This window comes from Saccostrea cucullata, unplaced genomic scaffold (assembly GCF_032062105.1).
Source record: "Saccostrea cucullata isolate Sc308-1 unplaced genomic scaffold, CSIRO_AGI_Scuc_v1 ctg1104, whole genome shotgun sequence".
NCBI classification, from domain to species: Eukaryota; Metazoa; Mollusca; class Bivalvia; order Ostreida; family Ostreidae; genus Saccostrea; species Saccostrea cuccullata.
Window position 1 is genome coordinate 1 of NW_026934094.1, and position 72,089 is coordinate 72,089.

Here is a 72,089-nt window from a genome sequence, read left to right on the forward strand (position 1 = left end):
ATAAAACAATGTCTTCAACATGAGTGCATTTACATTCTTTATAAAAGTTTAATCATGCTACTGAATAATGATATGAATTGACATGTAACCCTACGTACACAGAATATTAAAGACTGTTGATCCATTGAGCGATATGTTGTTATTGGTGGCGATGCAGAGTAACACTTTTCCATCATGGTGTCTCTCAGCCATGAGTTCCACATTTCTTCCTGTCACGTTGACCAATGTATCCCCGATATACCACTGTATTGTGGGAGGAGGGTAAGCATTGTTATTGACTGAACACGTGACTGTAGTTTTTGTTCCTTCAGTCAGCGTAAGAGGGTTGTCTTTTGGTATGATTGTCAAATTATGGACAAAAACTGTAATGTGTGAAAATATAGGTAATTTACCAGTACAATTTGTATTTGATTACTTAGCTCAGTTGAGCTCAAGGCTCAAGTGAGCTTTTCCCTTGCTTGTCGTGGTCATTTCAAGGTCATACCTTTCTCAATTGGAGTAATTAAAAAATTTATGAAAAATAAATTAATCTTTCTTTTAAGGACAATTGATAGAATTTTTTTTGTTCCTTAATGAAAACGTAAAATGGTGAAAATAAGAAAATTTATATAGGCTGATTTTTACCATTCTGCTTATCCTCATAAAATTAACCTGGCTTGGTTTATTTTTGTAAATTAGTTTATACAGTGTATTACTCGTTAACAGTAAGATAACATTTTTTCTGAAATTTGTTTTCATCTGTAAACCTTCACTGAGTGTGATTTGTATATATTTGTAATTTTATTGTAGTATAAACAAATATTTTCCAAATCTATTCCAAGACTAAGGAGTAAAAATTCAAAGAATTATCCATTTTTCTAAGCCTTTTGGGGTGATGTTTTAAAAGTAGTCTTCGAAAATCGTTTCACAACAAACTCTTGTAATCCTGATCGCCATTTAATGGGCTCTTTTATAACCTAACCTGCCTTACCCAAGTTAGTATATTTCTATGAAGCAGAATTTATTCAAAACCGTCTACATGAGAAGACAAAAACACTAGTTGGGCCCTCAAACTGATATTCGGATATCGACGATTTTTTGTGGACTCTTTATATCTAAATAAACATGAAATAAATGAAACCACAGAGGATACCATATGTTTCATTTAAGCTGTTTTACTGTGTGACGATAAAGGTTAATTAACAACGAAATTGTATGACAAATAAGATGAATCCAACTTTCCCATCCATGGTCAACTTTTCTTATTTATGTAGTGTTACCCTTCTTTCATCTGCTTGTGGTATTTACGTCTCCTAATTTATCCGCTTTTCAAGAGTTTTGCTCCCAGTACGGTCAATTTTAAAGAAAGGTAGTCTTCTCACTGATAAGATAATTTTACAGGGATTTTAACTACCTTGTTCAAAATGGACATTTCTTAAAGGTACTTGGAAACAGATATAAAGTCATTATTTTCTCTATAATATTACGACTTATATATTTTAAAAGCATTCACACAAAAATTGATTTAAAATATTATTTCATATTAAAAATATTAAAATTTCAAATTTTTGTTCGGGTTTGATTGACACATCTTTGCACTTTCACAAATTAATTTCATTCTTTATCTTTGGGAAAAGTGGCAATCTTGTTGTGTATAAATGAAAAATATTAATGCTATAATCCAGTAAATTCAGAGTAGACATGTTGGAAAGCAAAACAAACACACAATATATTGTCAGTCCGTGCAGTTGTGGTAAGCAGAGTGTGATGATTGAACGCACCCGGTAAATTATAAACATCAACAATAACAGAACTCGTTCCTTGTTTACAAAAACTGTGTGCATAACACAAGTTATTTGCTAAACTCTGTACGCAACTCTTAGTTCGGAATGACGATACTTGTGAAGTAGTTTTACTTTCTTACATTTCTACTATGGATAAAATTGTTTTTCTGGATAAAAGTTTTAATTTTTTTTCATTTATACACAACAAGATTGCCACTTTTCTTAAGGATTAAGAATAAAGTAAAAATTTGTGAAAGTGCACGCGCAAGGATGTGTCAATCAAACCCGTCAAAAAATTTATAAAGTTTTAATAACTTTTAAATGAAATTATATTTTTTAATGTATTTTTGAGTGAAATGCTATTAAAATATATTAGTCAAAATATTATAGAGAAAATATTGACTTCAAATTTGTGTCCAAGTACCTTTAATTTCTATGGTCTATATAATGACCTTGTTAGCAGATATCACCTATCATTGGGTCGCCTTTGAAATAACTTGTTTTATACAAAATGTAAGGCATTTTTAATACTTAATTGACTACTGAATGTTCCGTCTGCCTGAACAATACATGGGGCTCAAAAGTCGTCTGCAAATCTTCCACAAAAATATGTTTTAAAATATCTATTAAACAGGCTCAACTAGATTTAAATGAAACAACAGTACTACATGGAAAGAAAGTCAATACATGTGTAGATATAGTCACCACACCAAAAAAAATTCAACACACCACTACATACCTTGTGCTCTGCACAATAAGCCAAAAGTAAGAAACACGGAGGTAATTAAGACAGACATATTATTGGGATATTAATGAACTGATGGGAGCATCCATTTTTACCATGGATTCTTTTTGCATTTGTTCTTTGGTATTACAAAAACTTCCTGGTTTGTATCGCTATTTAAGCGTGACTATTAAAAATAATATAACTTTCAATGTATGATAAGATATCCCAGCCCAGCCACCATTTTTATGACCTCCATATTAAGGCAAACAAAAGACCAAATTTCATGAATAACAAGTCATTGAATTCATTCATTGAATATTTGTAAGGGTTCTGAAACATCTATTTATAGTTTCAATTATCACCAAAAAAAGTTATTTTACTCTTAGACTCCTGATCCCACCTCTAGAAATCCTGCAGGTAGGGGGGGGCATGTTTTATGTCATCTTCACAATTTTTATTGTATGTAGATTTTTTGATATCGATCTCTGTTCGGTATTTTCACCTTTATTCACTGTGAAAGTGTAACTGACTGTGGCCAATCTCTAAACGTAATGTAACGTGTGCCCAGCCGAGAGGTCTATATGGGCAATAGGGAACGTACCCGGTTACACCAGGGATTTCTGCAGTGCAGTAATTTAGACAAATGATCTGTATTTTGTCCACTAGGACACAAACTTAATCAATATATTACGATGATTATTTAAACAATTTACTTAATCAATATATTTACTATGATTCGCAGAAGAAATTCAAGGGACAATTTGACTCCGGACCACTTGTCTCACCCCTAACCAATGTCCCGGACAACTGGCCCAGCCAAGGGTCCAGGTTACTAAACCAAAGGTCTCTAATCAACTGGCGTCTCCAGTTCACTTTGGCACTAGGGTACAGACTTATTCGGCCTTTATTGCTAAACTTTCTATAATACCCACATAAACCAAGGAAGGACCTCACCTCCGTTGCACTTGTTGGCACTGGCCAATTCTTCACACTTTCTATCTTTTCAGGGTCTGTCATTATTCCTTCTTCAGAAATAATGTGGCCCAAGAACTTCACAGATCACTGGAACAAATGGCATTTCTTGGCTTTTAGTCGTAGCCCAGCTGATTGAAGTCTGTCAAATACTTTCTCCAAATTGGTCATCATTTCAATGAAGGTTTTACCCATGATGATAATATCATCAAGGTAGACCAGACAAACCTCCCATTGTAATCCTGCCAATACCATTTCCATTAATCTTTCGAATGTGGCTGGTGCACAACAAAGTCCGAAAGGCATAACCCGGAACTGAAACAAACCATTACGTGTGGCGAAAGCCGTTTTATGCTTGTCCTTTGGATCAAGTTCCACCTGCCAATACCCGGAAAACATATCCAGAGTGGAGAACCAACTGTATCCAGACAATTGTTCTAAGGATTCATCAATCCTGGGCAGGGGATAGGCATCTTTAACTGTACAAGCATTAAGACGTCTATAGTCTACACAGAATCGGAAAGTATTATCCTTCTTTTTCACTAGTACAATTGGGGAGGCCCATGGACTTGTCGAAGGTTCTATGATATTGCACTCTTGCATCTCATCAATATTCCTTTCAATTTCTTTTGCTCTACGTATGACCAATTTCTTAAACGAGGTAAATTATTGACAAGCAAGTTGATGAAACAAGAATATCAACAGTCTCGTTTAAAGTCATCATTTCGTAAATTCTATAATCGATACAATGACCTTGTCAGGAAATACAATTTATCATTGAATGAAATGCTGACTGACGTTTTTCTTACCAATTGTTAGTCCATTATTTATACACTGAATTGACCACGGATTTTTTCCGTTATTTCCTGATTATGACAACGAGCACACGGCGGGTGTGACCGGTCGGCAGGGGATGCTCACTCCTCCATGGCACCTGACCCCACCTCTGATGTTTCGGAGGTCCGTGTTTGGTCTGCTCTTATTTTGTATATTTGTTTAATGGACGTTGAGATTGAATACTGTTCGTTATTTCCATATCTTTCTTTGACAAGTGTGCAGGAGAACGGCGAACGGGTTGTTTCCAGTGTCTATCTTGTGATTGACGATATTAGTTTTTCCAAGATCATTGTTCCTTTTGCAAACAGCGATTTATACTTCCATAGAAAAGATTTCACTTCTTTTGCTTGTTTCTTTGTAAGATGCTTTACAGATTCTTGATACAGATTGTCTATATCGGGCCGCTCTGCTGGTTCACCGGCATAGTTTGAGGTAACCTGTTCAGTTTCTTGAAATGTTCCTATCTCTGTGTTCTTGTACACCACCTTTGGTTCAGACTCCACATTCAACAATCTCACTGGCACAATATAATTCTTCATTGGTTGAACACAAGTTCTAGTAGTCAATGGCCTATTTGCTTCCTCTTTTTCTCTTGGTTCTACAATACCTTGGGTCTGTAGATGCTCCTCGTCAAAGGTACATATTTCCCCTGGTATAATTAGTTCACTCCGGGGTGGTATGCTGACCGTTTCTTCTGCTACAACTCTATAACATCCAATTTTTCCTTCATACACAAGAGGGATACTTTCATCCTGATGTAACAAAAGGTGCCGTTTTGCGTCTATTATCATATCGAAACGTCTAATCCCAGAATCCCTTCTACCTGAAGATCAGCTACCAAGGCCAATGTCTTTATAGGATATTTCCCAATTGCCATTTCGATATTGACTTTACCTTCCAACTTTAATTCATCACCATCTGCAGTGTAAAGTTTCATTCCAGCTTCTTGGATTTCAAATGACAATTGGTCTTTCACCTTTTCCCATAAAGTTGTTGACAGCATTGTAACCGTAGCCCCTGTGTCTACTAACATTTTACCCTTAACACCATTTATCACTGCATAAACAAACATTCCAGCTTCGTTTGAACAAGAACCAAGTTTGCCAGTCAGCTGTACATTCAAACCCTTATCACTGTTTTTCCTTTTGGAATCGCTACCCCCTGAAGTCTTCTGGCTATAATGTGCATTTTTCTTGTTTTTCTCTGGACAATTTCGCTTAAAATGTCCCTTTTTATGACAACTATAGCATTCTATCATATCCATGCTTTTTCTTGATAGAGGTGACTCTTTGTAAGACTTTCTGTCCCCTTGGCCTCTGCCTTGTCTGAGCTCTTTGATTTTCTTGGTCATGGCTGCCATATTTTTCTCCACTGATGACATCCAGTTCTTCATTTCCATATTGAAGGTTTCGTTATTTGTAGTTACCTCTTCTCTCAATTGGTTTTGATAACCTTTTTACCCCCTTTTGTCCTCTGCTCTAAGATATGCCTCAAGTTCTACTGCATGTTTAATGGCATCATTTAGATCTTTTGGGCGCGCTTGCTTGATCCTTATTCGCATGTCTGAGTCAGGCAAGCCATCTTAAAATTGTTCCATGGCCAAAGTTTCCCTTACCTCAGATGGTGCTTTAGGATAGGCCAAATTTGCCAATCTTCTGACAGCCTGTCCTAATTCAGGTATGGTCTCTGTGGCTCTTTTACGCCTCTCCCTTAGCTGAACTCTGTAAAATTCAGTTTGGTTAGGTGGTGCAAAACGCTCTTCGAGAGCCTGTACAAGGTAATGGTAATCAGTGTTGTCTCCTGACAAGTTACCAAGAACCCCTTGAGCCTGAGCCCGAAGAGATGCTGCGAGAAATAAACCTTTCTCCTCTTCTGTCCACTCATTAAGTTTACTGACCGTGTTAAAATGAGTCTTATAATCCAACCACGATCCACTGCCATCGTAGGTTGCAGCTTTGACTTCCCTTCTACTCATTTTCTTTGTTGCAATATCTTGGACAACTGGTCCACGGTGATGCCTGTATGTTACATTACCACTATCGACTCTATCCGCCATGCCCTCTCTGAAGGTTTCATCATTTCTAGCCTCCATTTCCTCAGGAAGCCTAACCTTTGGATGACAGCTAGTACTCGATCTATTTGGCTCGCTATCTGGAAAATGATCAGCCAAAGGACTCCTGGGAACGACAGAGGATGGACCACTGGCAATACCAGAGTCGTATCTACCACGGTTCTCATATTCACGAGACCTTGGTGTTGAGTGTATCGCACTTTCATGTTGCCGGATACTTGACTCTAGTTCTCTTATTTCTTCCTTGAGAAAAGTCAGTTCCCGATCTAACTGATCAGCTGACATTATAAACAACAATCTGATATCCCTAAAATTTTATTATGGAACCAAAAATAAACACACACACCCTCTTACTAACACTGCAGAAATCCCACCGCTGCCACCAAAAATGCTTTAACGTGTGCCCAGCCGAGCGGTCTATATGGTCAATAGGGAACGTACCCGGTTACACCCGGGATTTCTGCAGTGCAGTAATTTAGACAAATGATCTGTATTTTGTCCACTAGGACACAAACTTAATCAATATATTTACGATGATTATTTCAACAATTTACTTAATCAATATATTTACTATGATTCGCAGAAGAAATTCAAGGGACAATTTGACTCCGGACCACTTGTCTCACCCCTAACCAATGTCCTGGACAACTGGCCCAACAAAGGGTCCAGTTTATTAAACCAAAGGTCTCTAATCAACTGGCGTCTCCAGTTCACTTAGGCACTAGTGTACAGACTTATTCAGCCTTTATTGCTAATGCCAAAGCAACAGTGGTCGACCAGTTGACGCAACCTATACAAAAGGCTTATTCAGCCCTAAAGTAACTTGATTGTGACTCAGCTTATTCAGCGTCGTCACTTTATCTTATCACCAATACTATTTTATTTCCCTCACCTGGCCACTTCTTAGATCAGTCTGCTGCAGTAAACGTAACTGTACTGATTCCGAGATGGACTGACTGAATCTGTCAACACAATATACAGTCCAGTCCAATACGAAAATTCGTAATATTACAAGTTTTCGTAATATAAAACTTATATAACGATTTTTCGTAATGAAGTTAAATTACGAATACGAGTAATATAGTAGATTGTAAGAAACTATATTACGAGTTTTCGTAATCCAAGACAAATTCAAGCATTGCAAGAAATTGAGTGGTGGGTAGCAAAGTATGACGTCAGTAATATATCAGATTTCACGGCTAATAATAGCAGGCGGTCGGATTGGTCAGTTACGCCTATCAGAAAGCATGGAAACTCAAGAAGAAAGTATCGCCAGCGATGGGTGAGTGGACAATTTCTTTTATTATTCTTTTATAGGAATTTTCCCACGGATAAGACCAATTTTCCAGTAAATTTCAATATTCGCTCAAGCATGTAGCAAGCATGTAGCATTGGTCTATATCACCCGAACTCCCTACTTTTCTTCCGAAGTCTACCCTTAAAATCACACCCTCGTTTCATAATTCAACTGTTCGTGCAATTCGTATTAAAATACACAGAATTTCAAATCTCAGTAAGCGTCATACAAGTTATCGCCCGTGACATCGTATTAAACGCCATACTTTGCTACCCGCCACTCAATTTCCTACAATGCTTGAATTTGTCTTGGATTACGAAAACTCGTAATATAGTCTCTTACATCAGCTATATTACGCATATTCGTAATTTAACTACATTACGAAAAATCGTAATATAAGTTTTATATTACGATAACTTGTATTATTAAACCTTTACTGTAATTACTCTATATAAAAGTAATACCATAAAACCATCTATTTCCCCGAGAAGAGACAATTTCCCTCATCTGGAGACTACTCCCTGAAAACTCAGAGCTACTCCCTGGGACTACTCCCTAATGAATATTTATTAGTAATTTTGACCAATCAGAGTGTTCAGTGGGCGGAGCGTTCAAGGAATCTCGAGTCTGTGACGTCATGTTATTAGCAATGTAACTATGACGTCAAAACATTTCGACATGCGATGTCAAAATCATACTTGAATTCTAGCAAAATGAAGACAACGTTAATTCTTCGAAATGTCAGTGAAAAACTTTTGTAATTGGAAAATTATTGAATTGTTTTAGGACACGATGCATCACTTATCATACAGTCTGTTTAACATGCGTTTGTAATTATGCTTTTGCAATTTATCTTTAAAATGTCGGAATATCTGGTAAAAAAAAATAAATTGCCTATGATTGTTTCGGTATAATAAAACAGTTATGGAATGTGAACTCGAGAAATAGCAAATTTATGGTTCCCCTCGGCAGGAAACTATTTCCCTCGTCGGCTTTGCCGCCTCGGGAAATAGTTTTCTCCCTCGGGGAACCATAAATTTGCTATTTCTCTCGTACCCATTCCATAACTGTATAATATTACGCTTTCTCGTAATATTACGTTTTTTCGTAAAATTCAATATGGAGAAATGGTGTTCATTCTGCTCATTTACATATTCGCCATATTGGAGCTATAATGGCGGAAGATTCTATGAAGGATTATATAGAAATCTTACAAAAGATTCCCAATTTTTATATTCTAACTATTTCGGATAAAGTTCTTCCGCCGATCTTTTGTTTTTCCTTTATATTCTCTACCGGAAATAACAATGATGTTGATGCCAAAGTGAAAGTTGCGACCGCCTTTTTGATTTGAAAATTCGAAGCGAGAGTACACTGTTTTAATGAAGAAAAGAGAACAGAATTAGTGTTTTTATCATTTTTGGTGATTAAATGTAAGTTATTATTGTATGATGACAGAGTTCTTCCGCCGATTAATAGGTGCAAACGAAGGTCTATTTTTTAGAAAATAATGCAGTTATAAAATTGTATGAAGAGTTACGACCGCCTTTTAAATTTAAAAACGGCAATTTTTGCATTCGTCTGACCTACTAATTATTGAAACATACGGTATCATTAATTGCCAACGGACGATAACGCTAAATTCTACCCATTTAGATATGTCGAATGCTTAAAGAAATTCAAATAAAAAAGTCTTGCATGTTTTTATATTAAAAAATTAAAGAAATGGTATAATTTGAGTTTTTGCAGGATCTTATGAATATTATTGAGCAGTAAATCACGTGGGAGCAACCTCATGAATAAACTGCACGTCATTTCTCCATATGGGCGGGCGGAGTACGAATTTTCGTATTGGACTGGACTGATATTTATAGCATAGGACTGGTCTATTTCATGGTAGGGGAGACAGGTAATTCCAAGTCAAAAACCCTAACATCCCTTGTTACACTGATTGGAAATAACCCTGATTCATTACAGTAAGAAAAAGTACAATCCGCTTTCCTACAACGACATATAGATATCAAAGATTGGGAAATCTATGGAACGCCATCACTGCCTTATAGCATAAAACTATGCATTCATTATGTCAATCTATCATTACGTGATGTGAACATATCTTTACGTATTATCAATTTCTTATGGGGTGATGTAAAAATATCTTTACATCATGTCACTGCTGCATTACATGAAGTAAACACATTCTTCCATTATGTCAGCACTTTATAACTTGAAGTCCAAAGTTCATTATATGAAGTGAAAATATGTTCACATTGTGTTAAAACTTTATTACGTGAAATGAATGTTTCTTTATATTATTTCATTTCTTTAATATGTGAGGTCAAAATTGCATTACGTCAAGTAAATTGTGTTTTATAATTAAACTTATCATTACATGAAGTCAAAAGTCCATTCCTTTTTGAGAATGTATATGTCTATTATATCAAAGCATTATTACGTGATATGGATTTATCTTTATTTTACGGCGAGAGCATCATGATGTAAGGTGAACACATCTTACCTTTATGTCAGTGCTTTATTACGTGGTGTAAAAAGGTTTATAACATAATATGAACATATATTATGGAGACAGTCCCGATGTTCCATATTATGTCAACACTTTATTACATTATGTCAAAACTCCATTCCGTGATGTGGATATATAATTACGTTATGTCAACTCTTTCTTATGTGATTTAAAAAATATCTTTATATTGTGTTAACTCTTTATCATGTTGATTCCAAAAGTTTTGATGTGAAAATACATTTACATTATCTGAAAGCTGTATATCTAGTATAATAATGAATGTTGACGACCGAGTTTTAATGACTCGTAAGAGGGGGGGGGGGGGGGGGTCCCCATTGAGTAGGACGAATTATAGACACATAATATCAGCCCCCCTCTTTTCCCAGACATAACCTTATTTTAGAAAAGTATAGTCCACTAGGGGTAATGTAGTATAACTGAAAAAATATAGGACTGATCGAAGTCGGACCCCCTCTCCGAAATAGGATTTTCGGGCTTGGACAATTTTTTTGGCTTGTCGAGTTTTTTTCGGGTAAATAATTTTTTTCTTTCTGGCTGACATCCTCTTTCAACTAAATGCTATGTCACGGAATTAGTTACTGTAATTTTTTCAACCATTCCAAGACCAGAATTCTGTTACAAAAATCTACCAGTCCCTCTTCTAAATCAATTGAATATGCCTTAATAAGCATGCATTGGCACATATTTGTGGCGCATATGGGAATCTTGAAAAAAGAAGGGGGGCGGTATAGAGTTGGTGACGAAAGGGAGTGAGCGGAAAAACTCTCCGGCAGGCTTTATAGTTTTATAGAAAAAAGTTTTCAATTTAATTCAGAAAAACTTAATGTGAAAGTAATGCAATGTCCTACATTGTAAAACTGATAAATTTATTAATTTTATGTATATTTTGGTGACTAAAGATGGTAGGGCGGGATTTCTGCTCCCCCCTCCCCAACCCGCCAGTGCACGTGTGTTATTCGATATATCTGTATACACTTTAAAAAAGGAGAGTTAAAGACTGATAAAAGATATAGTGATCTGAGTAAGATCAGAAGTTTAAGATTTTTATTAAAAAAAAAACAATTCAAAAGAAAAAAAAATGCTGCACGACTTATATTTGATTTATTTAATTATCAGATAAAAGTAAATGCCATTGAATTTCGACGCGTGACTTTAATTCACAGTCGCAGTGTTAAGGCTTTGCAAGTTTCAAGATTGTCAATCATTTTTCGCTTAAAGTTTTCATTTAAAGATGCAATTCCCAAATCGCTGAGAATTTATTTTATGACAGTTTTCTCTCCCGCCATTTTTAGTGCTTTCGGAAAGCGGAAAATACGTTATGCTCAAATAAAGGCCGAGGATACCCGTGTTCGCATAACGTAATAGTGAATCGACATAATGTAGAAGAGTGCGCACAGTATGACATGAGCTTTTCACATCTGATATGAGATGAAATAGCCTAAGATACATGTATGCTGACAAGAGACTTAGCATTTTTGACACAATGTAAAGACACAATGACATAACGTAATAACGATTTGTCAAAAAGTAAGGGCAAATTCACATCATGAAATTGATTCACGTATTCATGTAGCATATTGAAGGCATAAAGTAGTTAAAGAATTGACCACATGTGACAATTTTTTCAGATAATGTAATGAAATTCTGACATCGTGTTATAGCGAATTGATATTGAGTTAAAGATAAATTCACATCATGTAATGAACTACTTAGACCAAATAGTAGAGAGTGCACATAATGTAATAATGAGTTGAAAATATATAAAAACATTTTTACACCACGTAAAATTGTTTTGACTTAATGTCATAAAGAGCTGATATAATGCAATGGAAGATTGGCATGTAATGTAATTAAAGTACGAGTTAATGCCATAAAGACTAAACATAATGTAATTGAAAGTTGACATAACGCAATAGTAGTGTGTGTAATTGTCATAAGGAGTTGACATAATGTAATGAAAGGTTGACACAATGCAATAGTAGTATGGACTTATGTCATAAAGAGTTGACATGATATAATGGAAGGTTGACAAAATGCAATAGTATTGTGAGTTAATGTCATAAAGAGTTGACATAATATAATGGAAGGTTGACATAATGCAATAGTATCGTGGGTTAATGTCATAAAGAGTTGACATAATATAATGGAAGGTTGACATATTGCAATAGTATTGTGGGTTAATGTCATAAAGAGTTGACATAATATAATGGAAGGTTGACATAATGCTATAGTATTGTGAGTTAATGTCATAAAGAGTTGACATAATGTAATGGAAGGTTGACACAATACAATAGTAGTGTGAGTTAATGTCATAAAGTGTTGACATAATGTAATGGAAGGATGACGCAATGCAATCGTTGTGTTCTGCTATAAGGCAGTGACGGCGTTCCATAGAAATCTTTTATTTTTGAGAAATTAAAGGCTTTTATATTTTTTCAATGGGAAGGGGGGGGGGCTCCACACTTCAGGTGCCTGTGATTAAACTTGCTTTATCTTATACAGGTACGTAATATCGGGGGAAATTGGGAAGGGGTGCCTTCTCTACCCCTCCCCCACTTTTTCCTTACATAACATTAGGAGTGTTCCCGGTTATATGTATATTGTACATGTCTGTACATGTGCTCGCAGTAAGTTTTGATTTAGAACAAAGAAAAACATGAAAAAGAATCTTAAAATCTTAGTAAGACAAGTGAAACAAAATGTAGTCACGGCCTTTCTAATGATCGTGAGCAATATACTTTGCAGAAGCAGCTCATTCCATTCATTATTCGGATTTTTAAAGGTTGTTTTTTCGTGTCTAAAATTATGTTAACCGGAAGTTTACTAATCGTCATGAAAATGTGAACACGTCAAACCAGCTGGAGAGAAGAGACTGATGCTAGACTGACTGGGGATCAGAATGCAGCCCAATTCACGTGATGGTCAACAGAAAGGCGGCATTGTCGATACCTGGTGGTATAGGTATATCCTACGGGGCGTCGGGACACTGGGGGATTGCGTAAGTTACGAGGTTAATTGGACATAGCATAACGTACAAATTGGATATTTTTTTTCCAGGCAAAATTTAAAATAAACAAAATTTTCTCGTAATAATTCAGATAAAAAAAGTACATGCGAAAAATCAGGGAAAACAAACTATATAGAAAATACGTCAATACCCAAATTTGCATTTCTAATTCAATTTCTTATATTTACATTTGCAAATTTTTCATTTATATAGATATCTAACACAACTGAAAGCTACGGAAGCTTATTGCTGCCACTTGAAAAAAAAATATTGTAAGTCGTACGTACGACATAATAAGTCGTACGTACGACATAGTAAGTCGTACGTACGAGATACTAAGTCGTACGAACGAGATACTATGTCGTACGTACGACATAATAAGTCGTACGTACGACATAATAAGTCGTACGAACGACATAATAAGTCGTACGTACGACATAATATTAAGTCGTACGTACGACATAATAAGTCGTACGACATAATAAGTCGTACGAACGAGATACTATGTCGTACGTACGACATACTAAGTCGTACGAACGAGATACTAAGTCGTACGTACGACATAATAAGTCGTACATACGACATGATAAGTCGTACAAACGAGATACTATGTCGTACGTACGACATAATAAGTCGTACGTACGACATAATAAGTCGTACGTACGAGATACTAAGTCGTTTGCATTGCACCAAGTAAAACCCGATTTATTTTCATGCATTTTTTTCCAGCCATCTATCAGTTTTAATTGTTTTATTAAAGAGTTTAATTGCGTTTTGCTTGAATCGGTATTCTGATTATAGTTGTCAATATTACAGTTTAAATCTCCGCATACAATCAAGTTCTCAAGATTCTTAGCATTTTTTCTTACCCAAGACTTAGTTGTGGTATAAAATTCTTTTCTATCCGATACATTATTTGGTGCATAGAGGTTTGCTATTGAAAAAGTTATATCATTAATTTTAAGATTTATCAAAATTTTCCTTCCGTCAGAAGACCTGTGATAGTTTATCAAATCATGAGGAAAATTTTTTCTGATTAATATAGAGACACCTCTACTAAACGCTGAGCTCGAAAAACAGTGAAAACTTGAGCCCATCCATCTGGCATTATATTGATACTCTCTCGATTCTATATAATGAGTTTCTTGTAATAATACAATATCTATGTCTAAATCTTGAAGCCAATCATATAAAACTATTCTTTTTTCGTATGTATTCAATCCCCTCGCATTTAAGGAGAAAACACTTAATAATGGGTTAGGCATAGTAATATTTGTTTAAAGCAAAAACAATACGTAATTGTGAAAAAGAACCCGTTCATCATAGTGAGAGTCTGAGAGAAAAAAGAGGTTACTAATCGTCATGAAAATGTGAACACGTCAAACCAGCTGGAGAGAAGAGACTGATGCTAGACTGACTGGGGATCAGAATGCAGCCCAATTCACGTGATGGTCAACAGAAAGGAGGCATTGTCGATACCTGGTGGTATAGGTATCTCCTACGGGGCGTCGGGACACTGGGGGATTGCGTAAGTTACGAGGTTAATTGGACATAGCATAACGTACAAATTGGATATTTTTTTTCCAGGCAAAATTTAAAATAAACAAAATTTTCTCGTAATAATTCAGATAAAAAAAGTACATGCGAAAAATCAGGGAAAACAAACTATATAGAAAATACGTCAATACCCAAATTTGCATTTCTAATTCAATTTCTTATATTTACATTTGCAAATTTTTCATTTATATAGATATCTAACACAACTGAAAGCTACGGAAGCGTATTGCTGCCACTTGAAAAAAAATATTGTAAGTACGAGAGATTAAGTCGTACGTACGAGATGCTAAGTCGTACGAACGAGATACTATGTCGTACGTACGACATAATAAGTCGTACGTACGAGATACTAAGTCGTACGTACGAGATACTAAGTCGTACGTACGACATAATAAGTCGTACGTACGACATAATATTAAGTCGTACGTACGACATAATAAGTCGTACGTACGACATGATAAGTCGTACGAACGAGATACTATGTCGTACGTACGACATACTAAGTCGTACGAACGAGATACTAAGTCGTACGTACGACATAATAAGTCGTACGAACGACATGATAAGTCGTACAAACGAGATACTATGTCGTACGTACGACATAATAAGTCGTACGTACGACATAATAAGTCGTACGTACGAGATACTAAGTCGTACGAACGAGATACTATGTCGTACGTACGACATAATAAGTCGTACGAACGAGATACTAAGTCGTACGTACGAGATACTAAGTCGTACGAACGAGATAAGATAAACCCCTTGTAGCCATGTGTTTATGTTACTTAAACGATATAATATGTAGTTATACGGTTTGCTTTATAATATCATGAACAGACGGGCGTGCCAGTAGTTGTGCTTTTGATTACTAAAACGGAACAACCTAAATTTCATATACATATGTAACTTTAATCTATTTAACAGTTAAAAAAAAGTCAATTTTACACTTTGACTAATAAGTCCTATCCAAAGCAGCCCCCCTCCACCCCTCAAAGAATCTGATAATTTGATACGTTTTTATCGAAAGAATATTATAAATTTATTAAGCTTTTCAGGGAGTACCGATGTGGGTGAAAAGTACAAAAATCCCGAAAATGAAAAATATTTCTTTAAATTTATATATATGGTTTATATTTATGTTTAATGCCCTTTTAATTTGAAAAGCTCGGATGTTTTGAGACTGACATTCAACATTTTTACTGTGGCCTGGTTCGAATCACCTGGTGGCACACGTTTACTTCTATAAAAACAGACTTGTATATTTCACTTCATTTTCCTCTATAAATGATTTATTTTTATTTAGAGATAAACGAAATTTATGAGAATGTAGACCAGAAATATTATTCTCTAAAAATTATCCCACAGTGTAAGCATTCATTGTTTGAGGAAAATAATTATTCATTCTTCCTCACGATGAAGGAGTCACACCCCCCCCCCCCCCAAAAAAAAGAAAAAACACAAAACATGACTGACATGCGGTTGATCCACCCCCCCCCCCTTAAAAAACAACAACAACAAAAAAAAAAACAACAACAAACAAACAAACAAAAACAATAAATGCGTTAATAATCTAATACATTTAATCTCGGAAAAGTTTCCAAACGAATAAACTAAAATGAAATCGCAGATGTAGTGAATGATCATGATGTGAAGGACAGAATATCTTCTAGATTTGATTTTAAGAAGATAATTTATCTATTAAGCGAAGATAACATTTTTCTAACAGGTTTTAACGTACATGTATATGATCAGCTTGAAGACCCGGGGCCGTAACAGAAAGCATGCTATTTAGATTTTAAATGACTTTAAGCAAAGTTGCCACCCTAAAATTAATATATACATTGTATACATGAAATGTTTCTTTATCAAATAAATAAGCCCTAAACTATAATATGATCAGAAAAAAATTGATTTATTTCAGCTGTTAAATTTGATCATTTTCATATGGAGCTCTTCTTCTAAAGGAGAGCAATATTGTCTAAAATGGCCACGACACCCCCCCCCCCCCCCCTCGCCCTCTTAAGCAGGGTTGCGCATACAAAGTGCTCATCCAGAAAAATAAAGAAATTAAGATTTCTTGCAGTGACATAGCATCGTTTTTGAAAGGGGAAAGGAGGCAGCCAGATAAAAAACTTATCTAAAAAAGTTGACAAGTAAAAAATTCCCCTATCAAGAAAACAAGAAGGGAGGGGGGGGGGTTCTTTTTAAAGTTCCAACTTCTTTCAGTACAATTTTCCCGCATATAATACTACATGTACATTACCCTTATTTCACTTTACTGTATCACAAAGTGGGGGAAGGGGCAACCGGCCTTTCCATGCAAATTTTAAACAATAATATTGCTACGTGCCTGTTTTAGGAATATGCATATCTATACATTGTGTCCTAATTATCTACAATTTTTCATGAAATTTTATGCAGCTGTTTAAGAATAATTATGCTTATAAAAAAAGAAAGAAAGAAAATAAAAGGACTGACGGACTAACTGACGTGCCAAAGACATTATACCACTCGCAACTTGTTGTTATAAAAGTAATTTATAATTTAATTCTACATTTAAATACTCTTTCAGGGTCACGGGCAGAATAAATATATCATATTGAATAACATCTTTATCCTTCCTAGTCTATAATTTATAAATGGTAATAATCAGCTTTGCGGATAAATATGAAATAAACAATGTAAAATCCCAAGTTCGAATCGGACAGAGGTGATAAACTTGCTTGATTTGAATTTTCTGCAATCCAACAGACAATTCAAATCAAGCGAGTTTATTGCCTGTAGAAACGAATACGTATAAAGGACTAGACGGTTGATAAAATATACATAATGGTTAGAAATGTGTTTAGAATTAGGGATACACCAATGCTGGAAAGTGTGAAAATTCTTCCCAAAAGTGCGTTCAAATCTTGTGCCGCAGATTGCCTATTATTTGCATTTAATATATGATGAAAGACTTAAATACAAAACCATAAAGCTGCAGCTACGTTCTGAGTATCTCGTACGTACGACATATTATCTCGTTTGTACGACTTAGTATCTCGTTCGTACAACTTATTATGTCGTACGTATGACTTATTATGTTGTACGTACGACTTATTATGTCGTACGTACGACTTAATATCTCGTACGTACGACTTATTATCTCGTACGTACGACATAATAAGTCGTACGTACGACATAGTATCTCGTACGAACGACATAGTATCTCGTTCGTACGACTTAGTATCTCGTACGTACGACTTATTATGTCGTACGTACGACTTATTATCTCGTACGTACGACTTATTATCTCGTACGTACGACATAATAAGTCGTACGTACGACATAGTATCTCGTTTGTACGACTTAGTATCTCGTACGTACGACTTATTATCACGTTCGTACGACTTATTATGTCGTACGTACGACTTATTATGTCGTTCGTACGACTTAATAGTATGTCGTACGTACGACTTATTATGTCGTTTGTACGACTTATTATGTCGTACGTACGACTTAGTATGTCGTACGTACGACATAGTATCTCGTACGTACGACTTACTATGTCGTACGTACGACTTATTATGTCGTACGTACGACTTACAATATTTTTTTTTCAAGTGGCAGTAATACGCTTCCGTAGAAAGCAATGCGTATCTATAACTGCATAAATATAGGTACAGGGTCAAGAGGTCATAGATATGCCAATGGATTAACGTTCGACGTAATTTCTCAGTGACGTCTTATTATAAAAGGGACAACACGCATTCAGTGGAATACATACATGCCATTGGATTTGAAAAATAATGCATTTCACACAATAAAAGCACAGGCGCTTGTTTCTTTCATACTGTGAGCTTAGTTTTCTACTATATAATAACAAGTACATTATTATTATTTATTCAGTAGAAAACTAAGCTCACTCTATGAAACAAGCGACTGTGGTTAAAACATGATAAAGCCCTTCAGGCTTTATGGAATTGAATCTGGTGACCAACCCGTCTTTAAAATGATACCTTATTTCTGAAATAATTCTAAGGGTAAATTGATATTTTTTCTTGGCTCTTTTGCATGTTTTGCCTGACAGAATAGAATCTGCAGATCCAGACACACACCCCCCCCCCCTCCCCCAATGAAAACATCAACATAAGATATTAACAAGAAAGTCATTCTTGATCAGCTCAAGTGTATAACGGGAAAGGAGAAAATATATGGTTGGATAGGGAATCAAACACAGGCCTAGGACCCCTGCATCTCTATTCAGTATTCAGGTGTTCTAACATTACAGACTGATTTACCCAGCTGATATCCTCAACCAGAACCATTGCATTCTCCTTAAAGTGTCTTCACCTTAATCACAGGCATATAAGCCAAGTTCTTATTAGCCCTTGGCATTCAAATTCAAGGCCAGGCCTGGTCAAAGGCACAAAATCTGTAGTTGGATAGGAGAAAATGTATTGCTGTACCAGCTACCCAGGAATTGAACCTTTGACCCTTGCATCTTGAATTAGGTGCTCTACCGACTGAACTATCTAGGTTGATTGATGATTTTTTCTTTCTGTTTACAGTGGCCATATTGTTTGGTTTGGTGGCTTGTATCACTTTCACAGCAATGTGCCTACTAGCAGGGGTACTTCAAATGTACGTATACAATCCAAGAAAGGTTTGGATCTTTTTATATTTTGATATCTGATCTTTTTTCACAAAATTAATTGATTAATACATTGTCAAATCTTAATTGCAAAGTTTTCTTTATCAGAAAAATTTAATAAATTGCCTTTGCATGTAAATGAACAAGTGAAATGAAATAATAAAACATATAACAGTCTCTGGTTCAAAATAAAACACATTCATCAAGTAAGTGTTTTTTTTTGCAGGGTAGCTGGTTTTGTAGTGGTACTACTTGAGGCTCCGTGCTGTTGCCAGTTTGTGGAATTTGCAGATAAAATTAGCTCATTTTCAGACAAACGACCTGCCTGGCAAAAAGCTGTTTTATATTGTCTGTAAGTGTTGAAAAGTTTTACTCTGAAAATGCAGCTTAATTTATCTTAATATCTCTAATTAGTGTATTATATAAGATTTTTTTGAAATTTCTACATTTATTTAACATCACAGAAAAAAACAATGAGGGAGGGCGATAAAAATTAAACAAAATTCTCAAACAAATGCTTACTCATTTACAAAAATAAAGATACTGTCATTATTAAATGTATTTGTAATTATGTAGACTTATTTTCAGTCCCATTAAAGGTGCATGGACAGATTTGAAGTTAATATTTTTGTATAATATTAAGACTTATTTCATCTAAAGTTATTAAAACTTCAAATTTTTAGATGGGTTTTATTGAACCTCCTTGTACTTTCACAAATTTTGATTTTATTCTTAGTACATGTTTCACACCTCGAACAAAGGATTTTTGCATGTACCAAATCACTTGGTACACCCCAAGCCCAAGCTTCATGGTTCGGTGACTCTGCCATTGTGTGCATAATTATTGAGAAAATCATTACCAATGATAGCTAGGTCATTACAATCATGGACACAGGGCAAGGTCACCAGACAATGAATAATAGACCCTGATGTGCTACATAGTCACAAAAATCTACATGGTTACATAAATTTGTACACGATGAAAGATCCCTTTCTCTTCCCCTTTTCTTCCCGAATTATTCAACATTAGCCAAAATTAAAACGTGAGAAAGAAAAGATTTTAAAAAATCAAAAATAACAGAGAAAATGTCTAGTAATTGATTGAATATTTAGGATTTACCACTGACATTGGTACTTTAATCAGAATTATTGCATTGAGAAGAGAGAGAGCAGTAAAATTTTACTTACTATTTAATTGATTCTTTTATTTCAATTAAACAGATATGGACTGATTGGAAAACAGCAAAAAGTCTAAAAATGATTGTTTTAAGAAGATCAAATTCATTAAAACCGTCCTATTCTTCTGAAGTAGTGGACATGTATATCCAACTGTAAACCTTTCTTTTTTCTGCTTTTTAATTTCTGTGGAATTCTTTGCTTTCAGGAGAAATTTATCAATTTTACCAACAAACACAAATATTTAATAATCTCCTAAAAATAAAATTCTCTTGACTTAAATCCATCAAAATGACATGACTATCTTTGAATCTTTAGAAATGAACCTGTATTGTGTTTGAAAACTACTCACTGTAGACTGTCACATGACGGTAGATATTACCTTGAGGGTATAATTATCACATCTGGGCCTGTACAAAATGGCAACAGTCAGGGTCAAACTATTCTTATCTTGATTAAATAATAAGAAACACACAAAGATGTTTAACTAAATAGACAGAGAAACAAAGGCTTAATTTCTCGTGTGAAGCATGTACTAAGTATGTTATTAAACTTTTCCCTCGCCATTCGATTTGGTCCCTCGCTTCGCTCGGCACCAAATCTCATGGTACTCGGGAAAAGTTTACCAACATATACTAAATATATAGGAAAAGTGGCAATCTTATTTTGTATCAATGGAAATATTAAAACTATAATCCAGAAAATTCAGAAAAAAGTACTTCCTCAGTATGATTAGATTTCTGGATTAAAGTTTTAATATTTTTCATTAATACACATCAAGATTGCCACTTTTCCTAAGAACATGTATTAAGAATAAAAGTAAAAGAACTATGAACTCTAACTCTTGATTCCCGCCTACATTTTGCACTCATTAAATTCAATAATAATTTAATTTTGATTTTATTCTAGTTTCTCATTGGTTGATTTCCAAAAGGAACACAAGAATAAAATGTAATAACCTGGTTTGGTATGGGGACACACCCCCTTGACAACCAGCTGATTCATCTGTATCTATGCAATCCCACATTTCCAGTCCATGGAATTACATGAAAAATTCTTCATTTCATAAATGTACTTTTAACTTCAAACAGTAGCTGGCTCTTACCTCGTATAAACAACATCATGGCTGCTAGATCTGTGTATCAGTTATTACGTCCCCTTGTTTCAAATCACTTCCGTTACTAGGGATGTATTATTGAGCGGTAAATTTGAACTCTTAAAAAGCAGCACAATTTTACATCCACAGTTGTTTGATCATTTAAAAAATAAATTATAAGGAATGACTCTAATTCTTGGCCAAATTATTCGATTATAACCTGGTTTGGGTCAGTTTACGCTTTTTTTATAATCTTGTTGCTGCTTTCATCGTAAGGAGAACATTCGGCTGACTGGTTTCCATACGGCTTTCACCAGTCTGCGTCTTACGGCCTCTACGTGAGCCTTTTCCTTGAGTTAAGCGTAGTATTTCTTCTTCTGTTGCTTTGGTTTCTGTAGCAATGTGAGTTTTTACACGATAGAGCTGCTAACCCTATGCAAAACACCCTGGATCCGGAGGACCGGTGGTTTTCTGTTGGGGTTTTCCTTCCCCTAGTCACAGGTTCCAGTTATTTAAAGGCGCCGGAGTCTCGCCTTTTGCCACTGTCACTCAGCTACTGAAAGCATTCCCAGGGCCACCACGGGGAAGTGTGACATGTGACTTGCTGGCAGAACCTATTTGAGACGGTAGGCATTAACTCGAGGTTTTGGTAGTGTAACTTAGTGACATCAGTTGCACCCCTCGAGACCTATACCAGCCTTTGACCCCGAGAGTACTAGTATCTACCGTTTAAAAGTTATAGCCAAAGTAAATATTTGGCATTTTTGTGTAAAATGGGACAAACTCCTAGGTAAAGGTCAAAAGGTCAAATTTAGTTGTACCCAAAGTAAGGTCTTGTCACAAGGAATAGACATATTAAATATGAAAGTCATAGCTCCAATAAATGAAAAGTTATGGTTAAGGTTAAGGTTTTTGCGGACAAAAAAACCGACAGATAGACAGACGGACATACAGACTAACACGATAAAACTATATACCCCCGGATCTTCGATAACGGGGACATAAAAAAATGATCTTCAATTAACTTTTCATATTATAAAACATTATAAAGAAGACGTTACATTAATGAAAATGTTTGTTCTGATTTTCATATTAAATTCTCTGAAAAATATAGTCAGAACTGAGTAAAAGGGTGGAGTAAAACAAGAATTAAGGTAGAACCTATGTTGGAAAAGTCTTTGTCACAAGATTTTCAAACTTTTCAAAGTGATAAAGTAGTACTTGCTTATCAATCAGTTATATTTACATTTGCCAATGTCTTTCCTTATATGACAATACTAAAAAAAATGAAATTCAATTTTCGATGACATGCAGTCGGTCACATGATCAGACTTTCTTGCGTATGGAAAACAAACTGCACGTGCAATTTGGAAAGTTCCGACTGTGACGTCAAATAACGTCATAGCAACGTTACGCTGCATTTCAAAATCTAAATCCAAATAATGCTTATATTTGTTTGTAAAATGAATGAAAACGTAAAATATAAATATAAGAAATAAAATATCATTTTTAGAGTTGCATTGGGGTATGACATGAAGTCGGTACGTGATCAAATCTACTATAACGCCCTTCGGGCGTTATAGAATTTGATCACGTGACCGACTTCATGTCATACCCCAATGCAACTCTAAAAATGATATCTTATTTCTTAAAAAATATCGTGATATGCTGCCTTGTTTTTCAATCTAGAACAGGCTGTGAAACTTGGTATGGTATTTACATACGGAGACCTCACATTTTCAACTATTTTTAGGGGTACTTGTCATAAAGGGAATATGAAAAATCGCTAAAAATACTTCTTCAAACATCGTCATTTATATACTCTATTAACTAAATAATATAAAACAATATTTTATCAAGAATAATTTCTTTTTTATTCAATTAACATAAAAGATAAGTCCACCATTGAAAAATATTCAATTATGCACCCTATATTTGTAAATATTTTTTTAGAAGTCTTTGTCATAATGTTTTCAATCTTCAATATGATGAAAAACATAACCAAATGATTACAAAAAGTGAATTAAATATATACCTTTCCCCTCTAACTGATGAAAGATAGGCTATTTACCGATACTCATATTCTTGACCTTTTTGAACTTACACGGACTTAATAATTAAATGACTGATTTGTGTTACTTTCAGATTAAATATTTATCAGAAATTGTACTTTAACTTTAAAAAGATCATATTTAACAGAAAAATTGTAATCCAACACCAAGAATATGAATATGTAACAAATAATTGTTAAAAGGAATGCACATCATTTCATTATAGGTATAGCAAAAATGTACACACAATCAAACGATCTACAACACTTACATCTCATGCTTTCATCGTAACATCTCTGACTAAGACACATTTCATCAAGATATTACACTATACACTAGACAAAAATGCTAACGCACCACCAAATGAAAGTAATATTTTTTCTTTTCAAAACTTGTTGAAGTTGTATTTCATATATTATTATGCTACAAAATCAAAAAATAAAGCATTTAAATGTCTTAATTGATCAATAACTGCAATGTTCACTGATGTGTGACAATTTCATAGAAAACGTGAAAATCTTGTTTATACTAATTTGGAGGGATAATTTCTAATTTTTTCTTTGCATTTTTGTTCTTTATGTTTGTACTAATTAGAAAATCAGAAATACAATTATCCCGTATGCGACATTTGCAGAAGAGCGTGATAAAACAGACAGTTTGATGCCTGCAGAGGGTTCCTTTGGAAAGGTATGTAAAAAATTTAAACAATGAAAACAATATTTATTCTTCTTGTGATAAATTGTTGAAAATAGATTAGTAGACATAAAAATGTTCACTCTAGAAAACCAAGCCATTAAGTAAACATCACACCACAATTTCAATGTCGTTCCACAAAATTGGTGCAACCGGAAGTTGAATGGACTGGGCATGGAAACCTAGGCACGGAATGACTAGCTGGTGAAATAATAGTCAAATGCTGCATATCAATTGTTTTTTTTTACTGGGAGACTGTTTCTAGTTGAACCTCAAGGACCATCATCGGTAATTTGCAATACACATATCTGGGCAAAAAAGAGGTATGCAATGCATGTCGGGAAATTGGTTTTGGGCAAGAAGGTCAATTTAAGGTTTTATTTTGGCACCAAGACATTTCCCAATCTCGTTTTATTGGAAAATATGGCGTTTTATATATACTCATACCGATAAGGCAAATGTTCAATTCTTAAAGAAGAATTTTTAGTGGTGCGTTAGCAATTTTGTCTAGTGTATAGCTGGCAACTAAAGATTTCTTACGATTTATGCATTCCTTAAAAATGGTTACATACCATTCAAATTATTAGGAAAGTTGTATGTACATTGTAATTTCATTACACTAGATAGTCTTGGGTTTAATTTGTTAACTTCAGGTCTAGATCAAGTAAATAAAAGGTGCCTACATATTTTCTCTTATTCCAGAAATATATTGCATTTAAGCATTATAAATCAAAAAATATATAAATTGGTTTAATATTATGTTGGCATGATCGAATTCTGTGAATTTCAAAATGAAGTATTTTTCTACAATTTCTATTGAAGCTGTCAAATTTTGTACGGGAAAAAGTGGCATTGAATTAATTATGACGTCTTAATGGGTTAGCACATTAAACACATTTGCCAGTTATGATGTTATACGAAGTAGATTCTACGTTAAAACAAATGTTATGAATACTGTGTGCTAAATCAAAAGTTTATGTCTACATGTATAGTTTTTGTATTAAAATGACTGTGTATTTTACACTAGCCCATAGCTTTATAGAGCATGGTTTTAGGTCTTATATTTACCCCACCCCTTTCTTATTCAGGAGGAAGTCGATATTGAACAAAAGCAAAACAAACAAAAAAAACCCAAAAAACACCCTACCTTTATTTTTCTATAAGAAGGAATTCAAAATAAGCTTAAATTAATCTACTATTCTACTAATTATTAACTTTTAACTTTGCCACAATACTTTCAAGTATACCTCCACCAACGTTTAACGTTTGCCTTAATCATGGCGAAGTATAACTGCAGATTTGTAGCGTTATGGTTTTATATTTTGTGTTTGACCATATCCCGTAGTGCAAAAAAGTTGCAATTTACGGCGCAATATTTTTGAGCTCTTTTGGGGGAGAATTTCTACACTTTCCAGCATCGGTCAATCAACTACCTTTCAACCCCAAATTCTAGACACATTATATAAATATTCTGTATATTTTATCTATCTTCCAACCCTTTATAGTTGTCTCTACAAATTAAGTGATAAACTCTCTTGATTAAAATTATTTTTAGACACTGAAAATCCACTTCAAGCGAGTTTATTGCCTGTAGAGACAATTATAAATGGTTTGGAGGTGGATAAACTATACATATTGGCTACAGAATGTGTCTAGAGTTAGGGAGTGAAAGGTAGCTGATTGACAGATCCTAGAAAGGGGACAAATTTTCCCCAAAAGTGCGCAAAAATATTGCACCGTAAATTGCACCTTTTTTGCACTACGGGATCTGCAGCGTTATGGTCAAAGACAAATATATAAAACCATAACGCTACAGATCTGCAGCTAGGCGAAGTAAATTATTATATAATAGTACTTGTGTGAAGGCTTAACTCCGTTTCAATATTTTATCTAGAGCCTCTTTCAGAAATATTGAAAGGTATGGAGTTTTATTTATATTTTTGCTTTTCATTTATTATTAATTTTTCTGTTTTGATTTAACGTAATGTTCTTTTTTTTGGGGGGGGGGGGGGATAAAAATTCCTCCTTTTTCATTGGTAAATAGGATTTGCCAAACTTAAACAAATTAAAATTTGAAATGACGAAAAATTTAATTTTCCTATTAAAGAGTATTTAAATATGATTTTTGCATGGTTTGATTTCCAAAAACAAGTGGAAAATAATTCTTTAAGCAAACATTATAAGGAGGAATATTGAAAAAAATTATTTATTTGACAATTATAGAATCTCTTTTCAAACACAATTTGAATGGGTCATTTTTAATTTGGGAGTCATTTTTTTATAGGACTAACATATAAAATAATGACTCCCTAGGACTCCTTTTCTACAAAAAATGATTTTTTTTCTACGGGTGGGGGTCATTTTTTGTCGTTGAAAAATGACCCCTCGGTCATTATTCGATGGGGGTCATTATTTGTCTTCACACCGGCACATAAGTGTTACTTATGAAGAAATTGTGTAAAATATCCCACAGCCAACCTTAAATGCCATGATTAAATTATTTTCGCAATCTAAACATCTGTCAATGCATGAAAATCATATGATTCCTTATATGTTTTTTAAAAATTTGACCAGTTCTTGTTATGAAATTACCCTTTGCCACCTGTATATCAATTGACTTATCACATGAACTTAAGCTGGGGTTGTTGTCATAATATCCAGTATTCGCATAAGTGTAACAGATTGTATTTTATGTTTTGGTATTTGTATGAGGGATTGTTGGTAGGAGAAAAGAGCAGACTGAAAGTCCCCCATGATCTGTTGACAGATCCCCAGGATCTGCCATGATATGTCTTTGTGTATATCGAATACATAACTATGATTAAAGTGGACCAAGGCCTGTAGATTATTTAGAGCTCTTTGTGCTCTTATTGTATCAGTATGAATGCAGCACAGGATCTCTAGCATGTATGTCAGTACAAGTGGGTTAATGCACAGAGTAGCACCTTGCTTTAATCTACACAGTTCTGGTATTAATTCATTCATGTAATAACAGCCAGCATGAAGTTGGATGTCCTTTGCTATTACCTGCATTATCATTGCAGAAAAGGACACTCCCACCGCACGTTCACAAAATCTCTTTGTGTCTATATAGTTGTATAATTCTTGAGTCTGAGCCAACTTGACTTTGGTCATTTCTATGATATATAGCGCTTTCATGTATCTAAATGTCCGATAATAATACATAGCTATGAACAATATATCAGAAATACTACCAAACTTGGCTGCTAGTCTTAGCATGTGACAAGACATTTTATCAACCCTGTACATCAGTTTGTTGGCAACTGTGCTTGTCCATCTGTTAATCAATAAAAATGCAATTGCATAAAAGAAGACGGCTGTTTGCTTCTGAAACCACAAAACTTGATATTGTGACATGGGAAATTTTATCAAATTTTCTACTGATTGCAGACTTTCAATACGTCCATGTAGATCCAGAGGGAGTACTATTCTACTGTTATATATCTCTGCTAAAAGTTCGCAATAAAGAAGAATCTCTGGCTTGGCAGACTGTCTAGGATTGAATTCATCTGTGGAGATATACTGTCTTGGATTATAGAGGACTTTCATAATATAGGGTCTGATGGTGGGACTGTGAAGCAGGCAAGATATTCCTTTCTCGTATAACTTATACAGTCTTATAAATAGTAGACTCTGTGTAACACCATGGATTTTACTAAAAAACATATTATTTTCTGGAATGAAAAAATTGGGACAAACCCCATCGTACACCCATTTAAGGAGAAGTTTGAAGCAGATCCAAAAGCACTCCAGGAGATTTTGTGGACTCAGGTTAGGTATTGCATTTTGTTGAATCACCCAGAAAACTGATGTTTTCATGTGGTATGAACAAAGTAATTTATTCTGGGCATCAATTCCACTGTTTATTACCTCTTTAAGGAAAATCTTGAGTAAACCATAAGTTAAGAATTGACTGTGGTTCATTGAATACACAAGTTTTTGTTCTGCTTGAGAAAAAGAAATTCTCCACTCATGGTCCTTATGATGACCTAATTTGTGTCCTATAGCTACAAGGTGACATCCATTTCTGACAATTTCATGAGCAACTTTAGGCTTGGGCCAAGAGTGACTTCTGTCTAACCACGAAGAAGCAGATGGGGGCCAAAATTTGCAATAAATACACTCGGCAATATCAAATTCTTTGTTTCCAAGGTAGCCATTTATACAGGGTCCATGTTCAGTAAAACTTGAAGAAACTCGTGAAATCATTTGTCTAAGTTTAGAACTAGATATATAAAAATTGTTATTCATGTTTATTAAGGGAATACGGTGGTAAGCCTTTTTTTGTTCACTTGTTATATTTCTTGATAACACAAGCTTAAGTAAAGTGAATCCAGGAGGACTTTCACAACTGTCACACAGAAATACAACTTCTTCGTCCAAATCATAATTCCTAACCTCATCTAGACCCCAGACTACATTAAAATTCAAGTTAAAAAACATCATGTCCATATCCGACCCCTCCAGTCTGAATCCTTCTCGATGACTTCCACTCATTATCTTAAAGTGACCATCAACTGATGCTTTTCGATTCCTAAAAATATCTGTGATGTCCTGTACTTCCCTCCTGAAGGTGATCTGTGTAGGAGTTCCCACTTTACGACAAAGTCCAGCAAACACAGACTCTGACAATCGTTGTATTCCAAACTCACTGGAAGACATAAAAACAAATAACACTTGAGTCTGGATAAACTTTAACTGTAAGAAACGTCTGGATAGGAATCACATAATACAATGAAGCGCATTGAAGTGGTAAAATTTTCCATTTGGACGAAAAATTCTGAGTCATGTTTTGAACGTCATTTATTACATAACGACAAGCCCATTTCTTTAGAAACGAGAAAAGAATATTCGTAATAATGTTTTAGGACACTACACTTTCCGCGACGAGCAATATGAGTTACACTGAAATAAATATTTTTAAATAAGAAAAAGCTATGTATAGAGTTCCCGCTTCCCGCTTACACGGATTGCAACGAATTTGCATATAATTATGATTTTATCATGTTAATTAGAGTTAGCATAGCACATGTATCAGTCGAACACGTGTTTTCCCGATGTTTATGCAGACCGTCCATGTGATTGGCTAAGATGTTTATCAAATAGACATTTCCAGATTTCGCGATCTCGGGAACGTATTCGGGCATTGATTCTGACAGTTGTTTCAAAACTCTTAGGGTCCGTGTCAAAATTTGATTTATTTAAACACAACGAAAACACTGTTTCCTGGATAAAGTAACGTAATATGTAGCATTTCAAGTCATATATGGCGTATTTTTTGATAAGGTCAGACTTACTAAATTAAAATTATCTTTATCTTTGATTTGTTACTTTATATAAAGATAGGACTTTCCTGTAAATAACACAATTTAAATCAATCGCGTTACATAGAAATCCGAGATGTAAAACAATAGCCGATTTATTTACGACTCGGATAAAAATACCATTTCGAAAGCAGTATAAAGTAAATTTAACAGACATGTAAAGAAATATGGGGATGCTACTTGGGTTCAAAAACGATGATTTTATTTTGAATTTAGATAGCAAATATAATCTTAATCTTTGTTTAATATCGTTTTTTCCTTTTTTTAGTTCTGACTTCAGATAAGCCATACTTAGTTGAAAGCTTTACAACCCTTTTAAAAACTTTTGATACATCCCTTTTATATATTGAAGTGCAGAGTACGAGTCCGAGCTTGCGGCGCTCTTTGCTGGAAATGTTTAATACTTGTTTGTTCAGGTATTCGATTGAATCATTTGACTAATTTTTCCTTTCTAAAGAAATGGACGTATCTAAAGATAGCTCAAAACGTTCCATCCAAACAGGAAAATTTACCATTTCAATGCGCTTTATTGTAATAGACAGCTTTAATGAGAATAAAAAACCAAAAACAGATAAAGAATTTATTCGCAAATATCTACAACAATAACAGCGGTAGTAGTGTGGGTTTAATTAACTACTTATTGTCCGAAGTACATGGATAGCAGAATAATGCAAACCTAGCACGTGTCCAAGTTTACTGAGCTTTTCGGTGTGTGTTATTAGTGCTGTTGTAATAATTATAAAAAGCCATGCAACTGACCAGTATTCAGTTTGAGGTAGTGTTACATTATTTTTACTTTGTATTTTATCAATTAACATGTTTGAACAGACCAAGTGACTTCCGAGATGTAGATAGGGAGGTCAACATTACCGCTACGTTGCCAATTTTCAAATCATAACCGCTACATTTTTTCAGATTTTCGAGCAACCATTACCACAACAGCCCACAGGCACTTGTTTCTGTAATAAATTCTAAGGGAATGGGGTACTCGGTGTAAAGCGGAGTTAGATACCTTGTGTTATTATTATACTATGGGTCAAGAATTTATTACAGAAACAAGTGCCTTTGCAACAGCCTCCCCCCCTGCTGCTACGCCCCTGCATCACCGCTATACATACATATCGATTTAAACAGGTATGGTTCGGTTCATGAGTTTAAATCAACAGAATTCACTCACTTTGTAATCAGAATGAATATAATTTTATAAATAACTCTGCAGTCGAAATTTAATTATTTAGCTTCATCTGAACATTATGGCTACAATTGAGAAGTTTGTTACAAACTGAGCAAATGCCTATGGGGAGCCATTTCGGTATTTACTGTCAAAAAGTGATATCACCTATTCGAATAAATGATATCACCTATTCTAATAGCTGAAATCACCTATTCAGCACGAATAGGTGATATCACCTATTCGAATAGGTGATATTACCTATTCAAATTATTAATGAAATAACAACAGCTCCCTAGGTGCCTAAATCTTATTTACTTTCACTTTCGTTTTGTAACTCATCATTCTAGGAAACTTGCATTTAATTTTTATCAACCCTTATAGAAATTGTTGTTCGTTTTGCTCGCAAATTTATTTATTTCACTTATCTATCAAGTAAACTTAAGAAAAAATGGGAAAAATCGGAAAAAGCATAAAAACTGGGTAGTCCGAATTTTCTTGATTCCAGTGGTAATCTATATATCATAGGGAGCATTCATTATTTAATGTGTGAGAAATTTAAATAAGTGATATCACCTATTCGAATAGGTGATATCACCTATTGAAATTGAATAGGTGATATCACCTATTCGAATAGGTGATATCACTTATTCGAATAGGTGATATCACTTATTCAGCACGAATAGGTGATATCACCTATTCCAATAGGTGATATTACCTATCAATTTCCAATAAGTGATATCACCTATTCGAATAGGTGATATCACCTATACAAATAAGTGATATCACCTTTTGGAATAGGTGATATCACCTATTGAAAATGATAGTTGATATCACCTATTTGAATAGGTGATATCACCCATTCGAAAAAGTGATATCACCTATTGGAATAGGTGATATCACTTTTTTGCAGTAAATACCAAAAACGGCACCCCATAAATGCCGGTGTAAAGACGAATAATGACCTTCATCGAATAATTACCGGGGGGTCATTTTTCAACGGCAAAAAATGACCCCAACCCGTAGAAAAAAATATTTTTTGTAGAAAAAGAGTCCTAGGGGGTCCTTATTTAATATGTTAGTCCTATAAAATAATGACCCCCATTGAAAAATGACCCCGTTTAAAGTGATACAAAATATACACTCTTTGATATCTTTTTTTACAGCGAAACTAATTTTTACATTTTCTGTAACCAAAAGAATACAAAAAGTCGTATGAAATATATAAGAGATTCACGTAGTCTTTCAATGCTAAATTTGTGTTTAAAAATAGGTTCTTTTGTTGTCAAGTAAATAAAATATCTTTGTAATATTCCTCCTTAAAATGTTTGCTTTAAGAATGATATTCCACTTGTTTTTAGAAATCAAAAGATGCAAAAAATCAGGTTTATTTACTTTAATAAGAAAAATTAAAAATTCCGTCATTTCAGCTTTTAGTTTGCTAAGGTCAAGATCTAGTAAATAACGTTAGATTATTTTTGGTGCTAAATCCATTATGACGTCATAATCAATTTCAACTTTCTTTTTCCCGTACTTTACGGTTTTAGCAGAATTATGTAGAAAAATAGGGTATTTTCATGACATTCAATTTGAATCATAAAAAGTTAACCGGATACCTATATTTTAATATTGATTTAAAAGGTCCTAAATATAGGGACCCTGATCCTTCAACTGGCGTCGGAATTTCATAAATATTATGGATTCTGTTGAAAATTACGCCAGACGATGGGCTAAATATGAAAAAGAAGACATTGACACCTTGTCAGAATGGATTAAATGTATCAGGTCCATGTTAAAGTCACGTATTAAAAGATTGAGGGGCAAAATGAAAACCATCTATCCTTCAGTGTTCAATAAACCAGAAGTGAAAAAAGAATTAGATAGATTACACGATCAGTACGTACTGGTTCCTGCCGACAAAGCATGCAACAACATTGTCTTCGTTTGTAAGGCTCATTATATAAATTGCATTTTAGAAGAACTTGGATTTAATTCTACAAGTGGTAATCCTACTTATACAAATACTACTCTTTCTAAGGAAGAAATTCTTCAAAATCACCTGTCAGTTTTAAATACTTTTAATATTCCACAGAGCCAAAATGAATTTGAACTACCTTATATATATTGGATTCCGAAACTTCATAAGACTCCTTACAAACAAAGATACATTGCAGGTTCCAGTAAATGTTCAACCAAGCCTCTTTCGTTATTTCTCACTAAAATATTGACAGTAGTGAAGGAAAAACTTCAAGAGTACTGTACAACTATATATTCAAGAAGTGGTGTAAATCAGATGTGGATACTTAAAAATTCTAAAGAACTTTTGGACAATTTGAAATCACAAGACTTTACAATAATCAACAGCATAAAAACTTACGACTTTTCAACTTTATACACATCAATTCCGCACGACAAATTAAAATCCAGGCTTTTTGATATCATTGACAGCTGCTTCTTCAACAAAAATGGAACTCGTAAGTTTACTTACCTCGTCATTGGTCATTTGAAAAATTATTTTGTTAAAACAGATTCTGATTGCACTCATAAGTACTCTGAAGTTGACATCAAGAAGATGCTTGAGTTTCTGATTGACAATATCTATGTGGTTTTTGGAGACCAGGTATTCCAACAATCTATTGGAATTCCCATGGGTACAAATTGCGCTCCGTTATTAGCAGACTTATTTTTATATTCATATTCATATGAAGCAAAATTTATGCAAAATCTTTTACGTGAAAAGAAAAAAACACTTGTTGTGGCCTTCAACTCGACATTTAGATATATCGACGACGTATTGTCAATTAATAATGATAATTTCCATTCCTACGTCGACACGATATATCCTGGTGAGCTTGAGATAAAAGATACCACAGAGTCCGACACTTCTGCCTCATACTTGGATATTTTACTTGAAAAAGACACTAATGGTAATCTAACAACCAAGCTATATGATAAACGTGATGACTTTAACTTTTCAATCGTCAACTTCCCTTACTTATGCAGTAATAAACCTTCATCACCTGCATTCGGAGTATTTATATCTCAGTTGATTCGATATGCAAGAGCATGCTCTACGTATGAACAATTTCACAAACGAGGTAAATTATTGACAAGCAAGTTACTGAAACAAGAATATCAACAGTCTCGTTTAAAGTCATCATTTCGTAAATTCTATGGTCAATACAATGACCTTGTCAGCAAATACAATTTATCATTGAATGAAATGCTGACTGACGTTTTTCATACCAATTGGAAGTCCATTATCTATACACTGAATTGACCACGGATTCTTTCCGTTATTTCCTGATTATGACAACGAGCACACGGCGGGTGTGACCGGTCGGCAGGGGATGCTCACTCCTCCATGGCACCTGATCCCACCTCTGATGTTTCGGAGGTCCGTGTTTGCTCTGCTCTTATTTTGTATATTTGTTTAATGGACGTTGAGATTGAATACTGTTCGTTATTTCCATATCCTTCTTTTCTTAAAGAAGAGGCCATTAACATACTAATTTCCGTTTTCTGAGAGACTGTATGCAATCTGAATACATTTCCTTTGTCGAATATGAAAAAAACTTCCATTTTCCTGACTTGTTTTTCTTAATTTTTCATGGAAAATGACTGTTTAAAATACGGTTTCTCATCTTGTTTGCCTACAAATTATGCCCCGAAACAACTTATTTTTACCAAGCTAAAGTTGTAAAGCATCAATAAGGGAATTTATTTCTCAAATTTGATAAATCTGTAGACACCTTTCATTTACTAGATGTTGACCTTAAGTTTGGCAAATCTTCTTTGACAATGAAAGAGGAGGAAATTTTAACCCCCCCTCACTCCCCCCCCCAAAAAAAAGAGAAGAAAATTACGTTAATTAATAATAATAATAATAATAAATTAAATGCAAAAATACAAATAAAACTCTATACCTTTCAAATAATTCTGAAAGAGGCTCTAGATAAAATATTGAAATGAAGTTAAGCGTTCACACAAGTACTTTTATATCATAATTTACTTCGCCATGATTAAAGCATACTTTAAATGTTGGTGGAGGTATACTTGAAAGTATTGTGGCAAAGTAACAGTTTAAAAAAGTAGAATAATAGATTATTTTAAGCTCATTTTTAATTCCTTCTAATAGATAAATAAAGGTAGGGTGTTTTTTGGTTCAATATCGACTTCCTCCTAAATAAGAAAGCGGGTGTGTAAGACCTAATAATATGCTCTGTAAAGCTATGTGCTAGTGTAAAATACACAGTCATTCTAATGCAAAACCTATACATGTAGAGATAAACTTTTGATTTAGCACACAGTATTCATTACATTTCTTTTAACGTAGAACCTACTTCATATGACATCATAACAGGTAAATGTGTTAAACCTGTGCTAGCCCATTAAGACGTCATAATTAATTCAATGCCACTTTTTCCTGTACTTGACAGCTTCAGTAGAAATGGTAGAAAATACTGCATTTTGAAATTCACAGAATTCAATCATGCCAACATAATCCTAATTCAATTCATATATTTTTAGGTTTATAATGCTTAATGACAATATATTTCTGGAATAAGAGAAAATATGTAGGCACCTTTTATTTACTTGATCTAAACCTGAAGTTAACAAATTAAACCCAAGACTATCTAGTGTAATGAAATTACAATGTACATACAACTTTCCTAATAATTTGGATGGTATGTTACCATTTTGAAGGAATGCATATATCGTAAGAAATCTTTAGTTGCCAGCTATATAGTGTAATATCTTGATGAAATGTGTCCAAGTCAAAGATGTACGTATTGTAGATCCTTTGATCGTGTGTACATTTTTATGATACATGTATCTTAAATGAAATGATGTGCATTCCTTTTAAGAATTAATTGTTACCTTTTCATATTCTTGGTATTTGACAACAAATTTTTTGTCTTATAAAGGGAACTATGAGTATAAATTATTTTAAAATACAATTTATATAATGAGCCTAACAAACGAAGACAATGTTGTTACCGCCTTTGTCATCAGAAGTCGCAGATCCAGAAATTTTTCTGGGGTCCACCCCAGTCCATAAAAATTTTCAACCCAGGAATTTCTCGTCAAGCCAAAAAAAAAACAAAAAAGAAAAAAAAAAACAAAAAAACACCTGACCCCCCCCCCCCCCCCCGACCCTCCCTCTAAATCCGCCCATGATCAGGGACTACTACGTGCTGATCATGTAATGTGTTATATTCTTTTTTTCACTTCTGGATTATTGAATACAGAATGATAGATGGTTTTCATATTGCCCCTCAGTCTTTTAATACGCAATTTTAACATCTACCTGATACATTTAATCCATTATGATAGTCTTCCTATTCATATCTGGACCATCATCTTGCGTATATAATCTTCAGCAGAATCCATAATATTCATGAAATCCCGACGCCAATTGAAGGATCGAGGTTTCTTAGATTTAGTATCTTTTAAAATATGTTATCTAAGGTCATCATTATTAAGTATATTTACGTCACCTGTAATAACGTGTCAATCAAGACTATAGTTTTAAGGAGAAGAAGAACAGGAAGACGTAAAAAAAAAAACATCCATCTTTAAGCGTTATTTTCAATCTCCCGGAGTTATATCTCTTCAAAATATTTTTGAAAGAGAACAAAATATTTTTACTACATCAGCAATGCATCTAATGCATTGAAAAGATTGTGACTAAGAGATAGATAAATCTCATTTAACAGTTTAATCCGCTGAATGTTTAAAGGTAAACCTTTTTTTTGCATGTTGCAACATGACTTGACTTCAATTTTATATCACTATTAAGATTCTTATGATAATTTTTAAGATTACCGGTATACTTACACCAGTGCTGAAGAGTACGAAGCCATTTCTAAGGAAGAACTACTTGTTTCAAAATGACTGATTCAAAGAAGATCAGTCATTAAATAATGCATTCGCTATGTTTATTTTATGTTATATATAATTTTATGAGGAAGGAAACGAATCCTTTAGTGTTTTTTGAGAAAATCGAGGTTTTGTAAAATCAACGAAATTTACATTAATCAAATAACGTATTATGATAATTAAGATGTTGTTTACAAACAGAATTTAAATCAAAAAAGGAGCGTGAATTTTTATACCCACGCTTGAAAAGCGGGAGGGTATATAGTAATCATTAATTCCGTCCGTCTGTTCGTCCGTCCGTCCGTCTGTTACGCTTTGGGGTACCCATCTCTTATCCAAAACTCCACTCATACCGATGAATAAAATTTAATGAAACTTTCTAGAATCTTCATTACATATTGCCATTGTGCACCTCATATTTTACTGTTTGATCCGACACATATTTTTGGTTTTCCGGCAAAAGCAAAACGTGGACTTTGCCAATAAAACTATTAGTATATTGAGGCGGGGGTATCATTTAGTGAGCTCATCGCTCAAAGTACCTCCAGTTTACATTAAAGTTGATACATAAGCAACCATAACGAATGTATTCTGCAATGGCCAGTAACTGCCCCATTTCAAACATTGATGAGAAAATCTTTAATAATGAGGGTTGTACCAGAAAGAAACGTGAGACCCTGTATTTCCTACAAATATACATTGACTATTGTTTCCAAACTTTTCAATAAAAAAAATTTACATGGTCTGGATATCGAGTATCTGAAACATAATCCTCCATATCCTCCATCGTGTTCAAGATCTTTTCACTATAGTCCTGCCGGATACGTTATTACAGGTGACACAATTAAAAAAAAACAGAAGTCTATGTCGAGACTGTAGCTCTACTGGTTTGTAGTTATCAAAAACCATTTCACTATTTTATGTATCTTTGTGTAGTCTACTTGTGTGCCAACTTATTATCAAATCAAACTAAAGCTGTAGAGGGAGTAGCTTCACTGTAAAAAATGCGCTTAGAAAATAAACACTTCCATTACGTGTTTTGACCTAAACATGTATAAGATTGTGTTTAACGACTTAACACTTAGGTCTAAACGTGTGTTAGATTGTGTTTAACGGCTAAACACTTAGGTCTAAACCTGTGTTATATCTTAATGATGTTAAGATTTAATACATGTTTAGATATAAGTGTTTAGAAATTGAACACTTTTCTGTGAAGTGCAGAGTTATCTTCCCGGAAATGACGCATATATATTCGAATGATAAATAGAGCGGTTATCGAAACAAAGGAAATCCCAATGTTAGCTAAAGAAGATGGGTTAAAGGAAGTGAATGCTAATCAAAATGATAACCATGAAGAGATTGTGAAATGCATTTAAACTGCAACATTACTGCGATAAAAGGTATGTTCACTATTATTTTTATTTTACATAAATTGACCATGATGGGCTACGTAAATAGACATGCATTTGCACATGTAGCTGTAGATCAAGATTACCTTCGGTTATATTTTGTATTCCTGAAATCTAGAAAGGAGTACATTATATAGAATATCAATAATATCTATAACAGTATCAATACTAAATAGTGGTTATATAGACGAGGTTCAATAAAAGTAGCACAATAATAGCTATCAAACATGTAAAAAAAAAAAAGGTTCATACAGAGACATATAAAACCATGGTTTTATATGTCTCTGGTTCATACAAATCCAGCCATTGAAAAGCATATTTTGATAAAATTTGAATTTCTTTCTTACAGGATATGGTCCACATCGAACTTGAAAGCAAAAATACACGTATCAGAGAAACTGTTGCCATCAATGACATGCCATCGTTCTTACATTTTTCAACACTTCTTACTTTCTGGGGGAAACTGAGTTTTGTGAAGTCTGCTGTTCGTTATAGCTTTGAACAACCTAAGAATATTCTCAAATAATGACAGTGGATTACCTACTGACGGTCACAGATGAAAACAAATTATGCGTGTGTTGCTCAGTGAAAAATTGCTGAAGTTAAACTTGATACAGACATGAGAAATAACTGCTTGCTAATCTGGTTAGAATTAAAACCAGCGTGTAAAAATTTAATGTATATTTAATTTAAAATTCTTTATAAAAAATCCATGTTTGAATGTTCATTGAATAAAATTTAAAATGTAAACAATTGTTATTTTTTCAGTTTTCTTGCAGGAAGACAACGAAAACATCCAAGTGTTTAATTTGTAAACATGTATCATAACATGTTTTGTAAAGTGTTTAAAGTCTAAACATGTAAGTGTTTAGGGTCTAAACACTTTCCGTTACACGTAATGAAATTAAATGTGTTTAGAATTTCAACGCATCAAAAAAAGTGTGACAAGAAAGTGCTTAGGAAAGTGTCTATCATCTAAACACATTTTTTACAGTGTTTTTAAAGGAATTTCACATATAATTCTATTTTAAGTAACCATGGTAACACCGTTCATCGAAATCAAAAACCGATGCACTATTCTATGTATCTTAGTGAAGTCGACCTGTGTGCCAAGTTATATTGAAATCAGACCAAAACTGTAGAAGGAGTAGCATTTTAAAGGAATTTCACAGAAAATTCTATTTTTAGTAACCATGGCAATACCGTTCATCGAAATCAAAAACCGATGCACTATTCTATGTATCCTAGTGTAGTCTACTTGTGTGCAAAGTTATACTGAAATCAGGCCAGAACTGTAGGAGGAGTAGCGTTTTGAATGAATTTCACAGATAATTCTATTTTTAGTAACCATGGCAATACCGTTCATCAAATTTAAAAACCGATGCACTGTTCTATGTATCTAAGTTTAGTCTACTTGTGTGCCAAGTTATATTGAAATCAGACCAAAACTGAAGTAGGAGTAGCGTTTTGAAAAATTGTTTACAGACAGATGGACGAACAGACAGACGGACGGACGCCGGACGCATTACTATCGCATAGGCTATTCTGGTCTCTGACCAGTAGAGCTAAAAAAATCAACAGCTAAAATATTTGCGTCTTTTCAACTTTATACACAACTTTTCTCTACGATAAATTAAAGTCAGGGCTTTTTGATATCATTGACAGCTGCTTTTTCAATAAAAAACTGGAACTCGTAAATTTACTAACCTGGTTATTGGTCATTTGCAATATTATTTTGTTAATTGCACACACAAGTACTCTGAAATTGACATCAAAAAGATGCTTGAGTTTCTAATTGACAATATCAATATGGTTTTTGGAGACTAGGTCATCAAATAATCATTGGAATTCTTATGGGTACCAATTATGCGTTCCATTATTAGCACCCCTTTTCTGTATTCATATGAAGCAGAATTTATGCAAAATCTTTTGCGTAAAAGAAAGAAAAAACTTGCAGTGGCCTTCAACTCGACATTTAGATATATCAAAGACGTACTGTCAATTAACAATGGTAATTTCCTCTTCTATATCGATACGATATATTCTGGTGAGCTTGAGATAAAATATACCACAGAGTCTGACACATATATGACATACTTGGATATTTTATTTTAAGTAGATTTAAGTAATTTATTTTGGTAATCTTACAAACAAGCTCTTTGATAAACGTGATGACTTTAACCTTTCTTTCGTCAACTTCCCTTACTTATGCATTGATATACCTTCATCTATGGAACGCCGTCACTGCCTTATAGCAGAACACAACAACTGCATTGCGTCAAGCTTACATTACATTATGTCAACTCTTTATGACATTTACTCACACTACTATTGCATTGTGTCAACCTTCCATTACATTATATCAACTCTGTATGACATTTACTCACACTACTTTTGCATTGTGTCAACCTTCCATTACATTATGTCAACTCTTTATAACATTTACATACACTACTATTGCGTTATGTCAACTTTCCATTACATTATGTTAAGTTTTTATGGCATAAACTCACACCACTATTGCATTGTGTCAATCTTCCATTACATTATATCAACTCTGTATGACATTTACTCACACTACTTTTGCATTGTGTCAACCTTCCATTACATTATGTCAACTCTTTATGACATTAACCCACACCACTATTGCATTGTGTCAATCTTCCATTACATTATATCAACTCTTTATGACATTTACTCACACTGCTTTTGCATTGTGTCAACCTTCCATTACATTATGTCAACTCTTTATAACATTTACATACACTAATATTGCGTTATGTCAACTTTCCATTACATTATGTTAAGTCTTTATGGCATTAACTCGCACTTCAATTACATTGCGCCAATCTTCCATTACATTATATCAGCTCTTTATGACATTAAGTCAAATCAAATTTACGTGGTGTCAAGATGTTTTTATATAATTTCAACTCATTATTACATTATGTGCACTCTCTCCTATTTGGTCTAAGTATTTCATTACTTGATGTGAATTCATCTTTAATTCAATATCAAGTCACTATAACACGATGTCAAAATTTCATTACACGATGTGAAAAAATTGTCACATGTGGCCAATTCTTTACTATATTGTGTTATCAATATGCTACATGACGACGGGAATCTATTACATGATGTCAATTTTCCCTTATTTTTGACAAATCATTATTATGTTATGCCATTGTATCTTTACATTGTGTCTAAAATGCTTAGCCTCTTGTCAGTATATCTTGAATATTTCAACTCTTTATTGTGTAACGTAAGGTTTAGATTATGCCTAAAAGTTCGTTTTGTGTTTTCAATATTACATGCACATACTGTTATCGGGGTATATTAAACATGCAAATAATTTAAATTAAACATATCAAATATTAAATTATACACAAGACTTAATTAATTCTTGATTAAATATCAGGTTAAAATTTATAAATAGGATCATGTTCCCGTGGAATCTTTATTGACGATTTTTTTGACGTCGAAATTCAATGGCCGTTAAATCTCATAATTATCGCAAATCAAAAAGTATGTGTCATCCAGCAATATTTTCCTTTTTATTTTGAATTATTTTGAAAAGTCCGAAACTTCTGATCTAACTACAAAACACTGTCCTAGGCTTTCTATCAGTCTTTAACTCTCCTTTAAAAAAAAGTGTAAACACATCGTATTTCATACGTGCACTGGTGGGTCAGTGGGGAGAGGGGGGATCCCGCCCTCCCATCTGTAGTGACCAAAATATGCATGAAATTAATCAATTGGTTTTACTTTGTAGGACATTGCATTAGTTTCACATAAAGTATTACTGAAATAAGTTGAAACGTTTTATACATATAAAAAAAACTTAAGCCTGAGAGCCTCCAGCCCAGGCTTTCACCCCCTGGTCCCCAACTTAGACACCATACCGTCCCCCATAGCTACTCTTTTCAAGAACCCAAGATCGCCACTGATATGTGCCTATGTTTACTGAGGAATGGTCAATTGATTTAAGTGAGGGACTGGTAGATTTTTGTAAGAGAATTCTAGTCCTGGAATGGTTGAAAAATGACTAATTCCACTGAAGTTGCATCGTTTTTGAAAGTTGGGGGAGGTTTGTCAGCCAAAAAAAAAATAACGTACAAGAAAAGCAAAAAAAAAAAATGTCCTTTTTCGGGTGAAAGAGGGGGGGGGGGTCCAACTTCGATCAGTCCTAAAAAAAAATTCCAAAAATACTACATTACCCATATACTTCAACAAAAAGTGGGGCGGAATTTCAATGAACATTTTCTATGATAAAGTTATGTCGGAAAAAAGAGGAAGCCAGACCCCCCCCCCTTATATAATGTGTCTGTAATTCGTCCTAATTAATCAGGAACCCCCCCCCCCTTCCCAGTCGTGAAAACACGGTTATCAACTTTGACATAATGTAAATGTATTTTACAGCACGTAATGAACATTTGTAATCAACAGGATAAAGAATTAACACAATGTAAAGATAGTTTTAAATCACATAAGAAAGAGTCGACCTAACGTAATTATATATCCACATCACGGATTGGAGTTTTGACATAATGTAATAAAGTGTTGGTATAATATGGAACGCCGGGACTGTCTCCATAATATATGTTCACATTATGTTATAAACCTTTTTACATCACGTAATAAAGCACTGACATAAAGGTAAGATGTTTTCACCTCACATTGTGATGACCTCGGCGTAATATAAAGATACATTAACATCACGTAATAATGCTTAGTTATAATAGAAATATACACTCACAAAAGGGAATGGACTTTGACTTAACGTAATGATAAATTTAATCATAGAACACATGTAAAACGAAATTAACTGGACGTAATGCAATTTTGACCTCACATATTAAAGAAATGAAATAATATAAAGAAACATTCATTTCACGTAATAAAGTTTTAACACAATGTAAACATATTTTCACTTCACATAATGAACTTTGGACTTCAAGTTATAAAGTGCTGGCATAATGGAAGAATGTGTTTACTTCATGTAATGCAGCATTGACATGATGTAAAGATATTTTTACATCACCACATAAAAAAATGACATAACGTAAAGATATGTTCACATCACGTAATGAGAGATTGACATAATGAATGCATAGTTTTATGCTATAAGGCAGTGATGGCGTTCCATATTCATCACCTGCATACCGAGATTATATATATGTCAGTTGATTCGATACACAAGAGCATGATCTACGTATGAACAATTTCTAAAACGAGGTAAATTATATACAAGCAAGTTGATGAAACAAGAATATCAACAGTCTCATTTCCTAAGTTCTAAGGTCGATACAATGACTTTGTCAGCAAACACAATTTATCATTGAGTCAAATTCTGATTGACGTCTTTCATACGAATTATTAGTCTATTATAAATATACTGAATTGACGACGATTTTTTTCATTATTTACTGATCATGTCAAGGGGCACACGGCGTGTTAACGGTCGGCAAGGGATTACTTATTCCTCCGTGGCATCTGATCCCACCTCTGTTGTTTTGTAGGTCAGTGTTTGCTCTGCTACTACATTTATGTAAATTGGCAACTTGTGAAAACTATTGTATATTCATTTATTGTTACCTATAAATATGTCTCCTGCTATGTGTTTCAAACTGAGCTGATAAAAAAAACTCTGAAGTAGATATAATCTTCTTCATATCTTGTCCTGCTGCCTGTATTGCTTTTTTAACGAGAATCTGGAGAAGAAAGCCTCAGAAAAATGTTCCAGAACTCTGCAGGATTTTTTGTGGCCTCAGAAAAGACTCAAAAAACTTTTACAGAATGGTCATTAAAGTAGATAGGGACATTTTGTGAATTTAGGCAATTTTCTTTCTAAAGTTCACTTCAAATACCAACTTTAAAACTTATCTCAACTTTGTAGTTAACATCTATGTATAATGGAATTTCTGTATGCATTTATTGCTGTTATTTTAAAATTGGTTTTTAAAAAAATCAACACGCTATGAAATTGATCATTATTGATTTATGGTTGATTGGGTAATAATGTGATAAATTCATGAAGAACTTTTCTATTTTTCTCTCAGTTGAATGCTGCTTTCTGCCTTTGTGAGAAAATGGACAAAACTGATACAGTGGGGTATTCCGTCCAGTCAATCGTGACTGAGTCCGTGACAGACAGGGTCAGTCAGCTGTGGAGAGAGTTGTTTATCTCAGACTGGACAGACTCTTTACTACTCGAGCTGTATCTTTAGAGACTCGTTTTACTCAGGTCACATTTCTTTTTTCTGCTGGAGAGTGATGTTCTTCTGAAGTTATTGTTTATTTTTTCATATGAATGCTAAGTTGAGTATCTGTAATGTGGAGTTTGTAATAAGAAAAAAGACAGATCATCAAATAAAAGAAAATATTATGTCCTCCCAAAATAGAATTAGTATTTAGGACAAGATTATACTTCTGATTTTAAAGGATCATGCTTTATATTTTAAAGCTGAATCTTATTTCAAATATGACCCGAAATCAAGGGTAAGTCTACTTAGCCCCTGTTTATTTCGCGCAAATCACAGGTGGGAAAATTAAAACTGAAGGCGAATTTAAAGAACACAGTTTAATTTCAGAACTGTTAATGAACGAATTTTCAAACAGGACAAAATTGTTTGCAAATATAAAAAAACCAAAAATAACCCTGTGTGCAGTTTTCCACACCTGTTTTACTTAGAAATGACATATTTTTAAAAACTGTTTTGGATTGAACACTTACACCTGTTCTTGTTTATTTATAACACGAAAAGGAGTCATTGTGTTCTCAACAGGAACTTATGTTAAAGTGTATAAATAACCATTTATATCTGTTATAGATTCTATCTGTGATGAGTTCCCTGTTAGAACAAGGCAGTACCAACCACTTACATCAGACCATTGTCTGTTTTCTGAAGTCCTTTGGTAAAATCAGGCTTACTGCAACTCCAGAGGTACGAGGGTCATTTAAAATACGCAGACAAAATTCCTCATCGTCATATTATTACAAGATTATAGATCAACACATTTTCGTAAATAAAAACATTCAATTTATCGAAGTGTGAGCTTCTTAAAATTACTCTCCTTCTTAATTCAAAACACAGTTATTAGTGTCTCCTCCATTCACAACAACATAGAAACGTATCCATAACACATGATACCTAGTTTTCTAATAATTGTATTTTGTAAATAGCTTGATCTAGATTGCAGTGTTTTCGAATTCCTTATCGCGAATTTCTATTATCTAATATATTATTATATAAAATAACGCTTAATTAGTTGATAGGATTTATTTGAAGTTTGGCGTATCTGGTCGCGGTGACATATGATAAATATCCCCAACAATCAACAACAAATGTGGCGACCCCATATGGGCTAAATATTGTGCACTGGGTAAATTTTGCGAATGCACAACGCCACGCAGAATGAATACAATAGGCCAATATCCCATTTAAGGTCAGATGACACGTTTCTCAAAAATATTTAATTTTTCCTAAGAATTTTTCATTGAAGAATAGGTACCTAAATAAGATTCCTCACGAAAAATTAAGGTACCTTACCAGGCATTTGGGAAGATACCAATCATACCACATGGTTTTAATTCTTATATAACCCTTATGGGTAATCTTCTGAATGGCCTTTATCACAATTTTTGTGCACTTATATTTAAAACACTTTGAAAAGAATGTAGAAATCAGAAGAGAATGACAAATATATTTTTTTTTATATAAAATTCCAAGAGATACAAAACATTTATCTGAGGAACGTGTCGTCTGACCTTAAATAGTATCCATGTCAAATGAATACGCCAATGTTCCATCACAAATGTAAAATCAATACAATACGATACAATGGGCCAATATCCCATTAACAATGTAAGCAATGTTAAATCATTACAATAATGTTCATTAGTCCAATATCCCATTAACAATTCCAGGTACTAAAAATGTTGAGATTTGCTTTATCATGTGTTTATCGATGTTTAAAATCAAAGTAAATGCGCAAAAAGCGCCACAAGATTTCATACGATGTTTAAAATCAAAGTAAATGCACATTAAATTGCATTAAATCGTTCTTTTCATGTAAGTTTTTGCTCTGTTTTATCCGAGTTTCACGGAAGCAACCGACATAACTTCGTCAAAATTCGTAAGTTTCCGGTGACGTCATTTGTTTCATTTCCGAAGGGCAAGGTGAAGGCCGGTGTTGTGTTATGGGGGTATTTTTTTTAATAAGGTAGGGCAAAATCATTTCGTCAAGATTTCGGTAAGCAACAATGTTCCTTTAATTTTTTTACTATTTTTGATTTATTCGCGCAAAGGTCATTGGGTAGTGCAGGAATTCTGGGAATTTGGAACAGAGAAATTTCGCTGACGTATGTACAGATTTCAATCCGAATTTCCTCTGTTCATACACGTTAGTCTATTGAGCTCGCTTCGCGAGCGTCGCTTCGCGACGCTCGCTGCGCTCGCTATTATGAACGATTCAGTGATTCAAGTTGCTTTGTTGATAAAATTTTTTCTTCGAGATTATCTTAGAGTTATTCCCCGTTGTGAAATAGAAAGTACATAACCCGGCATTTTACATGTAAACAAAGTGCTCGAAGATTGCAAGGAAACTAATTTGTAATGTAAGTTGAAGAAAATGTTTGAAGAAATTTAGATTCATGTATGAATAGGAGAAATTTTCTGTCGGAAAATATGTCTGAAATTGAATGAAAATGATTCATAAAACGAACTCAAATTGTGTTGAAATCTTCAAGCAAAAATGTTTGAATGCAGCATCTATTTTACACATTGTGATAATTCAGATAAGGCCATAAGAGATACAAATCTGCATATAAAAAATAATGCTGGGGTTGTGGTGAAGAAAAATATGTTGGTCTGCATAAATTTAACACATACTTTTATGTTATGTGGTTTAATTTATTTCAAGATCATTTAATACATGTACATTGCACAATTTCTTTTCATTTATTTACATTTATGTATAAGTAATCTGGAAAGTCAAGAAAATTCAAAGTCAATTCTTATTGAGTAGTGAGTGTCAAGATCACATTCGAGGTCATATCCATGGGTGTAGGAAGCAAATTGGAAGGGGGGGGGCTAAACCAACAAAAAAAGGTATAAAACACTACAATTTTCAATGCATAGAAATTATCTATATTCACAAAGAAAGTGGGGAGGGGGGCAAAGCCCACCCTATGATATCATTAATATTGGATCAAATTTCTAAAAACCTATAGTCACTGTGTTAAAGTTTAATATACTTTATTCATTACTGATAATTGTTCACACAGGTATGATTTTTTTTTTCCAGTTACTGGTATGATATCAGTTACACGCTACGGGAGCGTCTGTTAGTCAGTCAGTAAGTCTGCATGTCGGTTCACCACCAGTTTTTGTTTATTTTCTTTGCAGAGGTTGCACATTAATTGAAATGAAATTTGGTATACAGATTTATCATAAAACTATATAAGTCAAGCTTTGTTTTGTAAGGTCAGGGCATTGTTTTCAGATTTATATCCCCTCAACTTAGAAAAATTCCAATTACCGGTATCTTGGAGAATGAGGAGGAAGCAATAAGTGTTTTACAAACATATCTTGTTCTAGGACTTGTTAATCTTAAAATATCCTTGTTATATTTCACAGGCAGCAGAATACGTCTACAAATGAAGTCAATAGGGAACGACCTTAGCAGGCTTCTGGATGTGCTGCAGAGGAGTTCTTATGATAACCATAAAATACCAGCAACGATAGGTTTTTATGGGTAATTTTTTTACCTTTATCATGGAATTTGACTAACTTTTGAAAAACTTTTGAACTGGGTGTGAAATTTGATTTACGGGTACTTATGAAAAAGTCAAGTCTAGTGGATAATTTTTAAATGGAAATGATACATCACTTATATGTATTCTTTTGTATTGTGTTGTATTTGGTAGGGGAGTATCACATTTATTTTACCATATCTTTTCTAGTTAAGTTTACTTTAATAAATGAATATGAAATCATTTATTTTATTGTATTTTAGCTAGAGCGAATGCTACTCATAAACTACAAATTTCCGCCATCAATGGAGAAAACCACTTCAACCAATACATATTTACATGTACAGCCAAAGACTCCAATTTGTCCAAAAGTAAGAGAAATAACCGTTACTAGGACTGAGAGGAAGGAAATGTACCACAATGACAGAGGTGAAAGCAGTAAACATAAGAACAGCTCCTACAAGCTTTTTGGATTCTTTGTCTACCAATGACAATGTGGTGGTACATGTACTTGATCATAATATAAGAAATTAATATGTTTCTGTACTTTTTCAAGTAATATACTGTCTTGTGAAATTATGGAAAGAATTCTCACAAAGGTTCATGGTTTTCTAGACACTTTTTCATTATTTAAACTAGTCAAGTCATGTCTGAACTCATAATGCATGATATTATTGTTTTATATACTTGAAATGAAAGTTCAGATATAATATTATTTCATAAAATTTGTACAATATTCATTTTAATACATATTGTATAATTATACCCCACGCAACTAGTTGCGGGAGGTATAATGTTTTTGACCCGTCCGTCAGTCAGTCCGTCAGTCAGTCCGTCAGTCAGTCCTCTTTTTTTGTCAGCGCAACTCCTCATAAACCGCTGCACAGAATTTCGTCAAACTTTGCAGGTATTTAGGACACAATGTGTAGATGTGCATATTACCAGGAAATTCCGATTCCATTATTTTTTCCGGGAATTTCCGCACTTTTTAACTTAGGGATTTGGCCATACCTTGAATATAGAGATGAACAGTTTGTCAGCGCAACTCCTTATAAACTGCTGCACAGAATTGGTCAAACTTTGCAGGTATTTAGGACACAATATGTAGATGTGCATATTACCAGGAAATTCCGATTCCATTATTTTTCCGGGAATTTCCACACTTTTTAACTTAGGCATTTGGCCATACCTTGAATATAGAGATGAACAGTTTGTCAGCGCAACTCCTCATAAACTGCTGCACAGAATTTGGTCAAACTTTGCAGGTATTTAGGACACAATATGTAGATGTGCATATTACCAAGAAAATTCCGATTCCATTATTTTTTCTGGGAATTTCGACGCTTTTTAACTTAGGCATTTGGCCATACCTTGAATATAGAGATGAACAGTTTGTCAGCGCAACTCCTCATAAACCGCTGCACAGAATTTTGTCAAACTTTGCAGGTATTTAGGACACAATGTGAAGATATGCTTATTACCAGGAAATTCTGATTCCTTTATTTTTTTCCCAGGAATTTCCGTACATTTTAACTTAGGCATTTGACCAAACCTTGAATATAGAGATGAACAGTTTGTCAGCGCAACTCCTCATAAACCACTGCACAGAATTTCCTCAAACTTTGCAGGTATTTAGGACACAATGTGTAGATGTGCATATTACCAGGAAATTCCGATTCCATTATTTTTTCCAGGAATTTCGACACTTTTTAACTTAGGGATTTGGCCATACCTTGAATATAGAAATGAACAGTTGGTCAGCGAAACTCCTCATAAACCGCTGCACAGAATTTGGTCAAACTTTGCAGGTATTTAGGACACAATGTGTAGATGTGCATATTACCAGGAAATTCTGATTCCATTATTTTTCCAGGAATTTCCACACTTTCCAACTTAGACTTTTTGGCCATATTTAGAATATAGAGATGAACAGTTTGTCAGTACCACTCTTCTTAAACTGTTGTACATAGTTTATTTTATCCCAAAGAGTTTTGCCTATTATTCAAGTAAATTTCTCAACCCCCCCTCCCCCCCCCCCCAACCACTTCAAATTAATGTTTGGATTTGTATAATGCCAAGAAATTTTGATTCCATTATTTATCTAGAATCTTCATTCCACATTTAAATGTCCTCATATGTAAGACATTTTGATGTGAAGATTTTTTTGCAATCATTGCCCTTTTTGATCTATACTATGTATTTAAAGTGCACTGTGCCTTTCATTATGTGCTTCACCTTCAAGTTTTTGGGGAGCGTGGGGTATGTGAGCTAGCTCACTTTTTCTTTCATTTGGAAATGTTATTTGTAAAATGTTGTCATAAACATGAAAAATTTGCAGAGAAAAGATGTTCAGAGGAAATTCGGGCTGAATATTTTCAAAATGGCTCCACTCTTTTTTCTGAATATATATTGGACCCATTGATTGATTGTTGTCATATTTCATGTAAAATCTATGCATGTTTTGTTTCCATTACTCTGCATGTAGTAACATATGTGACAAGGATTCATATTTCTCATATCTCATTGTTATAGTCAATGGACAATCTCTAGGTGGCATTGTAAGGATGTACATTGTGAAACATTAACTTTTTTAAATTAATTTTACAAATGGAAGTTGTTCAGGTAATATTTAGATCATAAAAGGTGTGACATGTTCATTTTTATTTTATAGATCTTTTTTTTATTATTGAAATGTAAACGAGGATCAAGACTTTGAGAGAAGTTGTAAACATGAAAATTTTGCAGAAGAAAGCTGATCAGAGGAATTTCTGGCTAAATATTTTCAAAATGGCTTCATTCTTTTTTCTGAAACTTGGACACAATAATTGATTGTTGTTTAAGTTCATGTAAAACCTATGCATTGATTATTTCCATTACTCTGCATATTGTAAAATTTGTGATAAAAATTCATATTCCTCATATTTCATTGTGTCGAATCATTGGACAATATAGATGGCTATGGAGGACATTTAATGAAACATTGACTTTTTATATTTTAACAAATGAATATTGTTCAGGTAATATATAGATTATAGAATATTGTACCATGTTCATTTTCCATTTAAGTTGTTTTTTTATTGTATCATAAATGAAGACAAATTTAGAGCAGTTGTATTTATGAGAATTTTGCAGAGAAAAGCTGATCAGAGGAAATTCGGGTTAAATATTTTCAAAATGACTCCACTCTTTTTTCTGACATTTGGACAAATTGATTGATTGTTATTATATTTTTAGAAAATAAATTGTTTTTTATGATTCCATTACTCTGTCTATGTTTTATAATTTGATTAAGATCCACAACTTTAGTATTTTGGTTTAAAAAATTACGCGTCATAGGTGGCGCAGCAAGCACAGTTTATAAATTGTTAATTTTTTTAAAATTGTTTAAGTTTTAGAACAGATGTTCCATGTTTAATAAAAATTAGCATTTTAAAATTTTACATAATTTTGACCTATTTTTTAAAGTTGGTGTGCGGACTATATTTTTAAGGAAAATATCACACAGAGTTACCTCCCTTAGTTTGGCAACCACTAGGAGGCAAACGGCCACACTCTTTTTCTTTATATTATAGTCATGTATTGCTTATACATATGTGTATTCATTAATACCAAAATCATTTGTTTTCCATTACTTTGATTTCACACTCGTACTACCTTAAACATTAGAAATCATATGATATGTATGCTAAAGTATGTCACATTATCGAGCGATGGCGTATACGATGAGAAACCAATGCGTGTTTTGATGACAAGTTTGGCTTTCCAGAAAGCCTTAAATGTCATCTCTTTGGCTCCATCTGTGTCAAAGAATAAACAGTGGAAAGTAACATTTTTCTATTAAAGACAGAATATTTTTATCATTATTTTAGGGGAATGGTAATTAGATATTGAACATGAAAAGGGGTAGCTTTCAAACTCAAAAATCGTATGTTGTAGATGGGAAGGAAAGGTTTAAAGTTATTGATTTTTTTCTGAAAAACCATTTATTTGGAGAAGACATGGCTATACTAAAAGAAAAAGTATAGATAAGGGAGATAACTTGCAGTGAACATGCATTTACAACAGTGAAAGGTTAAATGGCCGGGCTGGGATTCAGATTTGAAGAAAATATATTTTTCTGAAATTTTCTAAATAATATCACGATTCATGCTTAAGCATTTCACACTGAACTATATATAAATCGTGTTTAGAAAACTCTTTTATATGGAAAATCTTAAAACTACTAATTTTGGGACACGTTAGATTGAATCGTATTCTCATACTTTAGTATATGAAAGGATTATAATCTTCATATAGGCATGTATCTAACTTTGGAATAATTATATTTTTAAAAGAAAATTTGGATGTCAATTTAAAATAGTTAAACATAAAGGAAAGAATGAATTGGTCATTCATTTCACACATTCGTACTACATGTATTCAGATAGAATCAATGAGCAATTCATATTTTCTGGGATTTTTTTTTTAAATTACAATCACATAATATTATTATAACTAAAAGAATTTAAGATTCATTTGTATTTGTTAATTTATTTAAAAACACATTCAAGATATTAACAACAGCTGACCAAGTTCCACTTAGCGCAATACGATAGGTATCAGCTAAAATTCAGCATTTAAGAACTATCTGGAAAAAATCCAAATTTGCAAACCCTGAATTTACGACTGTTTTAGGAATATATATTATAATTTTGGCTTCATTTCAATAAATTAGAAAAGGTGATTTGATTACTTTTTTGCTACTAATACAATTGAAAATTGTATAAAAATGATTGCAAGTTCTTTTATTATACCGGGGTATATGGTTAAAAAGAAAACTGTTAACATTCAAGAAAATACTCGATAATCTTTGTGAGTTTAATTTCTTCCAATGCTCGTATTTTTTCAAATATATTCTTGTCTCTTCTTATCCCCATACATGTATTTTTTGTGAGAAAATGGCAATAAATTATAGAATGACCCTTACCATAAAAAGTTTTCGACATCAATTCATAACAGTTTATAGTACTAAATGTAAATGTATTAATTTCAATGTTGTTTTTCTGTTAATTCTTGGATCCAAGCCTCAGCAGATCATTTGTGATTCAACGCGCTGACCTACATGTAGTTAGAATATTCCATCTGGTGCAGACCATAGATCATTTACGCAGTAGCCTACATGTAAACATGTAGATGATTAAATAAGTACATAAATTTTGAACACCATGCAAACAACCAGCAGGCGATATAGTGTGTCTGGCCCTCTGTGATTCCTTCAATGTTTGGATCGCTCATTGTTTACCGCTCTATATTTAGAAAATCGCATCATCAAAGTGACCACTCGGTGCTCCTCGGATAGTTCTTGCCCCGCACGAGAGTAATCATCCGAGGCTTACCGATTTTTAATGGATGCTTACACTGGGACCCCACATCCGGAAATCAAACTTAATGTGTCATCTCTCGTGAGAGATGACAAAAATAACATGGTTGCCGGCCGGGCACCACAATTGATCGGACGGTGACTGGGGCAATTTTGCGAATCGGTGGGGTCATCGGTTTGAAATAATTCGTAGTTGAAATTCAGCGATGTCTCAAACGATGCCTCACGTCGCTCCTCATCGTAAATGCCTAGGTCACATTTCCCGGCCGTTAGTTGCAGACCGTTGGTAATCAGTGGTTCCTGGTGTTAGCAATGCCCCAACATGCCTACTAATCTTTAGAGTATCAGTCACATTATCCAGTGATGGGTATGCGATGGGCAACCAATGCGTTTTATGATAAAAATGGCGTGGTTGTCGGCCGGACTTACAAAGGCCGAGCGATGCATTGCTGATCAAAAAACGATGTTCCAAGATAATCGGCCGATGTATATTACATCGCTCATACATTGATAAACATCGTTCGTTCGTCGGTCGACTACGGGCCAATGTTTGGTCGAAAATCGACCGGTGATCGGCAGTTTTCTGTTGAACACCACTCAAATTCCCCGATGACATCTGATTCAACAGATATTGGACGATGCTCGGTCATACATCGGCCGATCCTTGAAAGATGTGTTAATGATGGGTTACCGATGAGGAGTGATGTGAGACATCGTTGGAGACATCGCTGAATTTTAACTACGAATTATTTCCTACCGATGACCCCACCGATTTACAAATTTGCCAAAGTCACCGTCCGATCACTTGTGGTGCCCGGCCGGCAATCATGCCATTTTTATCAAAAAACGCATCGGTTTCTCATCGTTTACCCCATCGCTGGATAATGTTACTGGTATTAAACCCATAAAAAAGACATCTTTCAAGGATAGGCCGTTGTATGGCCGAGCACCGTCTAATATCCATGCAGTAACTGATGAAATGCGATCACCTGCTATTCTAAGTGTTATGTCAGGACTTCTAAATGTTCCATCACCAAAATATTCACAACGCCATGTTGAGTTTTCCTCATTTTTGGTCATGTTCTCAGATGTTATAACCTACAAATACACCAAATCAGATTCACAATGAAAGGTGTACCGAGGGTTCATATCAACGGAAACACAGGTGCCATTCTGTAACTGACCTACCGTTCAAACCCTTAAGTTGTTTCAGTAAAAATCAACAGCTTTTATTGTTTGTCCCTGTGGTAGAAACATTGAACATTTCCACGTGAACGTTTTTCCAAGTATTGCTGCCGGTTGGGAACCTGTTAAATTATACTGACCTGGAAAGTAATGATAAAATTAATATACAAATATCTATATCAACATACACTTCTACTCTTTCCAATTTTAAAAGTAGCCCTTTTCTTGTACAATTTGAAATGAAGACGGCAAAGATATCTCGTGTTAACTCTGCTTTTTTCTATATCTGTTTACTATTAAAATATTTATTGCATTGAAGGAAAAACTACTTTAGGAGTACTGTACAACGAGAACTGTACAACAGCACATTCGAGAAGTGGTGTCAATCAGATGTGGATACTTATAAAATCCAAGGAACTTTTAGAAAATTTGAAATCACAAAATTTTGCTGAAATCAATAACATCAAAACGTACGATTTGAATCACTTTTTACAACCATTTCCCACCATGCATTGAAGTCCAGACTTTCTGATTTTATAGACAGCTGCTTGTCCAATAAAAACGAAACTAGTATATATACTTACCTTGTCACTGGTCATTTGCAAAATTATTTTGTTAAAAGCATTCTGTTTGTACAAATTAAAGTTGATATAAAAAGGATCTTGAGTTTCTGGTTTATTATATACATGTATATGTAGTTTTTGGAGACCATGTCTTCCAACAATCTGTCGGAATTTCCATTGCGCCCTGTGATTAACAGACCTATTTATGTATTCGTATGAAGCAGAATTTATTCAAAAACCTCTACATGAGGAGAAGAAGAAAACATTTTGATATTATCGACAACGTATTATCAATCAAAAATACATGTTTTTACTTCCATTGATATGTCGACTCGATATATCACAGTAGGTTTGAAATTAGGAGATAACGAATAGTATTCAAGATAAAAAGTCCATAAAACAATACAAAATAAGAGCAGAGCAAACACGGACCTACAAAACATCAGGAGTGGGATCAGGTGCCATGGAGGAGTGAGTATCCCCTGGCGACCAGTCATATCCGCCGTGTGCCTCTTGTCATTAGCAGAAAAAATTAGGAAAAATCATTCGTCAATTGGATGTATAAATAATGGATTAAAATTAGTATGAAAAACGTCTGTCAGCATAAAAAAAAATCCACAGAGTCTTACACATTTGATTCATAGGTAGGTTTCAAGGATGATATAATGACCTTTTCATCACATAAAACCTATACTGATTCAAATTCTGACCGATGTTTTTCATACTTATTGTTAGGCTATTTTTGTTACATTGTTACATTGAACTGTCTACCGGATTTTCCCGTTTCTCACCAATCATGACAAGGAGCACAAAGCGGGTGGGACAAGTCAGCAGGGGATGTTCACTCCTCCAGGGCATCTGATCCCATCTTTAATTTTTTAGGTCCGAGTTTGCTCTGCTCCAAATCTGTATTGTTTCATCTGACTTTTGAGATTGAATACTGTTTTTTAATCTACTTATATTATTGTATTTATTAGAAACTTATCGTCCAACAGATAATCTTACTCTAAAGTTCATGTGGTCTATATTTTTTATATAAAAATACTCTTATTAAAATTTGCAATTTTGAAGAAAATATGGTAAATGCACAATTGATATTGAGGAAGTCATATAAAAGATTAATAATTCTTATCTAATGGAATTCAAAGATTTCATAAAGCTTTACGTTTAAAAGCAATGCTAATAATGCACTCCTGAAGAGTAAAGAAAGTATTATGATTCCAAATTACCAGTAAGTATATCTGCATATAATTTACGTAGTCAATCAGTAACGAATATTTACCCTTAAACTGATCCATATTCATCGTTAAATAACTTTTTGAATTACAAATGCTTAACATTTGATCAAAACACAGGAGCCGTAAGAGTTAAATAACCATGCGAACCTAAATTATCTCGGGCACTTGTCTTCTTATTTCATAAAATTAGTATTAATTTTAGTATACCAATTTTTTTGTTTTTAATATTTGATTTTATTGATTCAAATTTAATTCTCAAATTTTCCTCAGATATTCAATATTCCCTCGACGTAACGCATTGACCAGATGGTTTTGATGTGACTTTTTTCTCCCTTAAAAAAGGCGAAAGTTTAATAAACCTGTTAGTTATGCCTTAGTATAAACACTGTGCGAGTAGTGCGGGGCAGGTTAATGAAAACAAGTTGATAATACAAGGGTACATACAATATTGTTGGAAGTCAAGTTTTGCAAATTTTACAAACGATACAATGACCTTAAATTGTTTTCAATGCAATCTATCGTAATAGGTTGAATATTGAGTAACAAATTTCATACAAATTTTAGGGTTATTATTTCTATTGAATTGATTACGTATTTCTCAATTATCTAATTATGGCAAACGGCACACGGTTGATGTTAAAACATATTATGGGCTTTTCCTGCTTACAACAAAAAGCGTCATCTATGCAGCTACTTAGTGTGTACTAATTAACGTGGTCAAAGGAAATTTTAACTGTTCCCTACTTATCCATGTCGTCGGTAAGATAATTTTACAATACTTTGGATAACGTTTATTGCTCATACCAGTATACGAGTAGTGATATCCATATTATATGTTGTATATAACTGCTTCGTTTTAATTACACCAAGTTTTTCATCCGAAATTAACGTGTTTGTCCATTCCATACATAACCATTTTTTTTAAATACATGTGTCTTGTTTAAACATCTTAAATCAATCTTGTTTTATAGTAGATACCATTATTCATTCATAAAATTTTGGAATATTTTGAACATCGGAATAAAAGAAATATATCTATAAAGAATTTGAGAATGAATGCACATTAAAAATTAGGTTAGACAAATTTAATTGTCTTTCAAAGTACATACCAAGTGTAGTGTAGAGGAATCCAAATATAAACGATAATGTTGCGAGAAGAGCCATTATTTATAAAGGAGTTACTCGTGATACACTATTATTATTTGCTTTTTATTGTGAAAAACTTCCGTGTTTGTGTACCCTAATCTTCGACAATGTTTATATTTATCGCCGTTAAATTTTTTGTTAAAAAATAGATGGTATTGTACATTACGATATCTTTAAAACGCATGCTTGAATAATGTACAAAGGCGATAAAATTTTAATTTTGTAAAACATTTATGTCCTGGTATGGAGGCTCGTGGCAAAGATTAAAGTTGGTAAATGCAAGTCAAACATCAATGTCTAGAGAAAAGAAATGTTGTTATCAAAAGAATTTATGGTAAAGAATACAACTCTGAGATATGAAAGATCTTAACGAAACTGCTTTTAAAAATTATGTTCAAGGTTATAAATTTTCAAATGTAGGTCAAAATCCAAGGTCAAGGCTTAAAGGTCAAATTGAATGTTTCTTATACTATGAATTCTAACAAGGTTTTTGGAAAAGTAAAAAACTGATATTACACAAAATATACTAAACAAGGTTAAAGGAATTATGGATGAAATGAACAGTAATCTGTTTTGAATATTTTAAAATCATTTTTAAAACTGAATATAGGATGTGTAAGCATATAAAACAATGTACTGTCTGTTTTGATGTAGAGTTAGAAAGTATAGCAAATGTAAATTAAATAAGGAAATTTTTGGGAAAAAAATATCAAACTACTTTAATTCTTTTGGGAAAACCTTCCATTCTTATCATGTTTCTATACGTTTTATACTGTGTTCACATTATGAACAAAATTTAAAAATAGATACTTACTTTGTTTACTTATACAAAATCTTATTCACAAAGTGAATGGGATTGGACAGCAGGCTAAAACTTTAACTGTGTCCATAACTTTTGAGTGGGTGGGGCTATGGCTTTAGTATTTCACAAGTGCATGTATTCCTTGTGACAAGACCTTTCTTCTGGTACTACCAAATTTGACCTCTTGACCTTTCCTACCCCTTATTTGTCCAGGAGTCTGCTTTTTCTTGATAATATTTTCTTTTTATTTATTTTATCTATGATAATGATCAATATTTGTTATTTTCACCATTTAAATCTGTTGAGTATGAAATGAATCTGACATTGAAAATCGGCGTTTTAATTAAATGCATTAAAAGACACAATAAATAATGAGTCAATATAAAATTATCCGTTTGGTGCACATAATATGTAATTGTCAGAGCATTGGTTTCTCTCGTCTTTCTTGTTTCAAGATGCGTTAGAATAATAGGCGTTTAAATCTGGAAGAAAAAAATCAGAAGGAGTAAGTTTTCTGCTCAATGCAGCTGAGAATTATCAAAGACTGTGAAAAAACAAAATGATCACGTAAATTGTTTTCCTACTTTAAAGGTGCATGGACACAGATTTGAAGTTAATATTTTCTCTATAACATCACGCCATACTCAGTATATATTTTTTGTGTGAAATGCTATTAAAATACATAAGGTGCAACATTATACAGAAAATATTAACTTCAAATCTGTGTCCGTGCACCTTTATATTCATTAGGTAAGGTCATACTTTTATCGATGTTAATATATTGAGAAAATATTAACATTGTTGAGTACTGTATTAATCTACTGACTACATACCATCAGACCCTTTTTCTTCTTTTCTTGGGTTTGTTTCCTCCAGTTCAATGTATGTTTTGATATTACCTTTACTCTTGATTTCTTCATACTCATTACGTCTAAAATTGAAAATAATTCATAAAATTTTTTTGTAATTAAATGATGGAAAAAATAAAATAATTGCTGAACATTATATAATAGCTAAATACTTACGGTTCCAAATTGGCAGTCACATCTACAAGAGAAAAAGAAAGTAAGAACAGCAATACATTTAAAAATGTTATAGTAACATGCATTGTGCAAATTCAATAATACAGATAATATGTACTTTTGATATTACATTGTTTTATTCGGCTTTTTTAAAATATTATAGTTTTATATCGTCAATTTGAATGTTATAATTTTATATCATCATTCTGAATGTTATAGTTTTAATCTGAAATATCATAAGTAGACTATGATTGTATAAAATATACCTTTTGATATAACGTGGTACTGATGGGCCTCTTAACCATCGTCATTTTGGGTTTCATGCTTTCTTTGTCCACTGAAATATTACAAAGAAAATCTGCTCTAGTTTCATTGTATTTACTCCATGTCGTGATAATAACACTAGAAAAGATAACGATACATTTGACTATAGAAAATGTTAACTAACCTTGACGTTTTCAGAGTTCTTTTTTCTGCAAACAAAGATAAGTCTTATTATTATATACCTAATGTGTATCACCCACTTTTACTGTTGAATTTGCGCTATCACGTGACGTCGTGATCCGATTTTCCGGATCAACAACATGTTGTTTTCTGAATCCATATCACCACTCTCTGAAACTGATGACGTAGTACGCAGAAAAATGACGTTATTCTTCTTGCGCGTTAAAAAGTCCCTTGTTATTTTGCTTTGTTTTATGGAAAAATGTTATGCAATTGATCTCTAAAGTTTTCTTTTGCTATATTTTGCTAGTTGTGAGGGGGTATATAATAAATTTATCATTATAACAGTAACTTGATCCGAAGAGCCGTATCACGTCTCGTTGACAGGCGCGGATCATCAGATCAAACTCGACGCTTCGCGTCTCGTTAGATCTAATGATCCGCGCCGGTCAACTCGACGTGATACGACCCTTCGGATCAAGTTACTGTTATAATAATATATATGTATTGAAAATAGTTATACCAATGTAACAAAAACCTTCAATGTTTTATGATACGATTTAATTAACGTATCGCCAGCTGTCAATCACAACAAATTTTCAACCAATGAAATAATTTTGTTTATTCTGCGCGATCAGAAAATACTTGCTCCGCCATATGCTCCGACAAACACTCGCAGTGAGGTGAGCAGTCGACAGCGAAGAAGCTGCACAAATAAGTCCATTATCGTTAAGAGATTCAGTTTGGAAACGTGTAACACTGACGACAGGTATCCCGAAAGGGAATCATGGATGTTTTGGGACCGCGATGATTCGGGACGCCGATGTTTCGGGACCTGACACCACGTTTCGGGTCAATCGGGACTTCTAAATATTTTGGTCAGGAAATGAAATAAAACTTGTTTACTTGTTTTTTCATGTTTATACATTTATACTTTCTTAGATTGATAAAGATACACAAAAAATTGAGTGTAAATTAATGATAAATCTATGCACAGTATCATACATAGGTGCTCGTGGACATCCCCCCTTTTCAATACCGGTATTAAAAAATTCTGATTCTTCTTTCCTCATTTCCAATCTCTGACAACTTAATCTATATGTTTCTACTTGAAAATCACGGAAATATATCAATCATATGCAACTTATATTCAGCCGTTTCACGTTTAACATGACTTTTTTTAATATTGAAAGGGAGTGCTTCGATCTTTTTAAATATAACATGCATGTACATATGCATAAGAATATATCTAAACGTCATCAGTTCACAACACTTCTACATATTTTACCTTCAAAATTATTGTCAAAATAAGTACACATTTATTTTAAAAGATAACTATAAGCTTTTTGACTTAGTAATTTCAGTTATCGTGTTTATTATATTGTCGACTCGTGTCTGATAGTTACTATATATTTTTTTTTAAGTTTTTATTCAATATGCATGATTATGTGAATAAACTTTTATTTTCACGCATTTAAAAAAAAATTAAATCAGATTTAATCCAATAAAATGATTCTATTTTATCACAAAAATTAACTTTTAATGCCCCCATTACTAGTATTTATTTATGGAGAACACCGTCATACATTGGAAAAATGTCGAAATTATTGATAAAAATTTAATGACTTCATTTATTTTCATTATAAAGAAATGTCATTACCGGTATTATATTCAATATCTAAAAAAAAGCAAGATTCTATATATGATTTAAGGAATTAGTCCGAATGAAATAAGGAGGATATTTATAAATACAATTGTAAAATTGTACTATACAGTGTATACTATGGTTGTCCCAGAAAAACGTGAACTTTGTATATATATTAGATTTGAAATATATTTCTGGCTACAATCTAAATCTTCACCGTGTACCTACTGCTATCTAGAACGTGTGCACATTTTTCACCAGAACTTAAAAGTAAAGAAGAAAAAATTCTCCATAAAAAAATATAACCAACTTACAGATTAACTGTGACTGACAAACAAGCTGCTTAGAACTGTTTTTCCAAAGTCGAAATTTCCGGAGAATTTTTTGGGACGACCATTTAATTCTGGAATGGGGGGGGGATGCGATTTTTTCCGAGTCAGATTATTAATTTTCCTGTCGGTAAAGGATGGATTATTTATTTCCTTTGGCAGATTAATTATTTATTATCCTCTTCTTTTATGAAATTCTAACAAGCAAAAAAAGATAAAGAAATAGAATTTAAAAAAACATCGTCGACAACCCTTATTCGTGGGATGGGGTGGGGGTAGATTATTTATTTCCTTCCAGTAGAGGACAGATCATTATTTATTTCCAAAATGACTCAACTCCTTTTCGGCTAGCCCCCCGCCCCTCCCTTCAGAATCAAATGATCGTACTCAAAGTCTAAGAAACTAAAAGCAAGTCTTGACAATGTCGTGTGGGTCCTGTATTATTGCACATTTATTACATCGCAAATTGAATTAAAGGCCTTTGCTGTAATTTATAATTTACCTAGCTTTGCAGTCGTAATAAGTTTCTGTAATTTACTTAATTTTACTTTTCTTCCTTCGTCGACAGTTTACAGTATGAGGGAACTCGGACTTTCTCACGCTTCGATAACTTTCTCAGACAGGGATAATACGGAATTTTAAGTGAATGAATATATAAATATATATACCCATTGTAAAAGCATTTGTTCCTTGTTTGTGTCTCAAAGTGGGCTCAATAATCAGAAACTTCGGACAAGTCAACCGGCGTCGACTTACTCGCCATGTTGATGATGTCGGAGCATCATTGGAGTTATCTCCCATGGCGCGATGGGCGGGGATTGGCGATACGTTAATTAAGCTGCACCTGAATTATGTTGTCTCTGACGTTTTAGGATGATGATCACTGTAACAACAACCAATATTAAAACCATCAAACCACCGACTGTTCCACCAACTGTGGTAGAGACATTGGGAGCTGATTGACCTTCACCAGAGAAATAGAAAGGAGAAATATACTTCCCGTTTTTAATTAATGCTTTAATAATCTCAAATTCTCTAGTCTACATTCAGTATCCTTTTTGATAACCTATACATTTTTTGGTTATAAAGGTTCTTTAAATATGGACTTTGATCTTGATAAATTTCTTTACTCCATATGTTTCATTATATAAAAGAAGCTGTCCTTAGATACGATACAATACAATACTGCACCAGTTATTTTGTATGACACTGACAAGGTCACATTGCTCAAAGAATGCAATAAAGAAAAAATGACCTTACTGCTTACTAGTAACTGAAGAACAACTCCAATCATGCTTCAAATATGATCTACCTACTGAGCAAAAATGCAAAAGCAGTACTGTGAACATGGGCTTGTAGGGAAATATGACCTTCCTCATTAGTCTATAAAATCTAATTCGATAATGTACATCTACATCAATTCTTTTCACAGAGACCTTACAGAACACTGTCAACATTTCCTAAAAGATGAAGATGGCTACTTCTTCGTAGATGGAGAAGGAAGATATTATGACAAATTGATGGTCATAAAAAGAAAACAAATATTTATCCCAACTTTCATTTTAAAATGCAGGTATAAACTTCTTATACCTTGATTTTCTTGTACCCTGCATGAAGCATTTATGGAATTGACAGAACCATACTGATTCACTGTAATAACTCTAAAGATGTATATATTGTCGAGTAAATCATTCACTCTGGCTGTGTAGAGTCCTTTCTTCTGTGTAGAGATCAAACCAGTTGTTGTATTGGAGAACGTACTATGTGATTCCCTGAACTGTATAAACGATTTTTGTTCTACGTGCCCAGATAGTAATGTCACCCATACAATGTCAGCATGTGTATCACAGCAAAGAGCTTTGACATACTGTGGCCGCGGAGGTACCACTTTTGAAAAAATACAGATCTTGTAATCAACCATGCAATAAATACTTCTTTTCCTTTGATAAAAAAAATCATATTTTATGGAACCAATGTCAACTTACTGCGAACAATCACTGTTACAAATGATAGTTTAGACGTCCCAACACTGTTCCTGGCGCTACATTGAAAAGTCCCATTGTCTTTTAAAGAAGCATCAAAGATGGTGAGGTCAGATTCTCTACCAATGATCCTTTCCTGTCCCAGTATTGACCATGCGTATTCAAGTATTTTTGTAGGGTTAGACTTCACCACTACACAGTTGACTGATACTGTTTCCCCAAGGTTAACGGTAAGTAATGGGGATGGGGCAATATTTATGATAGGTTTATCTAAGAATATAAAACAATTTCTTCAACATGAATGCATTTACATTCTTTATAAAAGTTCAATCATGCTACTGAATATTGATATGAATTAACATGTAATCTTACGTACACAGAATATTTAAGACTGTTGATGCACTGAGTGATTTGTTGTTATTGGTGGCGATGCAGAGTAACACTTTTCCATCAATGTCTCTGTCAGCTATTAGTTCCACATTTCTTCCTGTCATGTTGACCAATGTATCCCCGATATACCACTGTATAGTAGGAGGAGGATACGCGTTGTTATTGACAGAACACGTGACTGTAAGTTTTGTTTCTTCTCTCAGCGTAAGAGGACTATCCACTGGTATAATTGTGACGTTCTGGACGAAAACTGTAATGATTGAAAATAAAGGTAATCTATTTAACTTTTTACCTCAGTTGAGCCAAAGGCTCAAGTGAGCCTTTCCCTTAATTTTCGTCCTCATTATCTTCTCGAGATCTACTGGACCAATTTGAAACTAACTTGCTACAAAGCATCTTTGAAATCAAAGTACTGAAAGTACTGAAAAGCGGTTAGCATGCTTTCATCGAATATGTACAGTGTACAATCACAAAAAATACATTGAATGATGATATAAAGTAGGTATGCATATCTTTTTCCAGTGTCATCAGCGAAGAAGCAGACACAATGAATTTTGTAGTACTTAACTAAATGGTTTAACCAATAACATCCCAGACTGATGTCATAAATGTTCGTTTCAAAATATCAACCTGCGATTTTCAGTTTGAAAAACAGAAATTATCTCCCTAATTATCTCCATTGGTGGCGTCCAAAAGTGCTCAGAACGAAAAAAAAATAGGTTGGTGTTGCCAATTTTATTGGCTTTCATTCTCTATTGATTCTGAAATTAGATAACTATAAAGGCTCTGAAGCAAACAACTCAAAAAGAAAATAAAATGATAATTCAAATTCTTTAGATTAATTGATTTGGAGTACTGTACATAGATCTTTAGCTGGCTAGTCTGAGAAAAACGGTAATTTCAGAGAGCTCACTGCGGGTCAGCAGGTGGGTTCATTCTATCTATTCCCACTTTTTGAAAATGAATTTTTCCCTGGAAACAAAGCTTTTATCATCTTTTAAAGCCATATATGGCGTATGTACAGTGAAAATTATTAGACTAAAATTATAAGAACTTACCCGGTATTATTTGTATCATTACTTTATATAAAGATAGAACTTTTCCGAAAATTACAAAATCTAAGCACCAATTGCATTACAAAGATATCACAATTTAATTTGGATTTTTAGAATTTTCTCCGACTCGGAAGAAAATACAAAAGATTTAAATAACACATTACAGAGAATATAAAATCGTGTTATTAGGTGCTTTCCGTGTTCAGAATTGTACGAAAAGCTTTAATTTAAATGTATTAACTATATTTCTTTACTTAATTTTGATTTTCACAGAAATATATTTTTTTGATCAGTTACGCCATATATGGCTTTAAATAATTTCAATTGAGAAAAAAGGAGACGAAAAGAAACGTTTCATTATGGAAGTAATCCATAACTGTACAACTTACTTCTGTATTTTAATATAAAGGCGTTCTTCGTGTACTAGTATAACTTAAATTAATTAAAGGTATGCCTTCATATTTTGGAAAATGAAACTCGATTGAGAGATTCTCCGATGTTTTGCAGTTGGTAATAACCTTCAACCCCTTAAACCAGTCATTAACCCGTCCTCCCTGTGCCCAGTAGCATAATTCGGTCAAATATTTATTGTTCATGAGAGTAGCCTTATAATTAATCACAGGCACTTGAATTTTTATCAATAAGTCTCTAAATTAGCCAAATATCGAAACATTCTACCCCTCTATATATAAATACACAAGGCGTCCAACGCCAGTTTGACCCCCTGTTCGATTCAGGCTTCAATTTAACACATAAATCGGAAATGCCTACTGGTTTTCTTGTAGCATTAGATTCAAATATATTTCTCGCTATACATTTCTTCCTAAAGTTTAAATCTATCACGTTAATAATGTTATCATCTTAACTCCATGCTGACTTCGAATTTCGTCACAGGGCCCGATCGCCATCAGCTGATGTCACGGAAATTTAATCTCGATACAAATGCTTCTATACATAAACTTTTTTAATACAACAATTATAAATTTATTTCATTGACAAACAAAATCAGAAAAAAAAATTTAAAAAACCCAAAGATTATGTTGTTTTGATAGTCTTTATTTTATTTAACATATGTTATATGTGTAGAAACAAATCATAGGTACTAGCAGGGGTACTAGGTAGACACTGCAAAGTTTGCCCCTGCATTTCTGCATGTAACCCCAGATAATTCAGCATAGACTTTCGGGTATTTCCGCCAAAGATCGGAAAAGCTCGGAAAAGTTTTTGCTCATAGGTAGCGCCTTATGGAGGTTTCCGGTTGCCGACACATGCCATATAGCGGCTAGCGAAGCTAACCGCTTAAAAAGGGGAATTCAATTCTGCTAAGGTACAGGCCATGCCTTTTTCAGTTGGAGTTATTTAAGAATTAGTGAAAAATAATTTTTAAAAAAACACAGATGATAAATATCACATTTTTCTTTGGAGAAGACTTAAATATCATATTACAGGCATAAAAAAATGGACACCTTATAGATTTAAAACTTAGTGCTGAACTTATCATGACTTATGTTTCTTATGTTCTCAGATGTTAGTCTTTGTTATCTTTTTTTTTTCTTTTAAATTAAATTGTTGACCCGTCAAAGAAAATGTAAATCATTGGAAACTTTTCAAAGTCGTATTTATGCAGTCAGTACATCAATATAAATGTGGATAACATGACAAATTTTCACAAATGTCAAAATGTTTTTTTTTTCACCATAACATTGTCTAAATTCCTGCTAGAAATTATTTACCGTTGATTTCCGTGTAAAACAAAATTTGTAGACATCTTGTAGACATTAGTCACCTCCAATTTTAAGCATGACTTCTGGACTTTTGAAAAATCCATTACTAAAATGTTGACATCTCCAAGTCGTGTTTGCCTCATACTCTGTCATATTCTCGGAGGGAATGACCAAAGAAAACACGTTCTCAGATTCACAAAGGTAAATGTACCTTGGATTGAGATCTGCAGTTAAACATTTTCCGTTCATGTAACCTATAGAACCAATCCTTGTGTTATTCCTTGAAAAAGAAACAGCATGTGTCACCTCTCTTGGTGGTAAAAACATAGCGCATGTCCAAGTGAAAGACTCCTCCAGTATTGCTGCTGGAAGGGAACCTGTTAGATTGAACTCATCTGAAACGAAATAGTCGAATTAACAAGATGTGTTTGTGAAACACTATGCGCCCGGCGGCAACAATGTTCAAAAAAACTATTTTTAGCAGATAAGTCAAAGACAAGGTCACAAGATCATTGACCTTGGTGTCATTTGAAAGAACTGTATTAGTGGAGTAGGCATACCAAATATGAATTAAGTCTCTATCTCTCATGGTTCAAAAGTTATGGCAAAAGTTCGAAAAAGTTATTTTTAGAATATAGGTCACAGTCAAGGTCACAAGGTCATTGCCATGATGGTATTCTGGTGTCATTTGCAAGACCTTTATTAATAGAGTATGCATACCAAATATGACGTCTCTATCTCTTATGGTTCAAAAGTTATGGCGAAGGTTAAAGTTGACAACAGAGAGACAGGGAAACAGACAAACAGATAAACAGACAAACAGACGGGACAAAAACAATATACGCCTCGGATCTATCAATCCGGGCGCATAAAAAGGCTAGGGAATAGACAGCATCTAATCCAACTAGCATTAATCATTTACGGGTTTTACTTGTTATTGATGTCGTATGTTGAGGGAATTTTAACTTACCAGAATATTGAATATGCCGTTTTCCTGGCTTCATGTTATCTTAAAACATTATCACGACAAAGAAATAATTTCGATTAGATATCACATCCTAATTTGACTTAATTTATATTGAGTCTTGGTGATGTCTAGGTGATTTTTGGGAGTTGATTATATCAACTCTCCGTAGTCAGTGGGTCAGAAAGTAAAAATGACAAACAGCCGCCAAGGAAAATGCGCATTGCGAATAAGAAAATAGTTCCGCATTAAACTTAGTTTAAAGAAAATATAATTCTTGACAATTGTCAACAATTGCTCTTTGTTCAACTTTAGTCTGTCATTTCAATTTCTTCATAAGCATCTTTCACCTTATTAATCATACCGATTCCGATATGTATTGATACATCGTGCATGTATTCTAATTTTAAGACAGGAAATTCCCTCCAAATAAAGTGTCTGCAGTATGAGGAGAAAACATGATGGTATTCTGGTGATTATTTTTAAAACAAAACAAAAAAAGTTTTGCTACATTATTTTTAGACAATAAAGCAATTGGCTTAATAATAAGACGTACTGTAAAATTTAAAGGCAATCTGGAATACAGAAAACAAAACTAAGATGTCAAGGCTAGCTGTTCTGTTTACGAATGCACCTTACTCGGGCTGACTGATAACTCAGTGGGAATTGTGTGCTTGCGAATCTCTAATATGTGTAAAGCTCTAGGTAAGGTCTCCCCACTGCTGCAAAAGTGACCTGCAGTGCTGCGTGGATAAATATAACTTCTCGCTTTTTACTTTTGTGTCCTGAATGATAGTAGTTTTAAAAAAGTATACACAGGATTGATTTTTTATGTGTAATTTATGAAGCTTGCTTATCTTTTAAAAGGACAATTGTGGAATCATACAGTACAGTGAATGAATCAATAATTAGCATGATTAGATGACTGTTGACTGAGCAAGATTAAGAATGGAACCAGATTTTTGCAAATTGTCGGCACATTAAGTAATTCAAGGACGTGGATTGATGATGAGGGATCCAATTGCCCTCTAACACAAATTTTGGGAAAAAAGACCAAAGACATACATGTATGTTTGTTGCTTTGTGGTTTAATAAATGTCTCGCTGCAATTTTAATTAGATTTCACAGTAATCGGTCTCAAAAATATAAAATTATAAATTTAACCAAAAGTCCCTGTCGAGAAAGAAGCTCTACTGGTTTATACTTATGGGCTTGGATATCTAGGTCAGTCTTTTCCTAGATGGATATTGTGAATCCAAATCTATATTTGTGAAATATATACCAAGTATTTTCTTATCACCAATTTAGATTGTATTTGTTTTGATTTTACAAAAATAAAATTACATTATATCAAGAAATGCTGTCCATTTTAGTCACGATTTCATCACGTTATGTCAACATTTAATTTCCATATTAGTATTTCCCCATAACCAAATTAAATCAACTGCATTTTTTTTCATTTGTCTTGAATGTTATTTTCACCTTAAAACATCTTTTTATAAAATTGAAAGTACAAGTTTCACACCCTCTTCTAAGATAAATGACGAAATATGTAAGGAAAATGGAATAATCTAAACAAGATTTTGCATGTCATTTAAGTTATTTTTAAATTAGAACAAACCATACTGCTTTGACTCTGTAGGATCGCAAAATCCTCTTATGCATTTGCTGCTCACATACCTAATCAAAAAGCATCAATATATATGTGTAATTTGAAAATTGGGCAAGATTACATACATCGAATTCGGGTTCGAATCCCACCAAAGGAAATGGAGACCGGTCCTTTGGGTGAGACCGTATAAACCAAGGTCCCTGGTCGCAGAGGTTAGGGTTAGTTGGTTCCCTGGTGCTTGAACAAAAAAGATATCTCCCTGCTCAATGGCCTTGAGTGCCGAGTATAGAACAAAAATTTGCAGCTCTCCACCGACAAGTGGTGGTATCTCCATATAAGTGAAACATTTTCAAGAGGGACGTTAGACAATATGCAATCAATCAATCATACATCGGATTAATTTAATAATCAAATCCCATCAGTACTTTCAGTACTTTGATTTTGGTGAAGTTGGGTAGTCGGGAAACAACAGAATTGTTCGTTATACCAGTCAGTCTGCAGCTACAGAAATAGGGTTTTATATTTGATTATTGGTTTGATTATAAGTGATTATTTTGTTCTAGTTCGTTTTAATTAGTTTGCTAATCATTATACAAATTGGACCGAGGAAAAATATATTATATAATGAATTTATGTAAGTTGTTCGCCATTGCTATTGACGTTCGTTTCGATTTTATATTATAAACGAGATTCTTAGGAAAGAAATCTATGCGAATCCAATTATTAATCATTTGTATTATGTAAAAACGTTACACTATCATTGGATGGTATTTTGAAATACATGTTTCATACAAATTATTCTAGGCTTTTGTTGTTACACTGAATTGACTAGGGAAATTTACGTCTACTTGATCAAATCTTAGATAGGGCTCACGGCGGGTGTGACCGATCAACACGGTATGCTTGCTCCGGGGATCCTCTAAGACACTCGAGCCAAATTAAAAAAAATATCCCCTGAAGTGAAGAGTGGCAAGAAAACTGAAATTTCCACCATTTTCCTGATTGGCTGCTATTTTATACCCTAGAACCGGGCTTTAAGAATTTCAAGGGATCTGTATTGTATGCTCTCTTTACATATTTGTATTGTTTAAAGACTACGGTTTACCTTAAGAAAAAACAATTGCATTGAAAATAACAAAGACTGTTTTTCGTTTTTTATCTCAATCGTTATACGCCGTTGCTCTTGAGATTCAAATATACTCTTCAAAAAAAGAAACGCATAGTAGAATTTTAGTGACACATTGAACATATAGGTTATTTTTAAAAATATGATTATTTAACATACAGAAATGTGTTTAACAATAGGAATACAATCTAAATGTCATAATTACTCAAGGATTTTAAAATCCTAGGCAGTTTAAGGTAATTAAAGATCAATATCTGGTATGCCCCCCGCAGACACAAATGATAGCCACAAACGGCATCTAATGGAAGCAAATGTGTGTAATAAAAACTGTATAGGAATACTCTCCCACTCCAAATGTAGAACTTTGGTCAGCTGTTGCAGAGTCTGGGGATGCGATTGTCTTTGGCAAATCATTTCAAACCATTTTGTCCAATATTGCATAATTTGGATTAAATCTAGCGATTGAGATGACTGTGACTGAAACAGATTGTTGTTTATTTGCAAGAATAAGTGTGTCAAACGAGCTGTATGTGGCTGTGTATTGTGAGATTGCAATACAGCTCTAGGATGCTGCAAAATTGAATGGGTATGTGTAGGTAGAACATGGTTAGAGTGCCTTTTTCCATCAAAGTCCATTGGATTCGAACCAAATCAATCCTACTTTCTTATAATACCGTTTTCCATATCATAACACTACCACCACCAACTTTTTTAACGTCCTGGAGGCAGTTATCTGTCTAACATTCATTACAAAGCATTAGCACTCTTTAACTTATTAGAGGCTTTCAGATAAACATTCTTGACTAGTAGGTTAACCAAAATGTTCAGCAGTGATGCTGTAGTCACACTCTATTGATCTGAGATCTTTGAAGTCGATGCTTGGGGTGTTGTGGGGTCGGACCAATGGCATGAATAATCCTCTTGCAATAATTCGCAGTCAACTGAAAACGGTCTTCTTAGATGATATGTGCAGTTCAGTGATAGCTAATGCTTTAGATGACGTCCTTGCATTACATTCATGCAATTTACGTAATGCTCGGAAGTGATGTTGTGCTGCTGATGTCACACGTAGTCTACCATATTTTTTGCAAGTATTTGGTGTTCGATGTTAATGGTTTATGTTTTATAGGTTAGATATGGTCTGTGTGTAACATTAAAACCTCTTGCAATTATAGATTGTGGTACCCCTGCTTCCAGTCGCCCATTTTCCTTTGTGTGCTACGCAACATTCAGATGCAGCAATTTTAGGAAGCGTCATTTTTCAGATAAAACCAGATTCAAAATATCGAGAACCCCCGCTTTTGATAGCCCTTTGTACCTGAAGGAATCGCATCCGAATTCAAAAAATGAAAATTGAGATCAAAATTTTTGGGGAAATTTTGCAAAATTCGGTCGTTTTGTCTGTTAGACTTGTAGAAGAGCTGTAAAGTTAACAATTGCATTAAAAAATCATGCATTTCACTTGAATACATAGTATCCATACGAAAATAAAAGGTATGACAAAACTATCATACAT

At 33.8% G+C, this 72,089-nt stretch overlaps 2 protein-coding genes and 1 long non-coding RNA gene across 3 annotated transcripts; all 3 read right to left on the minus strand.

Moving 5' to 3' along the window:
- Positions 1–98: 98 nt before the first annotated feature.
- Positions 99–54,478, minus strand: LOC134239933 (uncharacterized; the record flags this gene model as incomplete). The annotated part of the gene is made up of 2 exons (XM_062722063.1): positions 54,336–54,478; positions 99–362 (listed from the first exon to the last, which is right to left on the minus strand). Coding segments are annotated over exons 1-2 (355 nt in total), but the record flags the coding sequence as incomplete, so codon positions are not given.
- A 4,250-nt stretch (positions 54,479–58,728) lies between these two features.
- Positions 58,729–59,211, minus strand: LOC134239934 (uncharacterized). The gene is made up of 2 exons (XR_009986323.1): positions 59,114–59,211; positions 58,729–58,762 (listed from the first exon to the last, which is right to left on the minus strand). It is a non-coding gene; the product is annotated as an uncharacterized LOC134239934 (long non-coding RNA).
- A 3,342-nt stretch (positions 59,212–62,553) lies between these two features.
- Positions 62,554–67,875, minus strand: LOC134239936 (uncharacterized). Its single transcript, XM_062722066.1, has 6 exons — positions 67,842–67,875; positions 66,934–67,266; positions 64,079–64,342; positions 63,706–63,972; positions 63,311–63,607; positions 62,554–62,684 (listed from the first exon to the last, which is right to left on the minus strand). The coding sequence occupies exons 1-6, from the start codon at positions 67,873–67,875 to the stop codon at positions 62,554–62,556; spliced, it is 1,326 nt and encodes a 441-aa protein (XP_062578050.1).
- Positions 67,876–72,089: the final 4,214 nt, after the last annotated feature.

Coding starts and splice junctions, on each gene's coding strand:
- LOC134239936 (XM_062722066.1), bottom strand. CDS start 67,875: ATGAAGCCAGGAAAACGGCATATTCAATATTCTG. Junction 67,267..67,841: donor ACGGCATATTCAATATTCTG/GTAAGTTAAAAT, acceptor ATTTCGTTTCAG/ATGAGTTCAATCTAACAGGT. Junction 64,343..66,933: donor AGTCATGCTTAAAATTGGAG/GTGACTAATGTC, acceptor CAATCATTACAG/TTTTCGTCCAGAACGTCACA.